Below are 72,089 nucleotides of genomic sequence, written 5' to 3' on the forward strand. Positions count from 1 at the left end.
ATCCCTGTTTTGATTTGAAGGTTATGGTCTTGTGCGGTGGGCAGCACAAAGATCTAGAGGCTTCGTTTTTGTCTCAAATTTCCCAAGAAGTTTATGTTGGTGAGTTTAACTAAAAAATAACTAAATAAATGAATACATAGATAGATAGATAAAGAACTAACTAAATAAATAATTAAAATCCCCACACAAAATGTTCCCCACAGACTCCTCTACCAAAGAGCTAAGTGTCCATCTGTTCATGCACAGCCATGTGTTAGCCATCCTCTAACCTTTCTTCTACCAGTGATCAGCATTCTTGGCTGAATATTTTTGAGTGGTCAACCATTCTCAGCCTAGCCGAGGCAACAATGTGTTGCTGTACCTGATACACTTATACCAGCACCACACACGCTACTGTGTCAATGTCACTGCTGCACTGGGAATGATCAACCACTCAATAACAGTGGCCGTGTGGTCAGATAATGAATGGGGCAGAAGGTATAAATCAACAGATGAGTGACATCCTGTAATCGTACACGTACAGTAATGTGCAAAAGTCAAAGGCCACCATTCAGTCATTTAATTTCCAGTCAAAACAGCCATTCATGATGTCTGATGACGTTATGTGGGGAGTAGCAGCTTGATTGTCTTACTGTAGGAAGAAGCCCTTAAAAAATTAGCCATAACATTCAAGTCCAAATAATCAATACAAACTGTCTTCACACACCAGGGAAACTGAAGAAAACATGGCAAGGTTCCAGGAAGATGCTGCGTCATTCATTCATCACTCCTGACCAATCATGGCCTACATTTGTCTTTGAAATGACTCGACTTACCTATTGCGCTGCTTTCAGGTGCCTATGTTTCAACGTTCCCTTCCTTCCTCCCTACTACCACCAATTGGGTCCCTGTCTGGTTAGTCCGGGGGTAGGCTCTGCCCCTACCGTCTCTATGCGGCAGAATCAGCAAGGGTCTCAATGCTCCAAGACCTGGACCGAGCATGGGGCCTACACCAAAGAAATTTCTACTAAATTTTCATCTTTCGACTTGTAAAATTTCATTGAGGATATAAAAAATGTCCCGCTTCACTCTTGCCTTTCTGGCAGAGCTGCGTGACCTATGGATGGAACACTCTGAGGCCTCTTGAGACATGAAGACTACTTTATCCATGGTGGAGTCCACCCTTGGTGATTTGCTGGTGCATACAACAAAATTGAAACAATAAGCAGTGAACGTCAGAGAGAGTGAGTGATAGGAAGATAAAGCACTCTGATGCACGAAAGCCATTCGCCATCTACTTTGCAGAGAAGCACAACTATTGGCCAAGTGTGAAGGCCTCGAGTCCAGAGCAAGACAGAACAACATATGGGGTGAAAGATGGGGAGGAAAGGAACGGTATGATTCATTTCATAACAAACTTGATGCTTACTTGAATAACCAGACGATTTGGACAGAGGCCATTGACTTTGACCAGAGGGTTGTCTTTGGCCGGCTTTCCATTCAAACGTTTCAAAAATGTTGTGAGCAAATACTAAATTTTAGCAGAAAAACTAGGCAAATTAAGTTGTGTTTCCAACCAATTATGAAAAGAAACTTTAAATGATGTAGGCTATCCTTGATTAGCGGCTGCATCGAAACAAGCAAGATGGAGAGGATTTAACTTAGCTTTTATTTTAGGAGTTATCTATACAGTCATTTGCCTTTTTTGATGACCATGTAATTTGTAGCTAAGAGACACCAGGCAGGATGAACAATGGCCCACCTAAGGGTTGAGGGTTGAAATCTCCATTCCACCCCAACAACGTCCACCTTGCATATGGGAATGCGGAGTCAACTCTGGGAGCACATTGAGTAGAGCCGCTTTTCAAACAAGCTTTGATTAAGCCTTTCAGAATTTCTAAAGCAAACTTCAAAAAACTATTTGCCCTGATAGGACCATCTGGAAGCGTGGAATCATGTGACTTACGGCTTGACGTCATCGTTTATCCAAAAAACACTTTTCCCTTTTCCTCTTTTTCACATTTTGGCTTTGGCGATATTCTCACTTTTATACCTCATTTTAGCGAAAAACTCCTAAATTGAGTGTTTTTTCAAATTTCAGGCTTTTTCCATTCCATTCCATTTTCCATGGAAAACCCACTTATGAAACCATAGGCTTTCACCTTTCCTCGATCCATTTTCATCAGGTTTTTCTGATTACAGAGTTAAGGAAATGATACTCCAACAAGCCTGGAAAAAAAGGTGTAACATACCAAGGACAGGTCTTCTACACTGTAGACGCACAAACAAATGCAAGGAAATAATAGAACAACTCAAAGAGAAAAAAGGTAAAGCCAATCATCATTTCTAGCATATTTTCCATCAATCTGAAGAACACTTTCATGATGCAAAGAACCCTTTAATCATGCAAATGTTCCTTGAGTTGTCATGGTTCTCATCATCATCATCAACTTTAACGACTTATTTCATATAGGCTTGCGGTCGTTCATGGTTCTGTATTTCTGTATATCTGTTTTTTTAACTAAAGAACCCTTGAAGAACCATCTTTTTTAATGAATGTACATTTACTCTTATTGTCAGAAGATGAAGCATCGCAGATGATATGAGATATTACAGAAGCTGAAAGCCATAAAAAACTAAAATACAACAAATCTCCAGGGACGGATGGACTGCCAGGAGAGTTTTATAAATGCTTCATGATGATTTAGAACCAATAAAACTAAAGTCTTTAATTATACCCTCTCCAAAGACAAGGCCTCTGACCTCTGACCTTCAAATACATGGTAACAGGCCGTTATATCAGTGATCCACAAAGAAGGGAAAGGCCTGACATTCTGTGAGGGGTATAGGCGGGCTAGTTTGTTATGTGATGGCCAAAAGTTACTGACCAGTATACTGACCATATATATGTAAAAGAGAGATACCATAGCTCCTTTCTCCCCACTTCTGTTCGGCTCTACAATCAAAACCTCCCCAAGCAGAGACTCTCCATCATAAACACACTATGGATTCACACCTCACTCTATCATAGTGCACTCCATCACGAACACACCACATAGACCTATATCTTATGCTGCTGATAGATTGGTACAAGTGCAATACATACGCAAGTTCTGTGCAATATCTACAATTTCTGTGCAATATCCAGTCATTACCTGCCCAGAGATGTGCAATATCCATACAACTGCATGTGTAAACTGTACATTTGTATAGTTTCTTAATTCTATTTTTATTTTTTATATTTTTCTGTTAACAGATGCCTTATTTATTTATGTATTTATTTCTATAGTATATCTTATATTTTCTATTTTGTATGATGCACATCTTTGTCTAATCACTGCTCTTTATCTGCTTACTGTGTATTCTGCTGTAACAATGCAAATTTCCCCCAGTAGGATAATAAAAGTCTATCTTATCTTAAAAAGGGTGCAAAAGTTATACAAAAACTAATTCATCTGGATCAGACAGGATTTATCCCTAGGATAAATAATGGGTTAATAATGTGAAGTGAATACTTAATATTATAACATGTGCCAAGAAAAACATTTTTAAAAACTTTGTTAATTAGTTTTGATGCACAGAAATTATTTGATACTGTGAACTGGCAGCTACTGTCCAAAACGCTGGCTACTCTGGGATTCCACTCTGTGTTTGTGGATAGGATAAAGGTCATATATACAAATCCGAAGTTAGAGTGAATGCATGCTGTTCGGATTTTATTCTACCTTGAGAAGGAGATCTTACTGTCTCAGTCCTTTGCTATAAATATTGAACCTCTATCAGCTTTAAAAAGACAAAATTGTAGTATTAAGGGTGTAAAATATGAAGGTCAAACAAAACACAAGATCTCACTCTATGCAGATGACATATCGACGTATGTCACTGATCCAGTTTTCTCTGTCCTTGCATGGATAAGAAACAGGGACATGGAGAACATTCAGGTTATCAAATTAACCAATTAAAGACTGAGGCAATGATGTTGGTGGGACACTGGCCAGCACAACTAACAGAAATATTCAAATTCCACTGGTTAAATCAAGGGTTTCCTAGAAACTGTGATAACTTCTATATCACAGTTGTTTAAGGCCAACTATGGGAAACTGATGAATGAAATAAAAACTGACCTTACAAAATGAGAAGTCTTCCCCTTATCTTTAATAGAGTGAGTGGAGTGCCAAGACTGCTTTTTCTAGGTCAGTCTCTACTCTTGGAGGTCCCTATTTCTACATTTAAAGCAATCAACAATGGTTATTTAAATTTATGTGCCAAAAAAAAAGAAGAATTCTACGGTCAAAAAAATGGGGTTAGATTTACCCAACCCAGAGGTTGGCAACCCAAATTTTAAGAAAAACCATTTTGTCCTTTCAACAAAAATCTAACCACCTTGGGAGCCAGAAGATTTTGTGTTTATTTTATCATCTTGGCTGTAAATATGTGTAAGCATATACTAATAAATGTAATACAAACAAAAATGCGTTTTTTCTTTGCTCTGCTTTAAGCTCTAGCTCAGCTGTAGCTTTTCTCACATCTCCAGCAGGAAACTTTTATACAAAAGTAGAATAGTTTCTTATAACAAATAAGAAACTGACTTCAGCTTTGTGACTTTTTAGTGTTTGACAGTTTCTCATTGGACATCAAGTGTGTTAGGAAACCATCCGAGTGCTTAAAAATGCAAATGAGTCCATTCATCTCCAAATGATCAATGCTTGTGTTAAATCTTTCTCTTTGCCATTTTCTAGGCGAGATTGTTGTCGGTATTGCTATGGTGACCAGCAGTCCGTGCGCCCACCTTCAGGGTTAAAGGGTGAATTAGCAGTTGTATATTAACTCCGGTGTTTAGGACGATTTATTATTACATCTGTGTTGAAAGATCAGCAGAGCTTTACTTTAATGCAAAGAAGGATTATTTTATTTTTACCTAATAATCTAATCCTGCTGTGGAGCCACAAAAGGGAGGTAAAAGAGCCACATGTGGATCCGGAGCCTCATGATGCCAACCCCTGACCAAACCAGAAAAAATATTTTAGTGTAGTCCATCTCAGACAACTGGTTGCATGGATGTCTTGACATGGAACAGAGTGATTGCCCATATGTGCCCATAGACTCAATTCCTTATATGAGTCAAGCTACCTGGAGAGTAAATAAAATTTGAACATAGTTAAATGTGAGGATGAAGCTTAGACTCCTGATCTCCATGTGTAGGGCAATGACGATGGCATATAACATCAACTTACTTCCATCTAAATGGGATGAAAATGATTTAATCCTGTTTGGTCTTTCATTTGAAGTAGGAGACCTGAAGTGCTTTGAACACATTCAGCATAAACACAACCTTCCAGTCCATGACTTATTTAAGCAACCAGAGCTGAGACGCTGACACATAAAAAAGCATATTAAAAACTATGCAATTCTCCTACCAAATTACATTAAGAATATGAAGGGACCATTAAAAAGGAGATTTTATTGCACACACACACACATATATATATAAAATATTACAAGAACAAATGGCATGTCTGGATATTAAAGAAAACTGGGAATTGGAGATGAACCCCAAAATTTCAGATCAAAACTGGATTATGCAGACCCTCAAATAACTGAAAGTCCCATTTGGAAGGAATTCGAATGAAAAGTTAAGGTAAGATTTTTTAGGACTCCTCTTGGTGGCACCTTGGATCAGTGCTGGAGGGGTGGTGGCCTGGTAGGAGACCATACATACATATTTTGGGACATTCCAAAACTATCAGAATATTGGCAAAGCATATTAAACATGAAAATATGTAGAGCTGCCCTCAGATCCATCTTACTTTTTATTAGGAATATTATCAAAGATAGGAAAGTCAAAAGAAACTAATGAAAATACAGAAGGTTCTACTTTTAGGTACAGAGAAAATGGGACATCCACAAGTGTTTCTGTCCATCCTTCCACTGTGAGAAGACAACTCAACACTGTGGGTCTGAAAGGATGTGTAGCTGCCAGGATGTTGTTACTGATAAAAGGAAATGGAGAAAAAAATCTACCTGTGTGTACTAAGATCAGAGCTTTCAACTACAGCCAATAATCAAGGGTGAAGATGCAACATTATCTGTGTGGGCACCAGACGGCTGGCTTTGTAGCATACTTCTGTCATCAAATCAGCCAGAACATCCAGCCGGACCGCCTGTCCTCTCCCTAATGATCTCGTCAAGGCAGTGCGGAACAACCTGCCGCGCACCCATTATCTTAATAGCGGAGTTGAGCGGACTGAGGTAATCATCCCGCATCTTCCTGTCGCAGACGATGGTGTGATGAGGTGTTGGAGCCTTTGTTGGAAAGCCCATCGTTTTCATATTCACCTGGAACAAAAATAAGGGCGCCTCAGAGCCGGTAATAAACACAACAGGCACTTTCGACAGCTACTATTTATAACTGTGAACCTTGAGGTCGTCAGCTTCTTCTCAGGTTATGGCTATGACTAATATGCCTGGGCCACTGAAAGGCAAAGGGGGACTTTAAAAAAAGAAAGAAAGAAAAGAAAATCTTTGATCTGTCGTTATGAAGGCGAGAGTTATGCATTTGTATGAAAGTGCCAGAATAGACTAAGTATTGAACTCTGATAAATGCCAGCTTCTTTGAATTGTAGCCGCATAGTTTTTTTCCACCCGTCCGCCGCTGAAAATTGATCGCACGGCTGCGCTGGGTGAGAAGCAGAGACTAAATTGCTCTTGTCAGGGTCACCCGCCTGTCAGGACCACTTCCAGACCTGATTAATAGAGTGCAGAGGTAAGCTCAGCCACAGAAGTGACTCAGTTTTCAACTCTCTTTGACGCACCTTAAGGCAAGGCCTTTATCTACTGAAACAGCTTCAACTGGTTCATTTGCTGTACATCTACTGTATATCCACACTTTATAAGGAACGCCTACCTTGTAGTACAGTTAGAGACTGTTGTCCACTTACTGATGTGCAAACTGCCGTTCTTCACACTTTTAAAAGAAAGGTTCTTTGAGGGGTCTTTAGCAAAGGCAGTGGTTACATAGAGAGAATCGAAAAACCACTTGAATGCTTACACTCGTACCAGCAGTTCAGAAAATGGCTCTTTTCAGGTGTGCCATTCTATGTAGCTTCCTTCTGCAGGCCGCTAGTCAACTTTAGAGATTCACTGGGACACTGTCAGCTGTCTGTGTGTGAAATTTTGTGACTCTGTGTTGAGCTGCTAAGGAGCAATGTGGGTGAAAGGGGAGGGGTGAGAAATCCCTTGTAACAGTGGGGAGCGATGAGGGATGTGCTGAGATAAGTGACTTTTATTAAGGGCAAATCCAGGGTCGTGTTCGATACAGTCCAGGTTCAAATGGCCAATACAGACAGCAGGAGGGACAGACATGACAAAATGAACACAGAACTCCAAACAGACCAGAAATAAACAAAACTCTTCAAATAATACATACGCTTTGAGCAGTACATCCAACAGACATCAAACTAAGACCAGCAAACACAAGGGGCAAACACAGGGTTTAAATCAAACCAAGATAACGAGGGACAGGTGGAAACACAGGTGGAGACAAGAGGGCAGGACTGAAAACCAAAACAGAAGCACATGGACAGGACTGGGAAGTAAACAACAGGAGCACATGGACAGGACTGGGAAGTAAACAACAGGAGCACATGGACAGGACTGGGAGGGGCCAATCGTGAGACCCCTGCTGTGAAAACAATTCACACCTCCCCACATGCAGAAATGCAGAGATAAAATGTACAGTACAACAGCAGATTTCTTGATATGTAAAAATTGTGCACATCTACCACAACACAAAATAGCACTTGAACACAATAAAAGCAAACTTATAAACGTCATCTTGCTCGCTCTCCTACAAAAGCTAAATCTAAAACATTTCATTGATGCACTGGGGGAAAAAAGCATGCCATGGAAAAAGTTACATTTATCTCTACATGAGAGTTATTGTCTATTACATTATTACAGTGGGTAGCACTGCCAACTCACAGCAAGAAGGGCCTGGGTTCCGTTCCCCGGCCAGGCAACCAGGGTTCCTTTCTGTGTGGAGTTTGCGTGTTCTCCCTGTGTCTGTGTGGGCTTCCAGTTGCTCCAGTTTCCTCCCACAGTTCAAAGACATGCAGTCAGGCCAACTGAATATGCTATATTGCCCCTAGGTATGAATGTATATGTGTGTGTCTGCACTGCAATGGACTAGCAACCTGTACAGGGAGTTTCCTGCCTTCCACCCAATGACCGCACGGATATGATACACCACCTTTCCCCCCACGACCCAAAACCATAAACGACTTAGAAAGTCAGTGTGTGTATTACTATTATGATGAGTAATCCCCATAATGCACAACATGGTGTACACCATTCCTTTTTTTAACATACAGTACATAATACCAAAAAGGGTTCCACTGTTGTTTCAAGGTATAGAACCTTTTTTGGTACAATAAAGAACCCTTTTTGCTAAGAATGTAACTCTTTACCACTGGTCAGTTTCTGCTCCCAGAGCTGCTTTTGGCTGGACATTTGTGTTTGTGGGTGATGGACAGCTCTCAACAGTCTAAAAACTACTCCTAAAACTCCAGAAACACTTCCTGATCACTTTCCAACAACAGAAACTGACCAATGATAAATGGTGTGCTAAGCATAACTTAGAGACCACCCTTCACATGACCTGGTAGACCACCAAAACTGTCACCAGCAGATAAACGTAAAGCTTTTATCTCTGAGGGAAAGGAGAAAATCAAGCTCCATTCTTGCTTCAAATCTGGAAAAATCAACAGGTGTTTCTGTCCACCCTTCCACTCTGAGAAGACAACTCAACACTATGGGTCTGAAAGGATGTGCAGCTGTCAAGAAGCCCTCATTGAGAAAAGGAAGAAAAACAAAAAGAAAAACATCTGCAAACCAAATAAAAAAGCCTCCGAACAACGGACTGACAATCCCAGAGTTCAAATCTCAACATCACTGAATGTGGGGATTCTTGTATCATGAGAAAAAGAAAATGTAACCAACTTCTAGGACTGAACATGTGTGAAAAATATCCCTGCAGATTTCTTTGTAAAACTGGAAGCGAATGTCCTGAAAAGAATGGAAAGTGTAATACAGGTATAAATATTTGTCACACTATATACAGAAAAAAATGTTATCATATTTAGTTGATGAGGCTTCTGTGTAATTTTCTGTTGGTGCTGAAAAACGAATAGCTTGAGCTAAATGGTAAATGAAGAGTGGTGTCTGACGTCTGCACAGTACTCTATATATGACAACCATGCTAAGAAAAGAGCCATTATATTTTGCAACTTCTGGACGTTCTGAACTGAAAATCAACGTAATCGTTGAACATTAGTCAAATGCCCTTTCAGAGCTGGAAGAGCAAGGCCATAGGAGATGACATGCTTTGTAAGATCGCTGTGAGATGGGCCATGTACCTGGTGCAGAGAACTTCTCTCAGCGATGAAGACTCCAGCAAATCAATAGGAGGGTTAATGAGTTTGAAACACAGATCAATGGGAGATAATGTAAAGGGTATCAGTGAGGATGACATGCAGTAAGATAACGAAATGACCTGGATCAGAAAAGCAGTGCTGTGAGAGATTAGCCAGACATTAACTGCTCATCCCGAACAGCTCTGTGCAAATCCTCTGCTCATGTTGAATACTAGTGTCTCATTATGCATGACTTAGTAATAATTCTTTCACCAATATCAGTCTTTCTTGATTCCGTGCCTTGTATTTGCTCAGCTTCATCCTTATAACATGTTTTCTGTGTGCACATGCACAAGTAACTACTAGGTGAGTGAGATAGATTGTAGAGTTTATATGATAATTGCTTTGTTTTACAGTTTTATTCACATTTAATGACAATAGTGAACCCAATGAACCCAATGACCGAACACAAAATGTAAGCTAAATATATGATACACTTCTTCTAGTGAAAAACTATTTAGTTGAAACTACACTTGCTCGTTTCAGGCTGCTAATGTAAGAGTGCAGTATTCCATGTGGTACTTTGGCAACCAAAATGCATTTTGATTGGTCATATTTTGGTCAATACCTTTAAAGAAATAAGAAGAAAAACATCATCTGTGTCATCAGTTTGTGCTATCAGCATTCCATACACCAGCTTCCACAGAAGAAGCAGTTTCCCATACAGCATTTCCCTGAAATCCTCTTGCATAATAAAGGCCATTAACTGATCATATACTTTGCAAAAAATGAATTGATATCAAAAATATGTGCATTGAATGAGGCTACCACACAAAAAAAAGCCAAAGTAAAGTGAGGTAGTGGTGTGAGTCTTCTAAGGTGACTTAGCTGACGGTGTAAATTTAGATCTATAATTCAACATCTATGTCTTAAACATAGCGTGTTTCATGGTGCTCATCTATTGTTAAATATCTGATGGAGTGTTTAATATAATGTTTAAACATGCTAAAATGCATTTTAACTGGCCGTGAAAGTTTCCCACACCCCATTCACATTTGCGTCTCTATGTTTCCCCACCCACCAATTTCGGGTCACGCTGGGGGACTGTCGCTATTTACACAGATTTCATGTCCAAACTCAGCTTAGATGGTCTTGCCAACTGTTTCGATGTAAACAAGGATATATAACAATGTCTCAGATGTATCGTTGATAAATGACAAGAAAGTGTTTTTTTATTGCACAACTAGAAAAAGTTGTAAGTGTGCTGAATACTTTGGTTTCACATTAATACTAAAATTTTAAAACTCTGCCAATGTAAAGCCTGCAAAGCTTCACAGTCTTCCTACTATTCACAGGGTGTGGATTCTTAGACTGTTTCATGTAAACAGCAATGAAAATACTACTAGGCCTACTGTCAGGCTCCAAGATGGGGAGTTTGTTTATGTTGCCTGGGTGCTGTTTTCCCTCAGCTTTATCTGATACATCATACCTTAATGGGACACATTCCGGAAACTTGTAAAAGGGTTGCTAAGGTCATGGTTAGAGTCCTGGGGTCACCAAAAAAAACAAGTTTTTCAATAGGAGCATGCGTGCCTTCAGCTATAAGGACTAGCCTCAGTGGGCTAATTGGCTATTTATTTTTAGTTATCGATTTTGTGACTTTTTGAATAATGACTTTGTCTCCAGCTTAAGTGTGTTATTGCTCATTGTGTAATTCTTCTCTAAAGCTGTAAAGTAACACATTAGCAGATCCGTGTAACAGATGAAGAAGTTTACTATAGTCCAGTTTCAATGTCGCAAATTCAATGTCATAGTTTTGAAGTATTAAGTAATACACAAATTTCTGTTACATCAGATCACAACAATTCCTGCACATGAAGATCTAGACGAAACTTGATTGATGGAACATGGTACCCACGGAAACACTGGGGTTGTTCCATATCAATGAGGGAATGTTGTAGCCATGGGAACACAAGACTGTTCCAAAATGACATAGAGGGAACACCAGGCCTGGTGAACATCGGGTTGTTTCCCACAAATTTCAGTGAGAAAACAAAAGACACTGGGGAATACAGGACCCTGGGAACATAGGGATTATCCTTGCAAGATGGCTGCTGCTACTGTTTTTAGCTGTATAACATGCTGTTGTCCATTTTTATAGATAACACTGCATCACATAGAGTAAAACACGCCTATTTAGGATTACTTAACAACTTGACAAGGTTCAGAGAAATGTAAAGATTTAGGCATGCACAGTGCTTACCAGTCTGTTATAAGCTTTCAATACTTTTTAGCTACATTAGCTCATAACTACAGTGTAAACGCTAACAAGTCATAAGGTGTCATTACTCATTAGCTACATTAGCTGGTGTAAAAGATAAGTTATAAGCTGTCATTACTCGTTAGCTACATTAGCTAGTGTAAAAGCTAACAAGTTAGTTATAAGCTGTCATTACTCGTTAGCTACATTAGCTAGTGTAAAAGCTAACAAGTTCGTTATAAGCTGTCATTACTCGTTAGCTACATCAGCTAGTGTAAAAGATAACAAGTTATAAGCTGTCATTACTCGTTAGCTACATTAGCTAGTGTAAAAGCTAACAAGTTCGTTATAAGCTGTCATTACTCGTTAGCTACATCAGCTAGTGTAAAAGATAAGTTATAAGCTGTCATTACTCGTTAGCTACATTAGCTAGTGTAAAAGATAACAAGTCATAAGGTGTCATTACTCATTAGCTACATTAGCTGGTGTAAAAGATAACAAGTTATAAGCTGTCATTACTCGTTAGCTACATTAGCTAGTGTAAAAGCTAACAAGTTATAAGCTGTCATTACTCATTAGCTACATTAGCTAGTGTAAAAGCTAACAAGTTCGTTATAAGCTGTCATTACTCGTTAGCTACATCAGCTAGTGTAAAAGATAACAAGTCATAAGGTGTCATTACTCATTAGCTACATTAGCTAGTGTAAAAGCTAACAAGTTATAAGCTGTCATTACTCGTTAGCTACATTAGCTAGTGTAAAAGCTAACAAGTTATAAGCTGTCATTACTCGTTAGCTACATTAGCTAGTGTAAAAGCTAACAAGTTAGTTATAAGCTGTCATTACTCGTTAGCTACATCAGCTAGTGTAAAAGCTAACAAGTTATAAGCTGTCATTACTCGTTAGCTACATTAGCTAGTGTAAAAGCTAACAAGTTAGTTATAAGCTGTCATTACTCGTTAGCCACATTAGCTAGTGTAAAAGATAACAAGTTATAAGGTGTCATTACTCGTTAGCTACATTAGCTCATAGCTCCACTGTAAAACTAAAGAAGCTAACCGTAAACTACATTCAATTTTTTTGCCAACCACATGGACACTTACAAAGGGCAAGACTGGTTGGAAATGCTAATGAAAATGGAACGTTTCATTATAAAAATATGACCGCACTACTTTGTGTTCTACATCCTCATTGCTATTCCCTCTGGTCATCCCAACAATAGACCTTTCTTTGATTTCTGTGACCCCCTGATAGCAATTATGAATGAAATAAAAAAGGTCTAGGCAATCACAGCAAGGATTCTGATATAGACTTGAGATTTATTCCCATGGGGCATCCTTGAGGATGTTTCTGCCCCTCTGAGTGAGTAAGAGATGAAAATGAAAACAGGGAGTGAATGTTGCACAACATGACACATGTCATCGGAGCAAGTCTAAATGATCAGGACTTCGCAACTGCGGAGTGACAGACTGCAGCCACCGACACATTAGCCTGTCCCTTCCCGAATGACCCCGCAGACTGGCTCGTGCCAGACAGAGCCGTCGGCATGGAAACTGTCCACCGTCCGCCCCCAGACCAGCAGCAGGAGCAGTGAGCGGCTCAGCAGCGCAAACGCTGGTTATGAGCTAATTAGTGCTGTTGTCCACAAATCAGGCACATGCTTCTGTAATGGGGAACATTGTGTGACAGCACTGCTCCTGGCCCACCTGCTGGGCTTTTTAATTGGGCCGTTTTTTAAATGAAATATCAGTTTCACTCATGTTCACATGCAAGGATTGGTTGTGTAAGGGCAGGTATACGCCCACATGCTATGATTTTACCACAGTACTGGTGTGAGACAAAAAAAATCACAAGGAATTCTTCAAGGTTTGTTTAAGGGGGTGAAATGAGATTGGGCAATAGGATGGCTTCCCAGAGTGAATCCACAATAGTTGCAGGAAACTCAACTTTGTGAGGCAATCTCAAAAAGGCCATAACAGATCACGCGATTACTGATCAGGTATATATATTTAAATGTGCTGTTATGTGCTGTTTATCTGATTGGAACCATTTTGGTGGTCTAGCAGGTCCTGTACAACCGGAGTCCCATTTTTTCTTAAAAATTTTTTTTTAATTTTTTAAAATTTTAAAATCTTTTTCTTTCAACTTTTACTTAATTCATTAGTCTCTAGTGTTGTTTGTGTGTTTTTTACAACCCCAATTCCAATGAAGTTGGGACGTTGTGTAAAACATAAATAAAAACAGAATACGATGATTTGCAAACCTATATCCTTTTCAACCTATATTCAATTGAACACACTACAAAGACAAGATATTTAATGTTCAAAAGGATAAACTTTACTGTTTTTTGCAAATATTCACTCATTTTGAGTTTGATGCAACACATTCCAAAGAAGTTGGCACAGGAACATGTTTACCACTGTGTTACATCACCTTTCCGTTATCAACACTCAATAAGCGTTTGGCAACTGAGGACACTAATTGTTGAAGCTTTGTAGGTGGAATTCTTTCTCATTCTTGCTTGATGTACCATCAGAGATGCTGGCTTTTGAACTTTGCGCTGATAACAATCCGGAACAAATCCTTTTCCTCTTTGGCCCGGAGGACACGGCGTCCATGATTTCCAAAAACAATTTGAAATGTGGTCAGACCACAGGACACTTTTCCAATTCGCGTCAGTCCATCTCAGATGAGCTCAGGCCCAGAGAAGCCGGCGGTGTTTCTGGGTGTTGTTGATATGTGGGTTTCCCTTTGCGTGGCAGAGTTTTAACTTGCACTTGTAGATGGAGCGACAAACTGTATTTTCTGCCTTGCTGCTTACTTGCAGAGATTTCTCCAGATTCTCTGAATCTTCTGATGATATTATGGACTGTAGATGATGAAATCCCTAAATTCCTTGCAATTGCACGTTGAGAAACATTCTTCTTAAACTGTTGGACTATTTGCTCACGCAGTTGTTCACAAAGTGGTGAACCTCACCCTATCCCTACTTGTGATGACTGAGCCTTTGAGGGATGCTCCCTTTATACCCAATCATGACACTCACCTTTTTCCAATTAACCTGTTCACCTGTGAAATGTTCCAAACAGGTGTTTTTTGAGCATTCCTCAACTTTCCCAGTCTTTTGAAGCCCCTGTCCCAACTTCTTTGGAACATGTTGCAGACATCAAATTCAAAATGAGTGAATATTTGCAAAAAACAATAAAGTTTATCCGTTTGAACATTAAATATCTTGTCTTTGTAGTGTATTCAATTGAATATAGTGTTACGTGTCTGGCCTGGAAAAGGGGGCTTTTCTGGTCGGTGTTTTTTTTTCTTTCTTTTCTATTCTCTCTTTCTTTCTCGCTTGCTCACTTGAATGTCTCCTCCCTCGTTTGCTCCCTATCTCCGTTACAGTGTTGTACGCATCCTCTAACGATGACTGACACTGCAGCCAATCATCAACCAGAATTCAGCCCCTGGAGGAGACCGGCGAAGCTCGTGAGGAGGCTGGCGTTACCCCTGGGCTCTAAGCTGATTTCATTCGTTCCTTACTGCTCAACAAACACACGAGCTGGGTGTTGTTTTCATGGGACTGTGTTGTGTGTGTGTTAAGTTAGTTAAGTGGCCCAGTTTAAGTTTAAGTGCCTTGCACTGATAGTCCTGCTGGCCTTCCTGCGTTTCAACTCTCTCTCTTACGCTGCTGCTGTGTTTTCTTGGGATTCTGGACAGGGTAGAAGGGCGCACTCATACATATTACATCACATAGCTGCCCAATGTATACATGGGCGCCAACCCATGTATTTCGGTTTTGTGTTGGGGAGACTAGTGTAGTCAGTGTTTTTGTATTTGACTGTTCACTTTCTTATGCAAATTGATTATCTTATATCTAATTTCCTCAGAAATAAATCTTAAGAATGAATCTCTTAATACTATGAATTCTTTGGGCCTTAAAGGCATTGACAAATTAAATTGAGCCAAGGCCTCAGCTCTTATGCATGTTCCAGCTTGTGAATCACCACACTGTGAGATATTGTGCAATGGTGAAGTGACCTCAGATGGACACTTGGTATTCTTGAGATGTCTCACATTTCATTTTAGCCGACAATAACGCATTCAGGGCAATGTAACACCAAAACACTCTGGAGGTTAGTGGTGGGACACTTCGGGACATGATAAATCCAGTCCCTTAGAGCAAAGAGGCGTCCATCTCTTCACTGAGGGCAAACCAAGAGCTGTCCATGTATGTCCAATCTAAGAGAGGCTTTGGAGAGGAGCTGCCAGAGCGTTTGTAAGGAATTATGGCTCCAACTCCATCTAAAACCAATTACATTGCTCCTCTTGATGTATTATAGGAGTACGGCCTGCTTGGAGTGTGAGGCAAGCATGAACTGAGGGCGGTTTAACTGGAAGGAGGAATTTATAACCTCACCTTGTGTGAAAAGGAGGAGTAATTCTCAGGTTTTTTTTCTTTTTGCTTTGTGCCTGTTCCTTGAGAAGCACATAAATATGTTGCAGATCCAGACTGTTTGAAACGTCAGTGTATAAAGTGCATTGCAGGAAGGCATGCCTGAGTATCATATATATCAAAAAATGGAAAAACAAGGAATGTAGATCCATCCATCCATCCATCCATTTTCTAAGCCGCTTCTCCGTCAGGGTCGTGGGGGGTGCTGGAGCCTATCCCAGCAGTCTTCGGGCGGAAGGCAGGATACACCCTGGATGGGTCGCCAGTCCATCGCAGGGCAGACAGGAATGTAGATACTTAATGAAATTTCTAGACAGCTACTCACAAAAAGTTAGGGATATTTGGCTTTCGGGTGAAATTTATGGAAGACGTAAAAAGTTCACGCTACAGTGATGTTATATCATGAAAGTAGGGCATTTAAGTAGAAACATGCAGTGGTGATTTCCTCATCTCAAACAATTTATTGAAACAAAAGCCAACAACAGTGATGGGAATACCCCAACAAAAAATGTCAGTGTCTCAATAACTTCTCATGTGCCCTTGAGCATCAATTACAGCTTGACAGCGACGTCTCATGCTGCTCACAAGTCGCCTCATTGTCTACTGAGGCATGGCATCCCACTCTTCTTGAAGGGTGGCCCTCAGGTCATTGAAGTTCTGGGTTACAGAGTTACGAGCCTCTACACGGCGACTCAGCTGATCCCATAGGTTTTCTATGGGATTCAGGTGTGGAGAAATTGCAGGCCACTCCATTTGAGGTACCCCAGTCTCCAGCAGCCGTTCCCTAATAATGCAACCTCGATGAGCTAGAGCATTTTCATCCTCATGCAGAGGCCCAATGACTGGATTAATGATGTTATTCAGTAGTGTGGGCTTGTCACTGCACTATTCACAAAGTGTAGGGCAGTTCTGTATTGACTAGACACACCTGCCCACACTGTAACAACACCACCCTCCACCACCACCTTGCTGTTAAGCTCCTTGTTACAGAACAGCAAGTTGTGCAAAAAGTACAGAAACACTGAACAGCTGGACACGTGCATTCAGAAGTTTAGAGAAGGTCACATTAAGTTCACCTGTAAAGGTTAGAGTGCATTTTAGGCTCTTTAGGATCCTGAAATTTCAAAGCCAAATATCCCGAACTTTTTGTGAGTAGTGTATATATATACACACTGTATTTTCACTTTAACGCTGCCTGATCCAAAGATGGCAAGTCAATTCATAACAAAATATTAATTGGAGGAAAAATATGTTAATGTAGTGAGTAGAAATTTTAGTTTGTGTAACCTATTACTTTACAATCATCACTCCCACAGTCATCACACCTGAGCAAATCTGGAATAAGTCCCAGGCCAGCTAGGACATCTGAAAAAACAATTTAGTGAGTACTTTGATGAGCCACACTGACAGGTCATGGTTAATGATATTCATTTAATGCTTTCAAATGATTTAGGGGCACCTTAGCACAATCGTTAACTGAATTCTACGTGCTAAAATATGAAGAGCTCTAAGACTGCACTGGCAGGCCTGAACACATATTACAGCAAAAGTTCTGCACTGTTGCTATTTATCAGTGGACAAGCATGAACTGATGTTACATAATGTGTCTGTGACTAACTGCTCTTTCTATTAGCGGCTTAATGTGGCCGGTCAGTTTTTGCAGTACTGCAGCAAGAGAGAACAGAGCAACAGCAGCGTTGCTTCAAAGCTCCCTAAAATGTAGCAGGTTTAACACTGCTAAATTAGAGTCAGCACTTATGATGAATTCTAACACAAATGAATGTTATATATTTGCAAATGGGTAAACTAAACCTACATGGACAATATAGAAAAGTCTAATATTCAGACAGATGGAATAAACAGCAGGAGATGGTAGTAGCAGGCATGCAAAATATGATATGTGTGAATGCCAACGAATACATAAAGTACACACATTCAATTATCCAAATCATTGAATTTAGGTGTTCCAATCACTTCCATGGCCACTGGTGTATAAAGCCAAGCCCCTAGGCCTGCAGACTGCTTCTACAAGCATTAGTGAAAGAATGGGTCGCTCTCAATAGCTCAGTGAAATCGAGCGTGGTACCGTGATCGGACGCCACCTGTGCAACAAGTCCAGTCATGATATTTCCTCGCTACTAAATATTCCACAGTCAACTGTCAGTGGTATTATAATGAAGTGGAAATGATTGGGAATGACAGCAACTCAGCCACGAAGTGGTAGACCACGTAAAATGGAAATGATTGGGAATGACAGCAACTCAGCCACGAAGTGGTAGACCACGTAAAATGATACACAGTATAACAGCAGTGTTAAAATCTTTTATGCTACTCAGTATTCAGGAAATTATTTATTTTTTACATTAAAAATGATAAATCATTTACATATCACTGTTGTTGGATCTCCAAAATGGTGACTTTACAGGAGAAGGAAAACACTTTTAATGGAAGTCAATGGAACCAGACTTTCCAAGTCATTTTGGGCTGTTTCTTTTGGTCCATTCATCATGACATTTACACACAATGTAAAGAATAAAAGGCATTTAAAACTGAAAAGGGACAAAAATGGAGATAAAAGGTGACATATGATTTAACTCAAATGTTCCAAATTAACCCGTTCTTTTTGGACTCGCTCGGGAGCACCCTCTAGTGTCTGAGAAACCCGGAAGACTTTACAGAGTGGGAATTCTCCTCTTGACAAGTTCTCTGGTTAAATCCCACTGCATGACTGTAGGTGTGACACAACTGCACCACATATCAACAATGTGATTACTCACTGGTCAGTTCAAAGTCTGTCCAGAAGTGGAGAGCAAAGAGATGATGTGTGTCAGTGGGGCAGTTTTGGGCTGGAGGTTAGGGAACCAGCCCTGTGACCGGAAGGTTGCCGGTTTGATCCCCTCAGCTGACAGTCCATGAGTGAAGTACACTTGAGCAAGGCACCTAACCCCCAATTGCTCCCCGAGCGCCGTGGATAGGGCTGCCCACTGCTCCGGGCTAGTGTGCTCACTGTGTGTGTGTTCACTAGTGTGCATGTATGTGGGTGTTTCACTGCATGGATGGGTTAAATGCACAGTGACAAATGGTTCTCAATTCACAATTTGATGCGTCACTTATATGTGTATATTGTCACCTCTCGCTTCATTATAGCACTGTATGACATATTATGTTCGATCTAAATTAGCAGAATAAACAAATAAATTATCAAATTTAAAAAGGCTCATATATACGTGTTTAAAATTCATCCCCACCCAAATTAAAACACCTTCTCATGTCTCTCGTACAGACCAACTTTTCTGATCCTGCACTTGAATTATTACAGTTGTAAGGGATAAAAAGTTGTTAATGCAACAACATAAAATCTATTGTGGGTCCAAACTATTTTCAGCATTATTTCCTTTTATTGGTGTTTAGCCATTTAACTTTGTGTTATGTAATGCATTTACAAAGTTAGACTTTACATAGCTTAAAGAGAACAAAGGTAGGTTTATTAACATAAACAATATATCACTGCTGTCAGAAGAAAACCTTCTATCTCAATTTTTGACGTTTTCCAGTTTTTGACATGTTTTGAAAATGCCTGTTGTACTTAACATTGTGTGTAAATTTCATGATGAATGGACCAAAAGAAACGGCACAAAATGACTTGGGAACAATCCTGGTTTCATTGACTTACGTCAGTAAAGTAGGTTTTTTCCTTCTCCTGTAAAGTTACCATTTTGGAGATACAAGGTTTTTTTCCAACAACAGTGATATGCAAATTAGCTACACATTTCAGTCAAGTGAATAATACGGTGTCTCTGTGTGAAGGTCATTGTAGCCATAAAAAGCCTGCATTGGCTTGTATAGTAAAAAGAAATAACACACAGCTATAAAAAGTCTTTAACACCAGCAAAAGTTGTGACCTTGCTAAGGGGACCAGGGATGGAGCTTGGCATTATGGGACACGTGACTGTCACCTCTGTCATGCCAGCTTCCCGCCCAACTGGCCAATGACGTAAAACCCACAGCTGAATCTCAGGATGGGGGCAAGAGGGCATGAAGAGATTAACCAGAGGAGACAAGATTCTCCCTAGAAGCTCAACTGAAGCCATGTGAAAGGTCTGCATATCATGGATGACCCAAAAAGGAGCACAAATGTCTGCTACACAGGTTCAGACCCATTTTAAGCATCAGCTAGAGCAGCCTATCCCAGTATGCTGTGATCATTCATCATGATGGCCTTTTTGTACTTTAAAGGATATTTGTTTTTGGGTCATTTTGCGCACCCATAAGTATAAAGCAGCAGCATAGTAAAGCAAGTCACAGTAAGAGCTAATCAGGCTAAAGTACAGCCTCCACATGGCGGGGTTAGTTTTCATACAGTCGTACAGCTAAATCTCCCAAAGTAAACACTGAGAAAAGTCAATTTCACACCATTCACCCCCATGAAACTGAAATTGTTTCATCAAAAACCTATAGATCAGTGCTTGTCAAACTGGTCCTCAGGAACCGGCGGATGGTTCATATTTTTGCTCCAAATAAACTTGCAATGTATAGGGATAGAGCAAAAATGTGGACTGTCTGTGGGGCCCTGAGGACCATCTGGGGGGCCTGAGGACTGGTCTGAGAACCACTGCTTAGAAAATCAACTTCCTAGATTGTTTATCTGCTGTTGCAACGTAGCCCTCAATCCTTTACAATTAAACCCACTTATTTGGTAGGCTGTAACATTTCCACCTGCGCCACTTTCAGTTTAATTGTTGAGAAACGATAGGTGATAAAAACAAAGTTAGCATTTTTGATTTGTAGCAGAGATATGTAGATTGCTTTAATTGAAAAAATATTAATCTTGTTTAAACATTTTAAAAAGCATCAAGCAAAAAATGTGGCCAGTGTGCCAGACTCTCAGCTACACCGCCCATTAAAAGTTTTGGGACACCTTTCTTTTTATAATGTGATGATGTTTTCTTGTTGGCAAAATGCTACATAATCTGTAAACTGCAAGGATGTCATGGCTGCTACAAGTTCGCATAATGAGAACTGCATTTCCCAGAATACTCAGCACTGTCACATGACTCCTGATCTCTTCTCATCCTTCTATCCGAGATCTCAATCATCTGAATACTAACTACTAACAGCTGTGTTTAGGATCACTAATTAGTATTTAAGCTTTAGCATTAGATCCTTGTGAAGTTTTGCCAGTTTCACCTGCTTTACTGAGCATTATTATTATATTTTTTCCTGTTCTGATATTCCGTTTGTTCTGACCTTTTGCCTGATCTGTTTGACCCTGATTTTTGGACTTCCCCTGTTTGTACTGTTGTTTGGTTTATTGGATTTTTGGCTGATGACCTTTCATAAGTTTCACGGACTCTGCCTTGCTTTGCCCTCGTCTGTTATGCTTGCCTGTGTTGTTCTGCTGCTGATCCTGGACTTGACCCCTGCTTGTCTACTGACTACTCTCTGTGATCATCCCAGTAGAGCTTCTGTTTTACTTCTTATCTGTGCCCGTCTGCCTTCTGATTGCACGTCACAAAGGACCTGTATGTGGGACAACACTTTAATTCTTTACAGCTACATGATTTATGTACTAGTTATATAGCAGTTCATAGAAGTTAATGAATAATTAATAGGTCATTTACTGATCAACAAGTCGTATGCTTAATAACTGAAAATCAAAAGATAGAACAGATTTATCTTTACATAAAGTCTTCCAGATATTTGGGACAACATTTGTGGCCATGCTACTTTGGGAATGATGCCAAAATCTGTTCATTTTATCCCCTTGGTATGATGTCACTTCATTCATGCGTTCGTGCATATAGCTGTTTAAAACACCTTTTGGGCCAAAAGAGTTTCAATACGTGCTTTAAATGATGGGTAGTTTCGCAAAAAAGTTCTCAATTCATTATTTAAGAAAAGTTTATTCTTTGCTTAAATAACCAAGGAAGCCATATGACCATATGCTAGGAAAAAAAATCCAAAATATTTGTGCTAAACATTGAGGGTGTTTTGCCATGTTTAAGTAAAAAGGAACTGCAGACAAATGCAAATTTCAAAGAAGACAAAGTGTCCCCAAACTTTTGATGACCATTTTTGGATTAGCGAACCGGGAAAGAAACAGCTCAACGTGAGTTTACTTTTGAGGAAACCACACTTATCCTTGTCCTGAGGCCTCAGCTCAGCAGTTTCGTCACAGCCGTGTCTGTTCGACTGACAAGAGCCAGCAGCTAGCTGTCTTACTTTAAGAAGAAAGACAGCATCAGTCTGGAAAGTCTTCTGCATGCTAATCAAGCGAGGATATGATTGGAAAGACAGAGTAGGAGAGCTGGCAGCAAAGCTAATATAAGTCGATGGATTTCTCAGTCTCCACTCGGACAATGAAAAGCACCACAAAACCAATTTTGCATATTCAAACAGCCAATATGGCAGCAAGATTACCAGTGAATAATTACCATTTGAGAGTTATTTAACATATGGAGAAAGAACGACATGAACAAAGGCCTCAGGGTGGACTAATACTGCTGAATCTGTTTGGAAGTAGTTTTATTTTTTTTCCCCTTTTTTATCATCTGTTCTTTATGAGCCTCGGTGCACAGTCTCCATGGACAGCTAATTCAATGAGCTCTTGGGTCATTAACGTAGAACAGAATAGAGCAACGCTTATCTTTGTAAAAACTCATTACACCACGTACTCGCGTCTTTGTGCAATATGTTGACATCATTCCCCTTTAAAAAGGGTAATTTGACAGCTGAGAGAGAGAGAGAGAGAGAGAGAGAGAGAGAGAGAGAAAGGGCAGATAAAACGATTATATTTACAGATTGGCTGAAATTGATTGCTGTCATAGGTGATTGTGTGGAAAACAATGGCTCCATGCATGGACTCCTAATCTTTGTCGCTTGGCATGGACAGAGGTTTAGATCGGCACACAGGCCGCATGTCAAAATCGGAAAGTTGGGAGATAATTAAGGAGGCTCATTTATTCTGACCGTACACCACAAAATGTCATCTGAATGAAGAACTGCTGTGAGGAAAGGGAGACACAGGGTCAGGTAGGACTAGCATGGGGGGGGGGATTCAGCCAGCGGAAGCCACAAATATGTGAATGTAGATGAGGCACTCTGTGGATGCTGGGGAGTGTTGACTGACGTTGCATCATTTTGTAGTCAGCATCAAATAAGTACACTGGGTCTAGGCCTGTTTTACCCATGGAGAAAACTGAATGGTGTTTCAAAAATCCTAACTATTAGCAGCCTTTCGCAAAACAGAGATGTTCCAAAGCCAATAGCCCGTGTCCTGTGTACATGTTACTGTGAATCATGTAGTTATTAAGTAGTCAAAGTACAACTATTGTTCAAATATTGCTAATGCTATATTCATGTTAACACTCCTGTGCTTTGATTTGATGTTGCACAAAGGCAGTAACCCAGACCCAATGCACAGATTCATAGTAGGTGTCTTGGAATTTAAACCTAGTACAATGTCCATCTAAAGTATTTAAGAAAAACACAAATACAAATGCCACATGTCTGTTTTTCCATCTCAGCTTAACACCGCTAGCCTTTTACTTCACACTCACATATCATTTAGCTACCCTGCTTGAAAAAAACAGTGTTTTGAATACTGGTCAGCAGTTATGGGGGTTATTAAGCATATATTAAACCACTGCACAACCAGGTAGCGAGACATCTACACATAGCATTTAGTTCAATCAACCTTTATTTTGACTCGGAAGTACATTGAGGGCAACCCTCATTTTCAGTGTAGCCGAGCATTTACAAAAACAGGGATTGACATGACAAAGAAAATAATATCTATATTTAATCATTTTAAATTAAAAGAAAATTAAAAATAAAAAATAAAATGAAAAAATATATAAAAATAGATAAAAATAATAATAAAAATAAAACTTGAGGTTTAATCGATGAGATTAAGATCAAAAGAAGACATTAATAAAATAAAAAATATATAATAATAATAATAATAATAATTTAAAAACTAATTAAAATAAGTTAAAAAGTAATAAAGAACTAAGAGAAGATCTAAAACAAGAAATAAAAGTTAAGAATAAATAAGATTAAGTAAAACAGGTACAGGCTGTCTGAAGGTGGTTCAATATTAAAGTTTAAAATGACTGAGTGACACCAGTGACCTGAGTTTTAGTGTGTCCTGTAGTGAATTCCAGCTGGTGCTGTAACTAAAAGCAGATTTTCCCAGTTCAGTAAAAACTCTTGGTACCTGGCAGCTGATCCAGTTACTAGAGCCAGTCTGATAATTACTGTTATTTGTATTCATCAGTGAAGTGATGTATTCTGGCAAATGACCGGAGAGTGTCTTATAAATAAAAATCAACCAGTGTGTTTCCCTTCGTACCGTTAAAGAGGGCCAACCAACTTTCGCATACAGCTCACAGTGGTGAGTTCTGTACGGATCTCCAGTGATGAACCTCAGGGCAGAGTGATACACGGGGTCCAGTAATTTGAGAGAGCTGGAGGGAGCATATTTATAGATAACGTCACCATAGTCCAGCACCGAAAGTAAAGTTGCTTCAACTAGTCTTTTTCTGGCGTGCATGGGGAAACAGGACTTATGTCTATAAAAATAACCCAGCTTCTGTCGGCATTTACTGACTAGTTTATTTATGTGTGGTTTAAAACTGAGTTTATGAGTTTTATAGAATCAGCTGAGCAATATAAAATCATGTCATCTGCATAAAGGTGAATTTTGCAGTCTGAGGTAGAAGCAGAGGCAGCAATATCATTTATGTATATATTAAATAAGACTGGACCCAAAATTGAACCTTGTGGTATGCCTTTAGATACAGATACCAAATCTGATTTATAATTATTCAATGCCATGCATTGATTTCTGTCAGTGAGGTAGTTTTGGGTCCATTCCAGAGCAGTCACATCGAAGCCAATCTTTTCTAAGTTCCCTAAAAGAAGAGTGTGATCAACTGTGTCGAATGCTTTTGTTAAGTCAATAAAAACAGCTGCACAATGTTTCTTCTTGTCTGAATAAAGATCATTTAAAACCAGTGTCGTAGCAGAGATAGTGCTGTGACCTTCTCTGAAACCAGACTGATATTTAGATAAAACAGAATTTTCGTGAAGAAATTATTTCAATTGCTGGTTCACTAGAGATTCTAACATTTTTGCTAAACACGACAGTTTTGAGATTGGCCTATAATTATTCAGATCTGTTGTCTCACCACCTTTATGCAGATGAATTACATGAGCTGTTTTCCAGACCCTGGGAATTCTGCAAGATAAAACTGAAAAACTAAAAATGTATAAAATGTATTCTAAAATAATCGGGGCTGCGAGACGCAATAAAAAGGGGTCCAGCCCATTTTCTCCAGTGGCTTTTCGTGGATTAATTTTAGCCAGGGCTTTAGCAACTAAGTATGGAGAAAATGGATGGAGACCATGCGCTTTAGAAACAGTAGAGTTGAGATCAGTTTTATTCAATAGGTTTGTGCTATTTCTATCAAAGATGTGGCCAGCTGCAGCAAAGTGTGAGTTAAAGGCTTGACATATTTCCTTCTGGGCAGAAATCAGCTGATCGTCAACTAAGACGCTGGTTGGAAAAGGAGGGGAATTATTTTTAAGGGAATTTATTATTTTCCAGCAGTTTTGAGGGTTTCTAGAGCTGGTGATTAAGCTGAGGTAATATTCTGATTTAGCTTTTCTAAAAGCAGAAGTATATTTATTTCTCAGCTGTCTAAAGGTAAGCCAATGGTCTCTCTCCCCTGAGTGTCTAACAGTTGACCAAGCTTTATTTCTGGCCTTAAACAATGAGGAAACTTGACCCGTAAACTTGATCTGTCTCTTATTCTTGACTTTTTGAATGGGGCATGTTTGTTTACCACTGTTAGGAAAGTTTTACTGAAGTGGTTTAGTGCCCCATCAATATCTGAGATTTCTAGTGTAAGGTGGATTTCACTCATTGCTAAGTCAGAAAGGAAAGCTTGCTCATTAAAATTATTAAAATTTCTTCTCACCACCAACCGAGAGCCTGTTTTGTTTGTACAACTGTTTCTAATGCATCCGATGGGACAATGATCACTTATGCCAAGTTCAAAAACTCATGAGGCAGTAATTTTGTCAGCTTTATTGGAGAGTATTAGATCTATCAGGGCTGACTTGATGGTTCATTGATTAACTGTGTTAGGGTAAGATTGTCACATATTTCCCTTAAGTGATCGGATGCATTAGAAATCCAGCAGAGGTAAAAATCACCTAGGACCAGCAATTCAGAAGCACTAAATTTGGATAAAAGATCAGCTAATTCCTATCCTTATATCCCAATTAAAACAAAAGAGTTGTTTTTTCCGAGTGAAACCTCGAGGGCTAAGAATTCATAGCATTTTCTTTAGATACTGCACATAAAACAGTAGTTTGTAAATTTACTCTGGTATAAATAGCAACTCCCCCTCCCCTTGAAGTTCTGTATTTTCTATGGAGGATAAAATTATTTAAAGCTACAACTTCATAATTTGTGCAATGTCTAAGCCAGGTCTCTGTTAAAACTATTAAACTATTATGTTACTGTTAAAACAGCCAGGATTTTAAGATGATCCATTCTATCTTTTTGTAGTAGGCTTCTAATATTCAGAAGGATTATACCTAAACCTTTTCTTTTTTTACTTTCAGCTTTCAAGATTACCCACTGGGTTATCAGTGCAGTTTTCTTGGGGGGTTATAGTAATTTGATGGCTTAATGTGGATAAGATTATCACGATTAATAAAAACGTTAAGATTATGTGGATTATTGGCATTTCTTGTAAAAATGCTGGTCCTAGGTCTTCTACTACTAATGACTACTGGTATGATTGAACTTGCATTGTCGGTCTTGAGTAGTCATTTAAAATTAAAAACAGAGTAAAACATATTATGTCCTAAAATCTGTGCACCCAGCCTATTGGGATGAATCCCATCAGATCTATAGAAGGAAGGGCAATTCCAGAAGAGGTTAAAATTGTCTACAAAAGTCAAGCCTTGGGAGAGGCAGGTATTCGGAAGCCAGGTATAAAGGTTTAAAAGTCTACTAAAATGACCTTAGCCTCTTCCTATTGAAGGAATTGGTCCAGAAATAAAAACAGATTTACCACAGTCTTGCATGGAGGACAGCAGGCATGTGAAGTCCTTTTTTAACAGTTCTGTGCTCCGGTTTTTGACGTCATTACATCTCATGTGGATTATTATCATCTCCACTGAATGGTGTTTCTTTAAAAGAATGGGAAGCTGCAGCGTAATGTCAGAGACCTTTGCACCACAAACTGAGTGGACAGCAGCTGACCGATGCTGAATGTTCCTGACGATTGAGTCGCCAACTACGAGGGTGGTTTTTGGTGCCTGCAGGTCTGTCGCAGGGGTAAACGATGACGTCGCGGCTCGGTGATCAGCAGTGTTTGATCGGCAGTTTCTCGTGGGGGGGAGCAGCGTTCAGGCTGATAATTCAGGGTGTGAGTCTGGAAGGGAGCTTGGCTAGATGGTCTTCTGGAGGCAGGGATGTGCCTCGGAGCTAAGCCACGCTTCTGCAGGCCAGGCGCGGCCCGCTGCCCGGTAGGGTTTATGGACGGAGCGGGGGTGAAGTTGATGGCAGATGGTTTTTGTTGGAGTGGTGTCATCCAGCTCTTCCAGTACGAAGAACCTGTTGTTTAGACAGATCTTCTGAGTTATCGGGTGGCGGGCGAAGTGCCTACCACCCCGCGAACCTCCACCTGCAACAGACCATGACTCAGCCTGGCACGGCGTGGAGCAGTACACCTTCGCAGTCTTGGGCTTAGCTCCGAGCTGAGGCCAGTGCTCCTCATCCCGAAGCAGCCGCTCGAGGTAGACTGCCATCTAACCCTGTGTTGATCGCCTGAGATGTTGCCAACATGGAGTCAAGGAAATCCTCATCGTCTTTAATCTGGTGGAGCACAGAGATTCTTCCCTCAAGTTCCAAGACCTTCTGGCTCAGCCACAGACAGCTACTACAACCAGCTTGAGAGCTGAGTGTGGCCATGTCCAGTAGGTTAAAATAAATAAATACAATTAAAATAAATAAGATGTAATTAAAAGTCAATTAAAAGATGTAATTAAAAGTCAATAGGCTAGTCAGCCTTGTGTTTGGCTAAACTAGCTGACATGCTCTCTCTGTCGCTCGCGTAAATCCATACCTTTATGGATCTTGCTTTGTGCACTGGGGCCCAGTCATGAAACTGTTCCCACAAAGATGGAAGCATACAGATGTCCAAAATGTCTTGGTTTGCTGAAGCATTAGGATTTCCCTTGATTGGAAATAATCATAGCATGATCCCTCCTCCACCAAACTACTTGGCACATTGCAGCTAGGCAGGTAACGTTCTCCTGGCATTCACCAAAACCAGACTTGTCCGTCATTCTGCCAGATAGAGAAGCGTGATTCGTCACTCCACAGAATATGTTTCCACTTCTCCAGAGCCCAGTGGCAGCATGCTTTACGCCACTCTATCCAACACTTGGCATCAAGCTTGGTGATGTGAGGCTTGCATGCAGCTGCTCAGCCATAGAAACCCATGCCAATAAGCTGCACTGTTTTTGTGCTGATGCTAAAGCCAGAGGAGGTTTGGAACTCTTCAGTTATGGAGTGAGCAGAGTGTTGCCTCACTCGTGGAATATCTGAGAGGGAACATTTTGCGAAGTAGAGGATGACCAACCTAAAGTCTTGTAGAACTACAAATTGCTCCTATATGGTAAGTAGAGCTGATAAAATCGACAGTGCATGTAATAACAAGGAGTTATGGCTGATCAGTGTAGTTACAGATACTTTTTCCTTCCCCTATAAAGTTACCATTTTGGAGATACCAGGTTTTGTCTACTGTGATGATACGCAAGCTAGTCCTTTGTTATTAAGCCTACTTTGAGTCTGTCAGTAGAGACCTTAAATTACTGCATTAAGCTTACCATGAGGAGGGTAGGAAGTCTAATCATCAGCTCAGTGTCTTCACACTCAGTGATGAGAAATCTGTGTAACTTGTGGCTTGGCTAACAACAATAACTGAAGCTAGAAAAGATATTTCTCTGTTTTTAGTATAACCTCAGCAAGCCAACACTTACTGAAGAGGAAAAAATGACCGTGTGTAGAAGACGACAACTGCGTCTAGTGTTGAACTGTTCGCTCGAGCATTAGCCCATCTAGCTACAGTGGCTAAAAGATTCCCCTTAAAAGATCTTAAATGTAGAGGCTAACTGTGTTCTTCTGTCTGCTTCCTTTGTGCTATTGAGTTGTTGTACAGCCTTGCTTAAAAAACAGCCCAGACTAGCATACATTCTATGCTAGTCTAAGCTGGTTAGTGCTGGCTTATACTAGTCTGGTGCTGGTTTAGCTGGTCACCCAGCATGGTCACAACATATGCTGATTCCTAAAAACTTTCATTGCTGCTGAACAGCACAACATCATCCAAAACACTGCTGTCCAACAAAAAAACCCCAACTACCTCCAAAATAGTAACTTTATAGGAGAGGGCAAAAACGTTCTTAATGTTTAATGTAAGTTAATGTAAAGGCAGCTTATTCTAAGCATACTTGAAGCATTTCTATTAGTCCATTCAGCATTAAATTGTCACACAATGTAAAGTCTATGCTATTTTTTCTGGTGGGGAGATGACGGCCTGTCGTAAGTACACTATATGTGACAGCGTTGAATGAACTATTTACATTACAGAAAGATACACAAGTACATTATCAACAATGTACTACATGCTGTTACATTTCTCAGCATGAACTCACAGTTTACAAGAGGTTTGTACATAATAGAAGTGCTCGATTTGAGACACAGCACATGTTCTGGGCCTTGCTGAACCATCATGCACCGTGTACATGTGATATCCATGAGCAGTCAGGTTGAAATAGTAAACACAGAATGCATAAGGTTAAGGCCTGGAGGACCACAGCTCAGTTTAGTGTTCTACCTCATTTAACACACCCTGAATGAACTCATCAGCTAATGACCAAAGCCTACAGGCAAAGTCGTGTTAGAGGAGAAAAAACACTCATCCTTGCGGAGCTGTGACCCCCCAGGACCCGAGTTCAACACCCCTGGCCTGTAGGGACGTCGTTTCTTTTAGCACGTATACCCAGCGACTAAAAGAAAGCTACTTTGTGTTCATTCTGCTGACACAAACCACTCTGAAAGTCTCTTTCACCGGACCTGTTTTTGTATCTCTGTCTGGCCCTTATTGATTTCTGACCTGTCATTAGGGTGGGACATATGTCAGCTTTTACAGCTGTTCAGAGTAGGCATTCGGTTGATAGGAGCAGCACGCCCCATTAGTTATGAGGCAATAAAAGCAGAGACCCAGGCAGCAGAGGAGAGGTAGTACAACGAATAATCACATCAATTGCTTGAGATTGTTTTAAGATCAATGCAAACGAAATAGACAAACTGAAACGTAATAGAATCGGACAGTTTCTTTTCATTTTTTAAAAGATCTGCGCTTGTGTCTGTTCTTTGTGATGTGATTTGGGTCGGACTATAGATTTAAGGCTTATTTATTTAGGAGAGAGCTTAGGAGAGAAATGAATTGCCCCAGCACTGGATGTTTAATGAATTTTAACATATGTTTGAACTAAAGGGAAGTTTTCTATGATTAGTGAAGAAGGCAATATCAGACCTGCACAACACAAGTTCTGAGTTAAAAAAAAGGATAAGAGTGACCTCTGCTGGATAAAATAAAGAAGTGTGTCAAAGGAGCAAATCATTAAAAAGCAAGAAAAACAGACTTTACTCATTTTATTAAAAGAAGAGTTTGATGTAGAATGTAAACATTGTTAAAGTTCCAAAATATCCTGTTCATTTATCTGCCCATACAGTAGATACATACATGGATGCTACATTTTGATGGATACACACATTTTCTACACCGTGGTGGGGGGAGCTGGAGCCTATCCCAGCAGTCATTGGGCGGAAGGCAAGGGAGGTACTAGCTATACATAATTTGAATGACTTGGACATAAAGGTTAGGCATAAAGGTGAGGCACGAATACCTTCGCATTCTGATAGGCACAAAACCTTCTGAGAGGCTACCAAGTCATCTGATAAAATCCAAAAATCAAAAGGTATTTTCAAATGTTGGCATGAGAGAGATTTGACAGTACAAGGGCATATATTGCTTTTAAAGTCTGAAGTTATTTCAAGGTTAGTGTCCTGCGTTATGTCTCTATGTTAATAAAATGACACGTTCAGCTATTGACTGTCTTCTATTTAAATTCATATTGAAAAATACAACCCTATTTCCAAAAAAGATGGGATGCTGTAAAAAATGTTAATAAAAACCTATTTAAATTTAAAACCTATAAATCATTGAAAATGCTTCAAAAACAACATATCAAATGTTGAAACTGAGAAATTTTGTTTTTTCTTTTAAAGATTTGCCCATTTTGAATTTGATACTGGCAACATGTTCCAAAAAAGTTGGGATGGGGGCAACAAAAGGCTGGTAAAGTTGTGTAATGCTTAAAAAACACCTGGTGTTTGATTGGCAACAGGGCAATAACATGATTGGGTATAAAATGAACATCTCAGAGAGGATGAATCTTTCAGAAGTGAAGATGAGGAGGGGTTCACCACTCTGTGAAATACTGCATGATTAAATACAGCAACAATTCAAGAATAGCATTTCTTAATGTTATTGGCAGTGATCTTTGGGCCTTCAGATGGCACTGCATTAAAACAGACATGATTCTGTAGTGGAAATCACTGCATGGGCTCAGAAACACTTCTGAAGACCACCATATTTGTCTATATACCTTGTTAAATGATCCTAAGTCTTTTTTGGTTATCTGTTGTTTAGTATTTGCAGAATGCATGGAACCTGCTGGACTCACCGTGGTTCTGACTGCAGCGACCAGGACCTCGCCTGACTTTGTCAACAGGGGCATTATGTAAGGAACATTTCTATGTTACCGCACTTCAAAATCCTCATTATTTCATCCACCTACATCATCATTCCTCATAAAAACAGCAGAGTAAAAATGTATCTGCTTGAGGCCAGGATGCATCATTTGGCTGTCGTTTTCTGTCAAGCTACATTTAGTTTTAACCTTTATACACATGTTTACTGTGTTTGTTTCAGTTTGACATGTGTTTGTTTTGTCTTTTCTTTTTTTAAGAATTCGGTGACTGGTTCGCAGCTTCAGGCTTTTTGGAACACACCAAAGAAAGGTCTGTGATCACCAGCGTTTCTGAACTGATCAATGTCTTCCTGCTTCCTGGAGGCAGCATGGTGGTACGTGCTCTCACACCATTCATGGTCTGAGCTTCAATTGTGACTTGTTTTCTCAATTTGGAGCTACAAGAGTTTCTATAATCAAAATCCTTAGTAATAGCTTCCATACGTATGCCTTGTAAGTGCAAATGGCGATTGCTTTACCCTGTAGTAGCTGCTGTTCAGAAGTTCTGCCCCATCCGCCTTTGTTGATTTACCTACGGCACTCTTCACACTGTTCATCCAAGATGGATGGAGGGATATCCAACAAAAGCTTGAAAAGTAAGCAGCTCTTTTTTTCAGTTTAGTTTCATTTCTAAAACAGCACTTTCTCTTTGGGCACATTTCTGTGTGGGCATATGATGAATTTCAGTGAATTCCACTCTACCTCCATGAGACCTAATTATAGATTTGTCATATTTAATATCAATATTTTCTTCTTTTCAGCGCTGATCCAGCACTTATGTATGATGTCATGTGATGTTTGTCTTTGCGAACCTGCCGTCATCATAGTTCATCTACATATAGCAACAGAAAAATATGAAGGTTCCTCTATGGTAAGCCTGCATTTTAAAACTAGAATGACAGCAGTAGGCAAATACATTTCCATAATGCTGCTTAAAATATAGACCAGACAAGCATACTGTTGTAGATGTTGTGTAAATGATCGTTTTCCACTAAATGAAATCAAATTTTAATCAACAGAGGAAAACAGAAGATCAAGCCAACGATCGGGGCAGAACTTTGAAAATCTACTCTTAGTCAGTGATGTGATACATAGCAACCAGAGAGAATATCTGACGCTGCATAGAGAAGTGTGATTCAACAGCACAGCTGACACATAGATTATTTTCTTTGTAGTTGGCTTAATCTTTCAGAAGCTACTATGAGTAATTCCACTTGAATTGAAGAAACAAAGCACTGTCCTGACTGTAAATATCTTCATCCAGTATTTTGGAGGAAGTCAGTCACCTGCCCATAAACAGAAAGCAGGCCAGGTGGCTGCCTGTACAGGAAAACATCTTGAGGAATAAAATCGCCTCTGGCCGCACTGGTGATGTGCTGTCTACTGAAGAAGATCAAAACTATTGCTGAGCGTAAACACTTTAAGCGCTGTAAACAGCCTAGAAGTGTACCTTGTTTCACTGGAAATATGATGCATACTGTAACTAGGTCTTAATTCTCTGTTTCAGGCAAACATTATCGACTCAGATCTACACTAAGGGCTCAGTTCGGCAAGGCATAAGGAGAATGTCCACGGCTGCTGTTTAAGCTCGACGTCTGTTGGTCGTGTGAGAAACCAAAAGCCTTTGGATCAGGGGCCCCTGACTTAAACATACCAACCCATAGGTCGGACACCATATGGAACTTCAGATACTATATAGTAGCTTTAGCTTTAAGTAGCAATATTCATATTTCTGTTTAATGGCCATAGAGGCTTAGACCCAGAGTTGCTAATATGGGCATAAATAATAGTGCATCATTTATCGAGTATGGATGTGACTGAATCCAAAATGACTGTTTCTTAGCAATATTTTGCACCGTTGGGGAGCAGGAGCCGTTATTTAAATTCCAACAAAGTGCACTATGTAGTGAGCTGAGAGCCATTTGCGATTCTGCCTCAGCACCTGAAGAGGGCGCTGCTGAGTTGGATCTAAATAAGACTCGGTGTTAATTTGGTGACCAAAAAGTGCTTAGAAAGCGACGTTTTGCCTTTGACAGTACTGTGTTATCATATGTTCATTCTTACACGACAAAAACCTTAAAAAAAATCATAAAATGACCGCGATATAGTTACAGCAATGGCCGTCCAAACATGCTCCTCATTCAGCGGTCCATGGTTGCTTGGCAACGATAACTACCACACTCATAAGGAAGGGCATTTCATGGGGAATACAAGTTGTGCTTAAGGCGATTATTATTAACAGTAATTTAAATTATTTGCTGAAACGTGATGTGTTTGATCATATTTCATGTTGGCCGCCGTTTTATAGAAGCAATAAGCCAGCTGAGGCTGTGCATTACTGCGGTTTAATCACTGTTCCCGTGATAAAATGGCGGTAACCCACGGCCTCTCGGGGCTTACGGCTTTAATATGGGCTACCAGAGGGTCCTGTTAACAGTAAACATGGCATTAGTTAATATTCGTAGTGCTTGACTGCATCATTAAGAAGCCCACCTGGCCATGTTTGGTAGGTAGGCCAGAGAACTTGTAGAGAGGAGAATTCATAGTGTTTGTTTATATCGTTAAAAAGACCACGTCGCCATTTCGGAAGACAAGCTGTGACCCTGACTGTGCTGACAGAGCTCGTCTCATCACCCCTGCGAGTGGATAAAAACGGAGCAAAATAGACCAGAATGACCACAAAAAATGATGTAAAGGCATGTAGACTCTAGATGCGTCTCTAGAAAACAGTACGAGAAGATTAGCCAGACTGGTGGACTGGATCCAGCCTGCACGTCTCCAGAGCTCAGAACATTGGAGTGCATGATATTTTATAAAAAACCCAGTAAATGTGGCTACCAAAGCTGCCAAAGCTATTAAATAATAAACTCATACATATACATCAAGCTCAGGTCAGCGTACCTCAATAAATGCATTAATTTACCTCAAGAAATGATTTTTAACTAATAAAGACCTCAAACGTTTACTGAGCAGCTCATGTGCAGCACAGCAAAGCTATAACCAGCCACTAGGTCTGATCACGTCTCACTGGCTGGTCTAACAGCCATTTCAAACCACACACTTCTGTATCACCCGCTACACCAGGGAGTGCACTCCTATATACAGTACTTTTGCACAAATCAATCAATCAATCATCCTTTATTTAAACTCTGGATACATTGAGGGAGACCCTGATTTACAGTGTAGCCGAGTAATGCAGGAACCAGGGATTGAGAAGTTGTACAGAAAAAAAAAATTAATGCTACAATTAAAAAATAAAAACCATAAGTAAAATTGAATAATATGAAGGTACCAATAAATGGTTAAGTAAATAAACGATTAAATTACAATACAGCAACTTACTAAGTAACAGAGCACCTACACACTCACACCTTCTAAGCCGCTTCTCCTTCTGGGTCACTGGAGGTGCCGGGGCCTATCCCAGCAATCCTCAGACAGAAGGCAGGATACACCTTGGATAGGGCAGACAGACATACACATTCACTCACACCATGGGGCATTTTAGCCAACTGCATGTCTTTGGACTGTGGTGGAAAACAGGAGTACCCAGGGGAAACCCACGCAGACATGGGGAGAACATGCAGACTCCACACAGAAAGGACCCAGGTCACACGGCCAGGGAATCGAACCCAGGCCCCACCACGCCACCATGCCGCCCACAGAGTACATAAGGATAAAATAAGTCAAAACAAATTATTGAAATGAAAGAAACAGCTGTAAGACAATAAATAATAAAAACAAATCAAAAGAATACTAATAAATAAAGATTTTGAGGATTAATATTAATATCTGTTAATATTCATATTTTTGCATATTATTCAGTGTGTTCATCTGTGGTTGAAACGTGAAAATAATAATGCAAAGTGTGTCCATTTTAATGCTTATAGTGGAACTACACCACACTTTATTAAAACTGAAGGTAATTCGGTCATCGAGGTGTAAACAGTCATTCAGACTGGTTCGATGTGAAATGCTTCTGTGAAGAGAAACTTACCATCTCACACCTCTTTACAGTGGCGGCGATAGGAACCAGGGGTCACGATGCCCCATTTTACTGATTTTCATTTAGCTAAACTGACCAATGAACCAAGTGTGATCTAATATTTTAAAGATAATGTTGATAATGGTTAAACAGTGGTTTGGCACAAAACAGTGTATTCACAAAATACAGTGTATTCATATCATTTCATCTAACTTTCTGTGATGTAGCTGGCATAAAACCCTGGATGTCTGGTTCCTATCACCGCCACTGTTCGTCAAGAACAAACTATTTCATAACAAATAACTGTGTATGATTGAGTTATGCTGAGTTTTTAGAAAGTCAGTGGAATTCCCCTAACATTATCCCAAAATACATCTAAATATACACATTAATGCATCTTAATTTGCATTAACGTCACATGTGCATAACTTAAATCTGTAATAAAAAAACTTCTAGATCGCGAAGTACGAAGATCCAGTGGCAAAGACTCGCTGTGAAACCTGCTCTTTTGAAATGTGACCCTACTGTCTTTTACTAAAAGCGTGAAATGTGTATTTCGCCATCGGTCTAGTGTTGACGGAAGTCAGAGTCAGCTGGCGAGTGTAAACACAGCGTTAGCTCAGCGGGCTAATGTAGCGATGGGAAGTTCGAGTCGGTACACTGAACCGATTCCATTGAACTGTCCGTTTTAATGAATGGAACGTTTCAGCGACTGGATTCGGCGACTCACTGAATCGCAGTCAAAACACGGACCCTTCTAGGCTCCGCAAACTATAACACGGGCTCGTTGAAAAGAGCCGGTTCAAAAGAACCGATTGGTTCATGAATCGGACGTCGCTAGGCTAACGTCGAAAGCGAAATGTGAACTGTCAGCGCTTACTGCCGACTTTCAGCGATATAAGGTCCTTTCTCCCATATGCGTGTGGGTGTGCGTGTGTCTGTGTTCATTTTAGCTCATTTCTTTGTTTCGTTTACTTGCGCGTGTGTTATCGTGACATGTCTGCTCAGGCGCTGTTGACATGTGATTCTTGCTTTAATGTTACTGAGCCTCACAGTCGCTACAGTGGTACGTAGAAATGGCGTTAGCATTAGCTCGTTAGCCACCTTGTTGCAAAGGCACAAGTGCTGGCGACCGTCTTCGCCCAGCCTGTGGTGAACAGACAAACAGGAGTAAAGACACTTTATCCATTTACCAACCTTGTGTAGTGAACAGACGGGACCAGTTAGAAACATAGTCCTTCGTTTGTTGGCTAGGTTTTCTGAATTAACCGAATCAGTTCACTGTATTTAACCGATACGGGGTTCATTGAGCTGTGCTGGGTTAGTGCGGACAGTACTTTCAGTTTCTCTCCTTCACCTTTTCTTCTGTAACTGACAGTCGTTTTAACTGTGCTCGCACTTTTAAAGCTCCTGTTTCAAGTTTTAAGAGCTGTGCACTGCCAGTGTACACGATTTATGAACATTTGAAGGTACTTCTTAATTTCGATAGATGTTATACACTTTTAAAAAGATGGTTTTTCAAGGGTTCTTTGGTAAAGGGAATGGTTCTTTTTAGAGCCACAAGTTCTGTATAGGACCAGTTCATGCTTAAATGCTTTTTTGCATGGTGAAATGATTCTTCAGATTGATTGAAAGTGTGCTATCTAGAATATTTTTGAAATTGGTTCTGTACAACACATCAAGAACCATTTCACCGTGCAAAGAACTGTTTAAAGCATGGAGAATGGGCTATATAGAACCTTTTGGAAATTCGTTCTGTATGGCAAGAGTTCTGCTATTGTAACAAGCTTGGTATCATAACAGAGGAGCCGTTTTTCAAAAAGGTTCTATTTAGAACCATGTACAACACATTCTCCGTCAATCTGAAGAACCATTTAAGCATGTAATGATTTTATATAGAGCTCATGGTTCTAAATAGAACCATTTCCCTTACTAAAGAACACTGGAATCTTTTTTAAGAGTGCACCTAAACCAAAGCTGCTGGCATATTCTTATGCAGATCTCCAGATGTCTGCATAGTAAGTCAGAATATAAGGTCTGTACAGTCTCTGTGTCCTGTTGTAGTTTCGTGTATTATTTTATACTCAGTGGTGGCGTCTGAAAAAGATGGACGCAAACGTTGATTTGTCACTGTTTCTTTTTTGTTGTTGTTGTCTTCTCCAACTGTCCCCTTTTTCTTTCCTCAGTAATGTGAAGCTTCACACGTCTCAGGATTCCAGGCGATGTGATCGGCCGGACGAGGGCTTGAGTCGCATGGTGCTGAGATGGCGGATGATATGGACACCGGCCCGGTCCGGGTAGGAAGGGGTGTGAGATCCGGGCAGCCGTGTGCCAGGCAGAGGTTCTGCAGCAGGGGTCATTCCAGAGAGCTCTTAGATGGGCTCCTTGCTCTGCGTGAAGGGGGTGTTCTGTTTGATGTGGTACTCCTGGTGGAGGAAAGACCCATTCAAGCTCATCGCATCCTGTTGGCAGCCTCCTGTGGCTACTTCAGGTCAGCAGTTGAGCTGACAGAGCTGTTTGAGCATAATGTGAAGGAATTCTCAAGTCACACACATGAATAAACAGTACCGCTCAAAATACCATTGGAATCATTTGATGATATCAAATAAGTTGAATAATATAACATCAATTTGCACCGATTTTTCAAGTTTTCTACATAAATCTTTGATTTACAAAAACAAGGTCATTGATCTGAAATATTCTGTTTAGAGAACTTACCAAACAAAATTTGCTTTACAGCGGTGGTGATAGGAACCAGGGGTCACAATGTCTACAACACAGATATAGCCATTTTATTTACTATCCAAAACAACCAGTGAATCTACATGGCTTGATGCGAGGAAACATTTAGAGGCATTAAACTCCTCAAACATCTGGTTCCTGTCACCAACACTAAACAATTCTGACTGAATTAAGTTTCTTTATGGCGAAACATTTCATATCAAACCACTCTGAATGACCTTGTTTACGTCTTGATAATGATTTAATTCAGATATTTTGGTAAAAATGGATAAAGTTTTTCTAATGTGATGCTAGTATTCTACACCTTCAGAAAGCTGTTTAAAATGATTTGACAATGATCATTAAGACAATGATGTGTAGATATGTGAGCAATACATTTACATATATAGATAGTTTATTGTTATATATATTATTTCTATATATTAATTTATTTTTAAAAATCCCTCTGTTCCCACAGATTTGAAATACAGAATAAAATATTATTAAAAAATACATTTTGCTGGTGGCTCCAACTGAGTGGCACAACTGTCTAAACGTTGGCCCTCTCACTGGGAGATTGTGAGTTCGATACCTGGTGATGCCACAGCCGTCCGTAGCCGGGAGTCCAAGAGGGCAAAATTGGCCTCGCTCTCTCTGGGTGGATAGGATGCCCCTCACCCTTTTTTGCTGGCTATTTTATTCTATTTTTATTAGATTATTCAATTGCAATTTTCAGAGGACCTCTGAAATTAATTTTTTAGACTTGCAATTTTAGACTAAAACTCCTGGAAACTCTCACCAAATTAGTTCAAACAGAGATACTGTAGTTGTGCTGTAGCTATATAGCCTTTTCCCTGTACTTTTAGAGGAATGTTTGCTGGTGGGTTGCGAGAGATGCAGCAGACGGAGATCACCATTCATGGAGTCACACACACAGCCATGACTAAACTTCTGGACTTCATCTACACCTCTGAGCTGGAGCTGGATCTGGATACAGTGCAGGAGGTGCTTTGTGCAGCCACTCTGCTGCAGGTAAGGCTATTAGAATGGTCTTGCTTCTCTGGGCTTAACCATCATGGAACTTAATGGTGTGGTGTTAGCTTTTAAGGTGAAGCTCAGAGAACCGCAAAACAGATAAATAAATAAAATTTTCCATTTAAACGAAATGTAGTGGATCAGTCAAGACATGTTTGGTGTTGGAAAATTATTTTTTTCTTTTTACAAAAACTGAAGCATATGTTGCTAATAAATAATGGACATTTAAGTACACAAAATAGCATTGCACGAACTGCATGCCATTCTAACAAGATCATAAAACAGTTTTAATGAACCTTTTCATGACTCTTTTTGTGACTTTTTTCATTCAGGTCAAGGATGTAATCGGTTTCTGCTGTGAGTTCCTGTTCTCCTGGCTGGACGATGACAACATACTGGAGGTGGAGAAGCTTGCCGACATCTATGGACTAGAACAGCTTGGAGAGAACGTACGCTTGTACCTTCTGAAAAACATCCAGACCTTCTCTCGCACGTCTGTGTACCGTCAGCTGCCTGCAGAGAAGGTTCTGCGAGTGCTGTCCAGCGATGAGCTGCAGGTGAGCTCAGAGTATGAGGTGTTTGAAGCTGCACTGTACTACTACTACAGCCCCAAGGAGCTGGACATGGATCAGATGTGCCTTCAGACGGGCGGAACGAGGGCAGAAACTTTTCTAGAGGTACATCAGGCATGAATAGACCATATTTTATATAGTTTGAAGCATTGCTCCACACCACATCTCTGGTTTTGAAAATAGACCTTATAGACTGTTTTGTTGTAAAACAGAAGGAAATTGGGAAGTCCACTGTGGATGCATTGTACATGATTTATCTTCAACTGACAAAAAAAAAACATCATCCAAAATTTAAACCTAATCCTAACTCTAATGCTGTTTTTGATCTCAGCATTTGTAGATATGTTAGAGGGACATAAAACAAAGTGTCTGGTTTTTATTTTTAACGTTTCTATGTTTACATTAGATTTTCTTGTTATTATTAAATTATTATTAGAATTTTTAAATCATGAAAGAGCGTGCATAAAAATGTGAGTATGAAAAGGGTTCTGTATATGATCGGTATGACATAAGTACATATACTTTAATAGACAAGATTCATGTTTTAAAGGAATAGAATATGGTGATTGTAGTGAAATACTTTTGACTAAATATGTTGATCTGGTTAGGTGCCCTTGCTGATGTTAGAAGCGGTGCGTTTCTGTCTGATGGAGAAGGCCACCCTGCAGCGTCTCCACAGCCGCCTGAAGCCCTGTCCATTGCGTGAGTCTGTCTCTGCTGCCCTCCGCTATCACAGTCAGGAGCTTTGGCAGCCAGTCATGCAGAGCCCTCTCACTCAGACACGCTCCAGCTCCTTGTGCATTCTGGGATTTGGTGGCATGTATTCGTCCGGCCCGCCAGCCGACAATGAGGAGCGCGTACAGGTGTTCCATCAGTCCTGGGGCGAGTGGCGCAGTCTCGGGGCAGATCGTACTCCTCGCATGTCCAACATGGGCATTGCTGTCCTGAATAACTTTGTTTACCTGGTCGGGGGAGACAAGAACAGCAGCGGCTTCCGTGCCGAGGCCCGCTGCTGGAGGTGAGTGGACATATCAAATCTCTGATACATGGAGAAAAAAATGTCTCGCACTGTAGACGTTAGTGAATGTTGTGTGTGTTTGTACATCAACAGTAACGATACATACACACAAAGGACTTGAGGGTTGTACCTTCCTTTAAAGAAATGTGCCACATTCTTATTACTGTGGCCAGTCATTTTGATTCATTTGTCTGTACTTGGTAAAAGAACACAAAACCTTTTGACCTGAAGCACACTTTTTCAGGCAGCTGCCCATTGTCGTCTGTTAGAAGTGTGTTTTTTTAAGAGGGTTTTCTTTTGGTCAGGCTGTATTTCTTTAAATCTGGAAAATTGAGGGTGAGAGTCCAGCACCGTTAAGAGATTTCTCTGCTTTAACACAACAGTTAAACCTGGTAATTAGCTGATGAGTTTAATCAGGTGTTCTTGGGCAGAAAAACCACCAGACTGTGTGGGAATCTGGACCAGAGTCCCCCACTCCCAGTTTAAATCATAGTTTAATACATAACAGAAAAAGGTCAGACAATGCTACAGCTGCAGGGCATCCTCTAGCCATGTCATATAGTTATATAAGAAGCTATATATTCGCTGTGTGTTTTGCCATTACAGTCACAATGTAAAGCAATAAGTTATACAAAGAAACCTGAAGCACTACTGTCGACGACATCATAGGTCTCACTAAAAAGCCTTAGTTAGATCGAGATTGATCAGTGCAGAATCATTAACAAATACAAAATGTTCTAGTGCCCCCAGAACATGTTATTACCCCCACAATGTGAACAGTTTAAAAGGAACATACTTTTATGTTATGAAGGTTGCTTACCATATTCAGGATACTTCTGAAGACACCTCCCTTGGTCTCAGTCCAAAAGAATGAGTTCAGTATTCACAAATGCATAAGGGAGCCTGTGGTAGTTTTATGAAAGTGTGTGGGTCCTCTTCAGACCCTCAAACATAATTCTGAACCCCAGCACCCATAACCCTGTGTAAAAGCATTTAATGGTTTGTAAACAACAGAATGCTTCCATTTGGAAAACATAAAAAAAAAGATAATGTTAAAGAAATACTCCATGCCTTTTCAGAATAATACTGCTTTTTCATTATAACTGTAGACAATAGCAACCAAGACATTAATCGTTTTCAAAAGAAGCAGAGATGGAATAATTTGCCATGGCCAGAGTACCTCAGCAGTGCTGGAATAAACCAAGTGTTGTTTTCAGGAGAGACTGACAAAGAACATCTAATTGTTGGCATCTAATTGTTATACTACAAAAAAATGGAAAGAGTACAGAATCCTTCTGGGTTTTTCCACCTCAAAGAAACAATCCAAAGTGCTATGGCCCTTTTCTGATAATCATCCATGTTTGTCAGTAATTTCCATGGTATGTTTTTTCCAGTGACAAAATGTAAACACAGCATAATCTCTATCTAATCCATAGCATCTGTATCATATGTTTGATACCATGTGCAATAATTTTGATGTATTTTGCAGTACTTATAGAACTCAAAACATACAGTTGTATGCAAAATATTGACATATTTTGTTGATTTTCTGTCTGAAAGTTCATAAGTTCATACGTCCACACATCCTCTACAGAGAACATACTTCCACACATTGTAATGCACAAGTACTGCTCATGTGCTGAATTTAACATACTAGAGAAAAAGTAAAGCATAAACTGAGGTCTGTACAAAAGTTATGACACAACAAACAAGCAACCACCATACAAATTGAACCCTTCACAATTTAAAAGGTTTTAAGTATCATGAGACATACTGTGTGTAAACGTGGGTCTCTTTAACAGATACGATCCTCGACACAACACCTGGTGTAATGTGGAACCCTTGCGGCAGCAGCACGCAGACCATTGCGTGTGTGTGGTAGGCGACTACATCTATGCTATTGGAGGTCGCGACTACAGCAATGAGTTGGACTGCGTTGAGCGCTATGACCCTCGAACCAACACATGGGAATATGTGGCCCCGCTCAAACGAGAGGTCAGACAAATTCCTGTCGTACATGTATAAGCAAAATTTTGACAAGAACTTTGCATAAACTTTTTCTTTACCCCAAATGTAGTTAGTCAGCCAAGATGAAGTTTGTTTCTTTAGTTTTGCAGTGGCGCTACAAGGCTAATGTAGATGATAAGTAAGCAAACTGCATGCCTGAATCAACCACACTTACCTCAAACCATGTCCAGTCGTAATATCAACTAGCTTATGTGATATAGCTATAGCTATATGACATCCTGTTGTCTATAAAAATGGAAAAATTCAGATTAGAGGATGGCTTCTGCTATTGTTCTTAGCTATTTGGCATTGTCTGTTTTTAGGAAGCTTCTGGCACCAAACACATCTTGGCTGATGGACTGCATTTTTGGTAATAGTAATTACTATTGTAGTATAGTGTAGTATAGTATTCACAATATGATGCATGTCATCCTCATTCTCTAGGTGTATGCCCATGCTGGAGCAGTTGTGGATGGAAAGATCTACATCGCGTGTGGTCGTAGAGGAATGGCCTACCTGAAGGAGACCTACTGCTATGACCCTCAGGATAACCGGTGGACTGTGTGTTCTGAGGGCCCAGTAGAGAGAGCGTGGCATGGGATGGTGGCTCTGAACGGGCGAGCTTACGTCATTGGAGGGAGCAACGATGGCTGCGGCTACAGACGGGACGTCCTCAAGGTGCGGAATGAGTCACATGTTCACATTTACTGCCACAGAACCATAAAATTCTACAGCCAGAGAAACCACTAAAGCTTCCAAACAAGAGGGAGAGGCTCCAATAAAACCTCAGGGTGGTATCAAAGGTTCTTTATAGTAAAATATTTGTTGCATTGACCAAATGCAAAAACTACTGTTCAGAAGTTCCTTGTTATGTCCCTCATTGTGTTAGTTATTTTTGTATTTTTTTGTTGTTTGGTTCATGAATAACTTCTGCAGCTTATGCAATGTACAGTATATTTAAATATGATTAATTAGGCACTAGGAGGTGTTCAGATATTTACTCAAATAGTTCACCAATTAGTCTATAAATAATACACCTTAATAGTTAACTGATGATTAATAATTTAGTTATTAGTTATTCTTAAGTTGTCTGCTTCAAAATCTGTTGGTCATCTTTCAAATTTAAGACATTCTTGATAGTAAATCTATTTTGTCTTCATTCCTGATGCTCTACAGATTTATTATGGCATTTTCTACAGATCTGTTCATTATTCAAGCCTATGAAGTTGTACAGGATCAGGATTGTACAGGATTATATTTAATTTGAGCTCATTGATTGTTCTGGCGAAATATTAGCTAGTGATGTTTATATTTTCAGTACAATGAAACCACAGCTTTGGGCTTTTTGCTCAGGGGTCTTTTTAATTTTATCTTTGAAGCCCATCAATTTACATTGGTGTGTGGAGATTAAACATATCAAATAAGTAATTGAACCTGTCAAATTGAGCCAGATCTCAATTTGCAGCTGCCCTCTGCTGCCTGACATCAGCACTCAGTAGCTGCCAAACATCAGCCATCACATTACGTGAATCAGAAAGAGATGAAGTGATCACTTTAATCCACAGCAGCTTTTGTGGTTGTCTGTGTGGCTGTGAGTGGCAAACGTTTTGGAACCCCTGATGCAGAAGAGGTGCTGTTTCATTTTTTTTCTCATTTTATTGATATTCAATAATAATTCACCTCAGATGGAGATATCACACTCGGCTGGTCTCAACAGCAGCTTTCGAGTGCATATTACCCTGAGACCAAGACAAGGCCAAGTCTGAATGATGTTGAGACAGACGAGACTGAGACTGCGAGTTCAAGGCCTCGAGACCAAGAACAGACTCAAGTACTACAACACAAGTTCAAAGCGAGCTGTTCTGTGATCGCATTGCTGTGCTTGTCGTTGCAGGTGGCGTGCTATAACCCAACAGCAGACGTTTGGTCAGTGGTGTGCCCGCTTCCTGCCGGCCACGGAGAGCCAGGCATGGCCGTTTTGGATGGTCGGATCTACATCCTAGGCGGGAGATCACACGACAAAGGCAGCCGCATGAAATACGTACACATCTACAACCCAGAGGAGGATCACTGGCAAAACGGCTCGTCTTTGGACGACCGTGTATCCGGGCTGTCGGCCTGCGTGGCCTTAGTGCCCAGAAACACCCTGGCTCAGGCCCAGAGCTGGGAGCAAAGAGCCAAAGCATCTTGGGAGGAGGTAGACTGGGATGATTCGGACAACTCCAGTGAGGACGGCTGACAGGTGGCCTCAGGTGATAGGGAGAGGTTTTAACATTGGTAAATTCCCGAAGTTCTCAGAAATTTCTCACATGCTCACCTTTTACAAGTGTCAGTGCGTTCATGTGCAGACTTTGCCTGTCTGACACTGAAAGCACATTGTGATGTCAGAAGTCTGATGCAGTCAGTTGGCTTGGTCAGGTTCGAATGGAGTGCTATTTATTATGTCTAATATTTGGAATAATGGCATCATATTTGCTATTAATTCCACTCAGTTTTTTTTCATTGTTATATATTATAAACTTGTGTCTTTCCAGTGTTGTTTGAGTTCCAGCATTTGAAAACTGACATGTCGTGACTACTTTGATGACCTTGATGCACTTTTTTCTTTTTTCTCTTTTTTTTTTGTTTAACATTGCATGTACAGTTAGGACCCTCCACAGTACATGTGCATGACACAGCTCTTTTACTCATTTACTCACACATTTAGTGCTACTAAATAAGCTATGTAATAAGCATACATAAACTACTGATTAGCACATTGATAGAAATCATGCTGCGCACACTCAGTGACGTACATACCAGCTTTTCACTTAATTTACTGTTTGTTTTGGTTGTTTGGTTTATCACTTCTTTATTTGTAATGGTTTAAATGGATTAAAGTGGTGATTAGATGGTGGTGAGGTGAGTGTAGAGGTTCTGAAGAGTGATAAGTATTCATGTTGGCATTATTCTATCCAGACTGGTTAGCATCAGTCCCGATTTTTCATAGCCCCTCGGTTAGAATTAGCCCAGACTCATCGCATCAGTCCAGAATTTTATTAGCCTTTCTGTTCAGCATCAGTCCTGACTTTTGTTAGCATGGCTGCCAGCATTAGTCCAGAATTCTGATCGCATTTAATGTCAGCCGGACATTCGTTAGCATCTCTGTTAGCACCAGTCCGGCGTTTTGTTTCATTTCTGTTAGTAACAGTTCAGACTTTTTTAGCATTTCTGTTGATTCAGCATCCATGCATACTGTTGGCATCGGTTCTAACATTTTTTTTTTTTTAGCATTTCTGTTAGCATCAGTTTAGACATTTGTTAGCACTTCTGTTAACATCCATTCAGACTTTTGTTAGCATCTTTCTGGATCAGTAGCATTTACATTAGCATCAGTCTCGAGATCCTCCACAACTGTCCTGAACAGCCCCTTAGACTGACCTCTCATGTTAAAACTCTTGTTAATGTCCCAGTTTGGTTTGGCGGTGTCAGATCGTAAGTCTTTCCAAAGCTGAATTTGTTTCTGGTAAAGAAATGATATTAAACTTTGCTCACCTAATCACATGTTGGCATAATATTTAGTTCCACAGCAATAAGGGCAGTCTCTCTGCTTTGTGGTAAGAATATACTGGGTTTTTTTTTTCTTTTTCTTCAGCTTTTTCAGCAATTGCATGCAATTTACTCTCTGTATCAGGACCGTTGAAAAGACGTGAAGCCACAGTCTCCAAAACAAGGCCTGTTCTAGAGGTGGTCTATGAGCGCTGTTTTCTTGCATCCAAAACTTCACCAGCAGTGACTTTGAGAATGTGTCGAGGTAAATTTAAGTGATTATGATGATCCATGCACTTTAACGGATGTGTTTGGTTTGTACTGACCGTGCCTTTTTTCCTTCTTCTCCACCAAATTCTGAACCACAAGTAGAGACTGAATTAAGATTGTGCCTCTAATGTGTGAAAAGATTAAGAAATCATACTCCTCTAAAAAGGTGAGGACAAAAAAAACCTGATCTTTGCTAAGAGAATTGACCTTGGCTGGTTAAAGATAGATGGAACTTTCCACCAGTTTGGACCGAATGCTCCTTTTTCTGTGGTTTGGTTGCTTGTAGGAACGAAAAAGAGGAACTAACTATGCATGTTGTTTCCAGGTTCTAGATTATGGGCTGTAATTGTAAGGCTGTTGAAGGTGGAATATCCTCCTTTGTTTTCCTTCTAAATAAAATGCTCAGCACTGAATGATGTGGTTTAATTTTTAAATGCTAAACAGAACTCCTCTATATAGTAAGTCTTTGAAGGTAGCATTATTTTTGCATTAATTATCATAACATTGCTTTGTCATGTTACTGCTTTGTGTAAATTGTGGATAAGCGCTTGTTACATGTAGCTCTCTTAACTGTCACAGTCACATCTATAGCTTGATCTTAATCTGTAGTTATTTTCTTGCTTACCATCAAAAAGCCCATTACAATCCAGTTTTGAGATTGGCAGCATAAGAAATGAACAATATGTAAATAATGCCTAAAACTATTGATTATTATGGGAAAAATATGGAAAGTTGTTCCTTTTTTATTTGAACTTGCCCGGTTATGTAGTTAACAAACTTTGGGGATTTAAACAAGCTAAAGAAGATGGTTCCAGCTTGTGGAACAATCTGTTGGTTTTCGTTTACGTTTTATCTGTCTGTAACTGATGCCGTCGAGTGGAATAACTCATGTTCTTTTCACTGTAATTGTTTTAATTGGTGATATTAAAGAATTCCTTTATATATAAAAAAAGTTTGTACTATGGTTGAAACGTTGTGTGGAAGTTTTTCAGTTATGATACATTGACAGAGATCTTAAGCAGTTCAACTTTAAAGGGAATTCTACCCTTTTTTTTATTATTTCTGCATAATCTTTAAGACATACGGAAAGTTATTACAGAGAAACTTGGAAATTTACATAGTCATAATTGTTCACAATTTTGGGCATAGGAACCAGACGCCACGAGATTCCAGAGAAATGGGGTCTCATTCACCATTCGTTCTTAAGAAGAGATTTCTTCCTATAACCTTATGCAGTTGTCACCAAGACTCTCACATTTACTAATGTTTTCTTATTTGGGATTTGTTCTCAGGGAAGAACAGAATCTACACACACTCGGGCGCAAAGGTGCAAACAGCTCTACACTTCAAGAACACATCATGAGTCTGACAGACTTTTCTCAAGAATCGATTTAAGAACAAACTTAGGACGATACTGGAGAATGAGGCCCATTGTTTTTCCATAGTTTTGGTATTAGCTTTTGGCCCAACTGTATTTCTTTTAATGCATTCGTGGTGCAGTGGTACATGCAGAGCATTGTAAGGCACACTACCCCTAACAATACCCTAACAAACACCTGGGATACCACAGCAACTTCGTAGCAGCCTCGAATTGCTATATACACCCAATTAAGTTATCGTAAAGAGTCATCAGCGCTCTGCAAATCAAGTCAGGTCAATTTAAAGTGTTTAAAATGTGTTCATTAATTTTTCGCATTCTAGTTAATATTGTTGTCTTATGGGTAACGCAAGTAACATAGTAATTGTGATGTCATTACAAGAATTGAAGCTGTAATGTCGTTAATTACTTTGTTACAGGTAGAAATGTTCACGTTACTGGTTATTTTGTACTGCTTATTCATTTTGTACTGTTTCATGCATTGAAACAAGCAGTCAAAAGTGCTTGTTTTGTGAAAAGAAAAACATTAACATTTTTTAACTACAGTTGTATCATTTCTTTACATCAAAACGAAGTTAAAAGTGCAGACTTGAACCTGGCAAAACACAAGGCAAATCAAATGTAAACATAATTTAGTACATCACTCTCTAATGAAATATGCAGTTATGTAATTACACTTTAGTTGTATAGTAAAATGAAAGTAATAACTCTAGACCTACAAAGTCTGGAGGGAACATATTGACCGGATCTTCTTTTAATGTCTATACTTGTTGAAGTGTTGTGTTAAACCTCTTTAGCTCCATTATATCAAACTCTTTTCTGCGTAATGTAGCCCAGTGGAGCTGTTGAAGCCTCTAAAGTGTTCAGTCTTTGCTGTATTGGTGTCTTGGGAGTGATTACACGCTTTGTTGCATGTCTCCCCCCTCAAACATAATATTAAGAGCTATGCTGGACTGTTGGCCCAGTGTGGTCTCATTTGGTGTTTATGTGTATGTGTTGGTGTTCTAGGAGCAAGAGGCAGGTCATTAGAGCAGGAGTGTGAAAGGACAGTTGAGAGAAGCCCAGGGAGGGTCACTTTGCACTTGAAAAGCCCCCCGCCGACTCCATGACATACGACATGCGTACCTGTCCTCCCAATACCCTTCTGCTTAGACACAATTAGCAAGATGGCTTTAATGGTAAGTGAGCGTGTGTCTGGCTTTTAACTGACAAATGTGCTTTCAAGTAGACCCTCATTCACCCTGACCATGCGAAACCCTCTCACAGGCCATTTCTTACATTTTGTTCAGTCATTTCTAACACGTTGAAACAAGAGGAGAAATCTCTTGAAAATTGCAGATTCTGAACTTTGAATCAGTGCCACGTTTGTGTTTGTAAGTAGAGGAAATATTTCTGATCTGAATTTGATCATATTTGAGTTTTGTGTACAGTCGCCTTTTGCTGAAATTTTACATGACAGTTTTTGTTATTGAAACAAACTGGAAAAAGACAGAACTTGCCAGTACAGGGCTCATGCACAGTACTGCAGAAGTCAGAGACCACCCTTCATACCCTATACCAATAAGAGTCCTTGGGCAAGACTCCTAACACTACCTTCGCCTACCTGGGTAAAATTATCAAATTGTAAGTCGCTCTGGATAACAGCATCAGCCAAATGCCATAAAATGTAAATGTCAATTTCCAGTCAAAAACAGCCCATAAGTAAAGTTATTAATTTTTCAGGTTTTTTTTTCTAAGGAGATTAGATATAATTAGACATAATTCACCTGCATAAAGAAGAGTTAAGTCAAAGGAGACTTAGTGATAAAAATAAGACTTTCCGAAACTAATATTATTAAATGATTAAATGCTACAGTGAAAATGGGACTCCTAACAACCACCTGGAAGACCTGGTAGACACCAAAACTTTCCCCATCAGATAAACAGTACTTAAAGTTTTTGTGTCTGAGAAATGGAAGAAAAAAAAGCTCCACTCTTGATTCAGATCTGAAATAATGGTGTGTCCATCCTTGCACTGTGAGAAGACAGTACTATCTGAAAGGATGTGTAGCTGTCAAGAAACCCTCACCCTCACCCCACAGAACAGTGAATCCAGACCTCAGCATCACTGAATGTGGGAATACTTGGATCATTAGAATCAGAAAATGCTACCAACTACTAAGACTAAACTTTAGGGCTGTGGAAAAATATCCCTGCAGGTTTCTTTAGGAGCAAGTCTCCTAAAGAATAGGAGTTGTAGTAAAGACAAAATGTGAATGCAGTAACTGGAAAAATGACGACCCATAGAACTATCGTAACTGCCCACGTCTTTTCAGCCTTTACTTGTCTTGGTGTTCTAGAATTTATTAAAATGCAGCTTAATAGTAACTGTAGAGATAGAGGTACATATTTGTTCCAAATGTACATTAAAATGCTCTTCCTAATGTCTTGTTCCACTAATCTAGGCCTTATCACGCTGGCCGTGGCACTTGTATGAGGTGTTCATTCAGCAAACGTCATTTAAGAAATTTCCAGGATGTTCAGACTAATCTCTGCCTCATCTATGGCATCCAGTCATTTAGCACTGCCAGTTATCTCAATGCTGGGCAGAGAAAGCTTGATAAAAGGGCTAATAGCTTGATATAAAAATGCTACAGTCTAAATAAAAAAAACAGCAACGTTGCAGTCCACAGGTGAAAATGAGCTACTGTGCTCTAGGACTGAGCTCGATATCGCTGTTGTTGGAAGAAAACCTTGTATCTCCAAAATGGTAACAAGTATTTTCAAATTATGTCACAAACTGAAAAAACGACAAAAACGGAAATACAAGGTTTCCTTCCAACAACAGTGATATACTTTTAATCTTGGTTTTAAAACATCTATGCTATTTTAACAAGGTTTAGGAGCTAAATAGGAAAATCACCTTCCACCAGCTGAACTGTAAGCCATCCCAGGAGTTCTGTACTTCAGTAATCCTTTGCATTTATGTTTTGTGTTTTTTCAACATGTTCACATTGTGTGAACGTATTGAATGGAACAACTCAGTCTATAATTACTGTAAAATTACCGTTTCAGAGACATAAGATTTTAATACATTGACAAAATCTACATGTAAATGTAGCAGCAGGTCACTGCACACCAGGTGTGCTGCAACCAAAAATTTGAAGCCATGGTTTTTAATGAAGGTGCAGACATTCTGCGTCACTTTTAGTCCTGTCTTAACCATTCAGCCAGGGGCAGGCCTGGAAAGGAGCTTGTCTACATTACATGAAGTTGCCGAGTTCCCCATTACTCCTTTAGCCTCTCAATGAACTCAGTCCTGCCTCCAAGTTCAGAGGCCACGCTGATCCTGCTGACTTTCACACTGTTGTATTTATCTACCAGTGCAACATCACCAGGACCTCCTGTTGTTCTTATCAGTTTCAGCCACATAAAAGTCTTCCTGACCTCTCAAACCTGAGGGTCACACCCTGGAGCATACCGATTCTCCTTCGGACCATTTCAAACCAACTGCAGCTTCTGTGGTAACTGTAATAATTACATTTTATTTAGGTATAACTTTTGGGTCAAACTCTGATCTGGTCTTCTTCTTTAAAAAACAATTAGTGTTAAATGCAAAGGAGAGCAATGAAGCTGGTGCTCTCAGTGGATTGGTTTGATCATTTGATCATTTGATGAATTGATCATTCATTTCGTAGTTCTAACATGTCTACTGCTAAGTCATGAATGAATCCTCAAAGGCAGATTTAAGTGACAATCGGTCTAAATTAGACTAATAGTTAGAACGTTACTTATCACTACGTTACAGCCGTGGTTCTATTTACATCCATGAGTTCTGCATAGAACCATTTAACCATGAAATGTTTTTTTGGGGGTTTTTTTGCGTGGTGAAATGATTCTGCAGGTGGATAGAGAAAGTGTTGTCTTTTTAAAAGGAGTTCTATATAGCTCCAAAAGGGGTTATTCAGTTATTACAAGCAGAACCCTTTTGGTTCTGTGTAGAACAGTTTTCATTCTCCATCAATCTGAAGAACCATGAAGCATGAAACTGTTCTATATAGAACTCATGGGTCTAATAGCACCTCTGCCTTTACTAAAGAACCCTTGAGGGGGTTCTTTTTGAAGCATGTATTTTTGCTGTGAACATTGTAAGCATCATGCTAAGCTGATTTAATATGGCTTATGCTGGGTTACCAGCCACAGTGTCTGATGAGTAAAGCAAATCTACCAGTCAGATGTAAATATATCATATGCGGAAGTTTAGCCGTCCATGATCAAATTATGTTAGTATTTTGAGAACAAATAAACTATATTTTATTATTTGAGACCAAATATATGCGTTTTATGCACATTGCTGAATATAATATACCTTAAAAACTGAAATATAAAAGGTGGCCTGTATAAAAGTTGCATGTGTGCTTTTTAAGGGTGTTTTTTTCCCCAATTTAATGGTATCTAATTCCACCCAGTGGTTAGGACTCCCCCAGTCACAAATACATCTTATTTCTTGTTTTGTTTTTTTTTTGTAATTTAAACTCAGCAAAATGAACAAATGGCTGAATGAATGAATGAGTGAATACATACATAGATGAATAAATGAAAATGCCTTATTTTAATGTGTTATTTTCACTTAAAATCAACACAAGTCGTTTGACTATGGTGTTAACACTTTTGCATATGACTAAATATTTAGAGTATGACACAAATAAAAAACTGGAAGCACCATATAAATTACAAATAATGAATCTAAACTCATTCGAAACTGATGCGAACCTAAAACTGTGAACCAATAATAATGTTTAAACTAGTACTGCAGATGCCGCTGATCTGATCTGTCACACTGATAGCAGACGCTGCTTTATTGGAGATCAGAATAAAAACGTATGAATCTGATCCAGTCCTGTAACAAATACGTCCTGAGAACTTCTTCACTTGCACTTCTGACTTAAATTCCCATGTGGGAAGTTGGGATGAGGAAACTGTGAAGGTTATCATAGTAAACACTCCAGCAGCAGAATATATTCGTTTCATCTAAAAATTTCATCAGCTGATACATCATAAATTTGCAGCCAGAGTTTATATAACCCTTTGCCAGGCTCTCTGGCAGTGCCCTCTGGGAAACGACAGCTTCCTTTGCTCATTATTCTTCTAGAAGCAGACCTGCCCTTATATCCAGCTCTGCTTCTGCTCTGAGGTATTTCACTATGTGACTGAAAACCCAGTCAGAAGCAAATAGTAAAGGTTCTTGCTGTATTTTATGGATGTTTTCTGGAGGTTCTGGAGCCGTTACTGCCAGAATCGAGCAATGGCTGATACTGTGGTCATCTGGTCTGCGGCAACTGACTCTTAAAGCAGTTTGGGACAGAACCTTATTCTAACTGAAATTCATTTAATGAACTGTGCGTCTTTGTGTATGTCTGATGCAGCAGTAAAACCTGCGTGTAGAAAACTAAACTTCTAAAAAAGGCGTTTTAGTGAAAATCTCTGTTTTTTTGTTTCTGTTTTTGAAAAGCTTGTTTAGGGACAAAGAAGATTTCTGGGGGGATCTATCGTATGGGTAAATCCTGGGCCACTCCTCTATGCGGTCCTGCTAAATATAAATTAGTAAATTCAAGAAGTTTAATTCCTGCAGCCATACACAATTTCAAAGCTGTGCTTCAATATTCTTTTTTTGTTATGAATTTTTTAAGTTTTCCCTTTAGGTTCTGCATTGCATGTAAATAAATACTGGGGTTAACTGCTTCCACAATGACCTGAGCTGAAATACTAACTGGGTATAAATACATGAGCGTATAAATACAATAAAGTACATAAATACTAAATTAAAACAACACAAAGAAAAAATATTTCACGTTAAATTTCACGTTTCACGTTTCATTGATTTCATGAGTTTCATGCCCATGAGAGCTTCATTTGTTAGAGGCTGTTCATGTTATGTAAATTTGTACTTTATGTTTCTTATTGTATTACTGAAAATCCACCTTCAAGCCAGTATTTGGTAAATATAAGTCTTAAGTAGCATTCTTACATTTCTAGTATGTCTATGCATTATTATTTTATTATTTTCTTCATGTAATATTTAAGTTATAGCAAAGAGTTAATTACTAGAAATGTACAGGCTTTTGATCCTTTTTTCTCTCAGAGCATCTAATCCTACTTCCTTTAAACCTGTGCCTGGATAAAGAGTCTGTTTAATATAAAAAAGTCAATAATTACAGATGTGCTATGACTCCACAGCTGAACAGGTTTTTAAACATAATACATTTTCCTAAAAATATAGACAATATAAATTGCACAATATAAATAAATGGGTGTTAAAGTGTTCTCTCCTGATATTCTCGTATCTTTCAAGCAGCTTAATTAAAGATTTTAATTAAATCATTGATGGCCAGCAAGATAGAACACTTGGGTGATTCTGTGCGTAAAATATCACTCCGAAACGAGAAATAAAAGAATATATTAACAAAAAAACAGACAAGTCAGAGAAGATACGTTCATATTTAAAGGAAATAAAATTAGTCCCTTTAGAGACAATATAAGGTTAAAAGGCGTAGAAAATGGATTTTTTATGTTTTGTTTTTTTTTCCAAACTTCTTTTTTTTACCTTGTTGTGTGGTGTAAAGTACTGCATGAATGAAAATGAGATTTTAAAGGCAAAATTTCGAGTATCCTCCCATAATTTAACATGTGGGCTTCTATTAACATCAATTGATTTACAGTGAAATATTTTCTTAATGTTTATAGTTCAGTCATTTTGTAACCAGTTTAACCCAAATATTTAATATGTAATTTAGATCATGACGGGCAAAACTTTGAAAATTCATAACTAAAAAACTGCTGAGTACTGTTTTGAAATTTTGCCTGGTTGCAGGAATTAAATAGCAGTTTTTTTCATGGAACTCTGGACTGGACAGTCTCCAGTTTGTGATGAGTGACCCATAAACATGAGCTTCATAAATACTGTAGATGATTTCAAAAGAAATGTCTCTTTAAACATTTCACTAAAATTAACTTGCATTTATAGTTTTTCTGTTCTGTTCTGTTCAAGGCTGAGAAAATGAGTTCAATACAGCACTTTGACTGTGAAAATAAAATAAACGCATTTGTTTGATTTTTGAAACGCTAAATAAATTCAAACAGAAATTAATCTTTCAAGTTTGAAAGAACTTATTAAAAATAATTTTGAAAACTGACCAAAAAGTTTAATTTCAAGTCAATTTATGATTATTTATTAATATGAAATGATTTCATATTATATTATGGAAATATTCATAACATGAAATGAGTGTTATATGAGATTTATATCCAGTTAAAATATCAGCTCAGCTCAGTCTTTGAGTTAAACTCAATATTTCAGATGCAGTTTATAACCTGATTAAAATGCATCATTAAAAACTTTGACATTTTCCATGGTTGAATTGAATTAAATAAATAGTGACTGTTTCTTGGAAATCCGTGACAAGACTTCACAAGCCTTAAGTGCATTAGAAGAACTCAGCTCTCCTTTCTGACGACTTACCTAAAATAGTGTGCCTAAAAGTCAGAGCGACTTGACTGAATTGCTTTTATATTGAGAGCAATTCATGCACATGAACGGCATAACTTTCACTCCCCCCACCTCCCACCCTTATGGCAGTGATTAGCACCTGAGATGTGGGACGGTGGAGCCATCAGTGTCTGGCTGCTCTTTTGAGACGTGGAACGAGCCTCACCATCCCCCATTTTCACGCTGCTTAGGAGGCTTTTAAAGCCCTATGACATGCTCTGCTATGAAAGGAACTCCCCCTTAGAACAGCAACTTTGTGTGTGTAAAGAAAGACTTGAGGACAATTGGGTGGGCTCCACATTAAGGTCAACAAAAGACAGGCAAAACGAGAAAAACAAACAGAAACGAGCCCTAAATGACCAGTAAAGTCTGGAAATAGGGAATGTCTGGATGAAAGTTTGGTAGCACTTTATTTGGGCCATAATGTCTTCTATCAGTTAGCATGTTTATGGACTGTTACATCTCTTCTTTGTGAATACGTAAAGCTGTGGAATGAAAACGTTTTTGATTTTTGTGATATTTCTTACAAACAGATGTACAAATAAACAAATTCCAGGGGGGCTCATTAATGTCCTAATTTCAGTAGCATGTTAAAACTTAAGGGAATCGGGATAAATAACAAACAGGTATTGGGTAAAATCTGAGAAAACCTTGGACATGAAATTCAGAAGGCATCTACCAAGCCTTAAAAATATTGTAATATAAATGTAGTTTGATTGTTAGTAGTTAAGGATGTAACACAGGCCTACTAATTGCTCTCATTAACTTTACTGTGTCTACTCTACTTCCCCATAAAAACAGACTTTAGAGATTTCCTGACAGATGAAAAGCATCAGAGCTACAGATGTTCTAAATTGAAATGAACAAATGCCATGGAAATCAGACTTAATTTCAGGGCAAAAATTCATATCATGGTATAATTAAGATTACTATCGGTTTTGGTAAATATCACAGTATATTTATATTTTTCAAATACAACCTTTTTGGACGATTACCCTGCTAGAAAAAGACAGTACAGACCAGCATGGCAGGTCATCAGCAAAACAAGCAAATCAGAATAAAAACTCCTGTTGTCAGAATAAAACTCCATATCTTTGTTTTAGACGTTTTTCCGTTTTTTTGACATAGTTTGAAAATACCTGTTGCCCTTTACGTTGTATGCAAATTTAATGATGAATAGACCGAAAAATGGCCCAAAATAACTGGGTGGGGTGGGGGTGGGGGTGGGGGGTCTGGTTTCATTGACTTACATTGAATGTGAAGTATATTTTTTCCTTTTCCTGTAAAGTTAGCATTTTGGAGATGCAAAGTTTTCTTCCAACAACAGCCATATATTGTATTTTAGCACTAGTACGCTGGTCAACCTCATGCTGGTCAACCTGGCCATGCTCACGCTGGGGTGACTGAATAAACCGGTACCAGACCAACAGCTTTAGATACGAAATGCTTGCTGGTCTTTGCTGTTTTTTAGCAGGGTAGCTAAACCTTTTTTGTAGATTAACAATGATGTATTATTCTGAATGTCCCTTCACTTAAAAGAAGAATTATACTCATCAACTGAAGTAAATATAAAGTATTTGTAAAGGGCAATTAGTAAACAGAGAAATGAACCATGTATAGACAAGATGTCAATATTGTCCCCCCCACCCCCCAGTGGCTGAATGTTGTTTTACATCCAAAAATCTTTAGTCTTTTATGTGCATTTCTTACACTTGAGCTTTAATTTACGACTGTCAGACGCTGCTTGAATTTAGTAAACATTACAAGCTGTTCACACTGTTTTAGCTGAAAAGCTTGGCTTTTAGGCCAAGGCTGTGGGTTTGCTTGAAGCAGCTGGCTGAGCAAGGAGCATCATAGGCAGTGTACAGGAAAGCCAGCTGGTCTCCATGCTAGGCAATGACAAAACTAATACCTTGCAAAGAGTTTCAACCGGTGCAGCAGATGAACCAAGTACATCGCTCACTACTGTTCCAGAGGTTTCACCTTGTTTACTGACCCTTTATTGCTAAAACTAAATGAATTTTGAAATAAATGTGAAATGAAAAAATCACCAGGAAGGAGTTTTACATGATCTTTACTGACTTTTCAGACACTCACAATGCAGTTTGTACACAGGCATTTTGCAGCACACATCTTTTTGCTTTCTACAAAAATAATGGTTACACTTTATTCTGATAGTCCTCTTAGGTTGAGGTTTATAGTAAGTGTTACGTTTTAGGGTTAAGCATCTATAGCATCTACAATGGGCCATCAGAATAAAGCATTTCCATAATAATGTTACACAGCAAAACCATTCATTAAATAAATAAGCATCATATTTCAGTCCTTTCAGAAGAAAGTCAAGTCTTTTTCAGGGCTTCTGTGTAAGCAGCAATACTCATGAAGATGATAAGACAAAGCTAACAGACCGAACAGGCATCTGTTTTGGACCATTTCTCCATCATGCTAACACCACTCCAAGAATAAAATCAATTGACTCAAAGCTAGAACTTTAATTTGGTCTCCTTAAACTGCTCCAGATGATGGCCAGTTTCAAAGTCACCCAAACTATCCGGCCTTCTCTGGTCCCACATGGCCACGGCACCTCATTTCTGAGCTTGCAACTGAAAGGCAGACTGAGGGAGAGTCTATTTTTCCATCTGTGTCCATGTCTTGATCCTCACCAGCAGGAATAGGAGAAGAGTGGATATTGGCTCCAGTCACCCACGTTGCCGTGGTGATAGCCGTGATGAACGGCCTGAGCGCTGTAGTCTGTGGCCAGGTGGTGGTGGTGGGGGTGATGGTGAGGTGGAGGTGGTGGTGGCGGGGGGTACTGAGCAGACCCAGTCCCGCTGGCCCACTGGCCCAGGGCCTGCTCCGAGCCGTATGGGGCATACAGGGGGTGTCCCAGCATGGTTGGCTTGGCCTGAGCCACGGCCATGTTGAGGACGCCCGCGTAGTCCTGAGACGTGGCTGACGTGTGAGGAGGGCAGTGGGGAAGACCTGATTCATGCGCTGAGGGCTTGCTGTCATGGTCCGGGACAGTAGCCACGTCAGGCACTCGGGACTCGAAGCTGGAGCGTCCAGTGCTGCTGCTGCTGCTGCTGCTGCCCAGGCTGGACGAGGACGGAGAGGGGGACTTGCCGTATTCGTGAACTCTGAGGAAAGATCCAGAATTAATTATTAACACTGTTGAAAATGATAGTTTGGACTAAGTACAGCATTCATGTTCATTTCTTCTTGGAACGCAACTTAGCAATCACTCCAACTAGTCAAAGCCACAGAGCTAATAAATGAATGAAAAAGAAGTACATAAAATACACCTTCAAAAAAAAACAAAAATATTCGAAGTGTAAATTAGTAATAGTGGCACTGCATCAAGGGCTTTCTTGGTCCATTAAACATTATGGGGCAGTTTCTCTGACTCAGATTGAACAGAGTCTGGATGAAAAATAATTCCCAGTGGAAATTCACTATTGGCACTGTTCAATACTAGGCTTAATCCGTGTCTAAAAAACACTGAAAAAAAGATTTGGCAGGTGAAATTATTAAAGATAATGAAAGATTTAAGATTATTTCAGTTGCCACGAAACACTATATCAGACTTAATGTCTCTGCCAATGCTTTCTGTAGCGTATTGCATTCTGTCATAATGGCTGCATGCATTGTTCTAGATTTGATCCCTGCAGAACATTAAAGAGCGCTTTTTTATAAGCAAACAGTGCGTCAACAGAAACTGACGTTTTTTCATATACCTGACATCATTGAACGTTTGAATGCTTTTTGTATCAGTGCTACGTATCACTAGACCTCTCTAACGCTTTTGTGAGGGAGTTTGTCTAAGGTCAGTATGTACCTGTAAGGCTGGTACGTGCTGTGTCCTGGCACGAGCTGTTCAGTGTTGTACATGTCTCGAGCATCAGAGCCCAGTGGTGATTCTCTGCCCAGTCCTTGGCTGTCCCGGTCAGATGCACCTCCCCATGGAGAGTAGCGCTCCTCTTTCACATCCTCCAGCTCCTTAGGAGCTGCTCTGCCATCTTCCAAACCTTCGTAGGAGGAGCGGCACATGCCTTAAAAGATATAAAAGACGCTGTTTATTTTTCCACACCATGGCAACCCATCGAATGAGTTATGTATAGAGACAGGTACAGTGTGTTGAGAGCTTAGTGTGTACCTGGTGGACTGTCTTGCTCTCCATCTTTAACCATGGAGTTGAGCCTCTTGGCCAGCCTCTCAGGATCTGAACTTCTGTTAGCACGTCTAAGTGGAGAAAGAAGGATTAAATCGGTCGACGCCATGACAGACTGGAAAGAGGAACAGACTTGATGTCAGTAGCACTGGTGCGGTCTTACCTCTTGGAGTTTGTGCCCTCATCTCTGAATCCCTTGGCGAAGGGGTTGTTATCAATCTTCAGCTTGGTTATCTGTAAAAGGACAGTAATTACTTTAGTCACATGAGAAAACAGAATGTCGTGGCCTGTAAGCATCGCTACTGCGTCTGTCTACATGCAGGAGATACGCATACCTTGGTGTTCTGGTACGCGGTGACGGCAGTGAAGGAGGTCTCTGGGAAGGTGAAGGTTTGGAAGACGCTCCAGCGAACGCTGTACAGGTCATCAGCCTGAACGATGTGGAAGCGTGGATGGTAGCGATGCATGGAGTGCAAGATGATCTATAGCACAGAGGAAAAACACAGCCAAATGGTGAACATTAAAGGGTCAGTGTGGCTCTTTCCCCTTATCCTGAATAGAAATCCTAAGCCAGGTTTGCTTGAGTTACTAGTCTAATCTAGTTTATGTACATAACTGTGCTTTTTGACACATATTTGGTCCATTTTTATAGATAACAGAAGGTCTTACAGTGTCAGAAACATGTTTGAGATTACAGCCTCAGATCAAACAAATTGATTTTTACAATCGAAGTACAAATAAGAAAGTACAAATCATCATATATCATTGAAAAGACTACATTCTTGCAATCTTCATGTGTTGTGATATCACAACCACAATTTACTGGCTGTCTAGCACACTACATGCAGGGGTCAAGCCTCAAGCCAGAAAATGTAAATATACTGGTATTCTTGGCAAAAAATAGGCCTGAACTTTAATTTATAGTAAATTATCACAGTCGCATTACTAGAAAAATCCCTATATTTTCCCCAAATTGTTCAACACTAGTTTCCTCTCGATGTTCACGTTAAACTTAACTTAATACACACTGTGCAACTATTACTGTAATGACACTTTTCACTACACACTTTACACTATAATATTGATGCAACTCAAAGTTAGTCATGTCTTTAATAAGTGCTGTTAGACTAAATGATACCACACACAGCGAATACAGCGAATCTGTCTCGTATGCCGTGTAAATATGTAAATAGATATACTTTTATACTCTTGTACTTTAACTTATGTCTAGATTTATTTCTATTTTGTGTTTTTCTGCAGAGTTTATGTAAGCTTATGTGTAATAATATGTCTTGCTACTGAAACATTGCAATTTCCCTCCAGGGTAAATAAAATTTTAACTATCTAACATCTAACTTCAAAAAAGTGTGCAAAGTTTCATGCATGCACTTTGCATGATAAGACTAATTTTATTGCTAGATTGATTATCTTTAATTCATCACCTGGTGTCGACTCATAAAGCCCAAACCTCTTATAGGCTTTCACTGAACTCAAGCACGTCTTAGATGAATCTAGAACCCATTAAAAAGGAAGCACTTACATGTCCGTGCTGGTCGAGGGCGTTGTTGGTGAGTTTGAGTTTGAGGAAGGAGACGGGCTGCTTCATCCAGTGGCTGCCCGGCGCGGGGGAGTCCGGGTGCAGGTACGTCCTGTATGGGGGCTGAGGCTCCGCCTTTCCAGCCACCTCCCACTTATCCTTGTTCCACTGTGGAGAAGGAGTGATAATGCAGGTTAACTTTACACTGAAATGTGATAAAGTGGTGTAGTTGGTGGGTAACAGAGGTGACTGTCAAGGACAAGAAGATTCACCACCTCTGGCAGTGACAGAAGGATGGGGGGATAGAGGGGGTGAGGATGAGCTTGGACCCCCCAGTGGGTCCTGTAAAAACAGGAAGAGTTTGGGGCTCTTTGAAGTGGAGTGTGTGAGCTGGGTAGTGTAATCAGTGGTGTCTCTGGACACACACAGACACACACCAACTGTTCCAAAGCTCCAGTGGTTTGCATTTGATCTGAAATCACCAGTTTGCCGTCTGACCATTTCCTGACTGTCCATTTTTAGCATGCTGATATTTTTGGCACTGAGGACCAATAATTATGAGCAATTAGCTGCCACACTGGGGGACTGTTTGGTCACGGTAATTCCAGTATGCATCCCCACAGCATCCACCATAAGAGGTCATGGCCACCAAATTCTATGACCTATAAGCTTTAAACTGAGCTGATTCTCACCTTGTATCTGAAGGCATCTTCAGGCACCATGTCCACCAGCAAGATGTACTTTGCATACGGCACAAGTCCAGAAATGTTGATCTTACAATGCGGGAACATTCGCCTGTAATATAAACACAAAGCACATGCTTTCAGACTCTGGGATTTACTTCTGGTCACTTTTTTTACTTCACTGGCCAAATAGACTTGAATGTATTAGTTTAAAGAAGCTGCGTTTACAAACACTAAGTGATTAAAATGGGCTAGTCAGTAAAACACTGCAAGAGGCTTGCTAGCACAGACAGTTTGGTGGCTTTCTTACCTTCCAGGTTTAGTGATGATCATCTCAGTGCCGATCTCATGGAAGGACTTCCACAGCTCAGGGTCCTCCAGGATCATCCTGATGTTGCCTTGGAGATAGGAGTCAGCAGTTCCAGCCATTGCAGATGGAGGTGGGATGCTGAAGTTGTGCTTGAGGTCTAAGCAAAGGAGAACCAGTAGAAGCGGGACTGAGACAAAGATTTGAGACCTCTTATGGAGATACAATGCAAGATGCATTGCATTGTAACTGTCACTTCTAGGAATATTAAGCTTTACATAAACCCAAGCAAAGCCTAACTAAAAGAGCTCCACACTCACCTCTAATGGCTTGCATTGCTCAAATCCCTTGCAAGCTTTTCTTGCTGCCACAGAATTGTGAAAAGATCGGAACGTGTAGCGTCTCCTGCGAGTGTGTTCAGTCACAACAGCAAACTTTCCATGAGGTTCCTCTGAAAGCTCCAGTTAGATCCAAGAGCTGATGGCTTAAGTCCAAAGATGTGGAGGGTGAGTGATGCCGGTCAGCTTTCTGAGGAACATTGAGGACGGCCGGCAGCTTTAAGGGGTCCCTGAGAGTGGGCGGGGCTTGGGCCCCCATTTGCACCCTTTGAAGTGGCCCAGTGATGAGTCGATGTCATGATGTGATTGGAGGATGGGGGAAATCAAAGAGACTTAGCAAAGCCTTGACAGAGACCCAACAGGAAGGGGGCCAGCGGAGGAAGGCTGTCTTTATGAACTGCTAAAAGACTTTTAAACAAATACGCACAGGCTTCCCTTGAGCTTGCCGCAGGCTGTGTCAACAGCGCAAGCACCTTAATACGGCCAGCTAATGTGAGGGAGAGCGTACGAGAGCCTAGGCCTAAATGGTATATTTACACATTGCCACAAACAGAATCGAACACACTGGGGGAACGTTGGCTAATTAACACAGACTTATCCACTAATTGTCACTGAAGCAACAAGCAGAGGCTCCTAAGAAGTGTCCCTTTGCGTTGAAGAGCTACAGGAGCCTTTTCTTAGTAGAAAATGGGGAAAAAAATAAAGCATGCAAATTGATGCACAATACTATAAAGCACAAGACAATGGATGGTAGCATTCTGAAGGAATCATTTAAAGAAATGAGCATAGTGTGCTATGTTTATGTGCCAAGAGAGCCATCCTTTCACTAAATTACTTCATAACCGCTGTAAACCAGTGTCTTTTAGAATCAATCCAAAATTTGCATTAATTTCTTTTGCAACATCTAAAAATATCCATCTTCCTGCTAAATTACTGGCCAAGTGCTAACCATAATATGGATTTATAATCAAGCCCACATTTACCACCCTGTCCTTTTTGAAGGGATCATTTCCTGTTAATTTATACGAGAAGATGCATTAAGGTCATCAGTGAACCTTTAACTGAATCTGGACTGAAAATCACCTCCATTAGAGCGACGGAGGATGAGGACCACATAAAGCATTTATTGAGTTATAACAGAAGGCACGCCTTGGGGCAAAGATGCAGGTGAGCTTACCTGAGGGACAAAAACTGTCTTGGGAGGGCGTGGGGGGTGACACTGAGTGTTGTGTATTCACCCTGTCTAGACGTGACAATGCTTCAGTGCTTAATCTCATTAGGAGCTGGAGCACAGTACCACTGTAGGTTTAAGCTTTCAGCCTTCTACTCAAGAGAAAGAGAGAGAGAAAAGTACATTAAGAAGAGTAGATCAAAAAATGGAGAATTAGAGATGCACAATGAGAAGAGAATGAGAGAAAAGATGCACAGAAAAGTGGGAGGAAATGGATGGGAGGGCAGAATTTGACTGTATGGCCCAGCACTTCACAGCCTGTTAGCACAATTGATCTCCAGGTACGGAGAACACACACACAAACAGGCAGAGTGGTTTTTATCTGTGTGAATGATCTTTGGAGGGCATTGCTAACTATTGATATTCATTTGTGACTGAAAGCAAGCCAAAGTGAGTGCTTGAGTGTTTTCACAATTGAGGAAATAAGCACTGGTGCCAGTCTAGAGTCTGGAGACTCATTGGAGACATGCTCGAAAATGTTTACTGGTGAAATATTACCAAATGTGGTACATTGTTCAAAAAGATGGTTCCTCTAGGGTTCTTTAGTAAAGAGAATGGTTGTATTCAGAACCATGAGTTCTATAGAGCACCATTTCATACTCAAATGGTCCTCTGTGCTGTGAAATTGTTCTTCAGATTGATGGAAAATGTGTTGTGGTTCTATAAAGTACCAAAAAAGGGTTCAGCTATTGTTGCTATTGTTGAATATAGAATTATGTACAACATTCTTCATCAGTCTGAGGAACCATGTGACCAGGCAAAGAACCATTTAAGGCTAAGTATGTTACCTTTTCTTTAATGTATTAGAGAAGGCCAAGGACCTAGCAGTATGGAATGGTTCCACATAGAACTCATGGTTCTGAACAGAACCATCCCCTTTACTAAACAACCCTTGAAGAACTGTAGAGTGTAGCTAGTTGATAATTTGCTAGTTGCTAAGTTCTGTTTATTTTTTTCTCTTTCATGGGTGTTTAGTTATGATTTAGACACTGGTCTGCTTAGCTTCCCAGATAGCAGTTTCAGGCCGATTCTAGCTTTCCTGCATGAGTGTTGGGCGTGAATGTTGGTTGACAACTGGGCAGATGTTGGGCATGGGGGCCAGAGTTGGGCTGGATCTAATGCAGCTTCATAGGGATTCGCCTCATGTAAATATTTGTGGGCCAATTCTTGTGTGAACGTTGTGGACCAACAGTGTAGGTGGGTCAGATTTGGGCCAGATCTAGGCCAAGGACCCAGCAGTATACTGAGTCAGAACAAACTCGAGGACATGGCCCAAACACATTTTGCTAACTGGGCTCCTAAAATTACTGGAACATCATGTAAATCTGATTAAAGACATGAATATATTAGAGAAAATGGACCGAGGACATAAAATTAGTTAACATACATAGGCTGCTGTGTAGCACAGCTGCTGTAGCCTTCAGTCTTGAGGGAGCCTTTAGAGTTATGAAAGGATTTTAAATTTATTGTAACGCTCTAATGCTAATGGATATTTTACTAAAGCAATTTCTAGCAATTAGGCATTGTGAAGTAAACAGTGTAGTCAAGCCGAACGTATCGGCTCACCTTAACGACACAGATTCACACCATCAGTCTTTACAAGAAACACTTCTGTCTGGAAAGTAGCCGCAGCTTTAGACCTGATAAAACATTTTGTTAACACACAAAGCACCTGGTATCTCCCTCAGGCCAACTCAGTCTCTGTGGCTTGACGTTTTGAAAGCCTTTTGCTTCTCGTTTTTCTAACACCCATGGAAATTCAGAGATGCAGCTTGTTTCCTAAGTGCTTTCAGTCTCAGTCAATACCAAATAGAGACAGATGGACATTTGTTTTACATCTTTGCGAATATAAAGAGAAAACTCCAGTCATAAAGGGAGCAGCAGTTACAGCAGGATTGTGTGTTTATGAGCTGAAAGCCTGCGCTAGCTGTGAATGTATTGACAAAAACTGGCCAGACTAAGTGGATGCGTATTAGTCTTATAAGTCAAATGCATCCATACAGAGCAGAGGAGAATGTTTAAATGTCCTCTCACACCTCAGTGACAGACTTCAGATTATCATTGAAGGCAGCAACAGCAGAGGCCTTGTTCTTTTTCTGTTTCCCTCTCTTTCTCTCTATCTCTGCTGAAGGTGTGATTGCCAGGTTTCGGGCCTTCCACATTATAAGACCTGGTAGGAGCCACACGTGATGCGTCAGGCATCTCACTCCACGCTGAGGTCAAACACACATCAGTTCTGGTGCGGGCAAGTTCTAGTCCTGAATGCTCCAGTAGCACTTTGAGCATCCCTGAGACAGGGATTGACTAATATGAATGATCTAGAACCCACTTATATCAGGAAAATGCATTAAAACGGTAAAACAAATGGCACAAAGTTTGGAGAAGAGTCTTGGACTGAGCCTTCAACTGTGCGTGTGGTGAAATCTTCTCCAGTGCTGTCAGTATTAGCAGCTCAGGCTCGATGATTCAGACACCCAAGCTCACTTTAAAGCTAAATACAAGCTTACTAGCTTATTAACACCTATGAGGTGTTTACATACTTAGAAATTACACACATTATGAGTGTAGCAGTGGAGGAGAGAAGAACCGAGCAGTTCCTTCAGTTTCTTGGCACTGGACGTCTTGCAGTTTGACTAAACTGAAGAACCTTCTGGAGCTCAAGGTCGCTCATATCACATTCTCATTATATTACAGTTTAATTTAAAGCGTAAAACATCATCAGAATGTAGAGTTGCATTCAAAAGTTTGGGCACCACTGTCAAATTATGCTTTGCTGATTTTCTAAGTGAAAATACACACTTACAAAAAATAAAGAAGTAAAGAAAATGGCACTATATAGAACCATGAACACTCAAAGCACTGTTTGCATGATTAAAGGGTTGTTTGTGTCCTGAAAGGGTTCTTGAGAATGGTGCTGTAGACAGTTCTATATAGCACCCAAAAGGGTTCTTCTATTAAATCAAGTTCGACAATATAACAACAGAAGAACCCTTTTTGGTGCTATATAGAACCATCAGATTCTCAAGAACCCTTTCAGGATGCAAAGATCCCTTGAATCAGGTAAAGGGTTCTTTAAGTGTTCATGGTTCTGATTAGAACCCTTAAAAATCTTTTTAAGAGTGCAAGTTAACACGTCCTCTACAGACACTTACACATGTTATTGCACAATTACAGTTTATTTGCTGAACTTAACATATTGGGGGAAAAAAAAGCCATGAAATTATTTTTTCCAAATATAATAAACTCAACAAACAGAAAAATTCAAATGAAATGGAAATTGCGTTAAATGTGTTTTCTGTAGAGGATGTCGCCGCTGTCGGAATGAACTAACCTTACATCTCCATTTTTGTCATTTTTCAGTTTTTGACCGTTTGAAAATACCTGTTGCCCTTTACACTGTGTGTAAATTTCATGATGTATGGACCAGAAGAAATGACCCAAAATGAAAGTAAAGTATGTTTTTTCTTCTCCTGTTGAGTTACCACAACAGCGATATGTAAACTTTTTCACTTATAAAATTAAAGACCATGTAATTTAACCTGGTGTATTGGAACTTGTGCTCATGACTGTAAATCCTCAGCCTCTAAAAGACTGTTGCACTACCTAGTGAAAGGGTATTTGCTGTGGCTAACTTGCAATTTCTTTTTGTCAGCAGCACACAGAACGTTATGCTCAAAACAGACAATATTCATAGACAATATTTTCAGTTTCTTTGAGTGGAAAAGTTGGCATGACCAAGCAATTTGGGAAAATCAGTCAGGATATTATTCTCATAAGAGAATTCCTTGTAACTCCTGTTGACCCAGTGGCAAAACAGAGGCCTGACTTGTAAGATGTTGATGGAGGAGAGGTGTACATTTCAACAGCATTTACGTCAGGACCATTACACTTGGTGATAAGGCTTATGGACAAGTGAGAGAAAGAGATGGATTAAACAGGAAAACAGGGGCAACTTCCAGACCAGAAGCTGATTAGTGGACAGTAGTAGTTGGAAAATGCATTAAAACAGTAAAACAATGGCACAAAGTTTGGAGAAGAGTCTTGGACTGAGCCTTCAACTGTGCATGTGGTGAAATCTTCTCCAGTGCTGTCAGTATTAGCAGCTCAGGCTCGATGATTCGGACACCCAAGCTCACTTTAAAGCTAAATACAAGCTTACTAGCTTATTAACACCTATGAGGTGTTTACATACTTAGAAATTACACACATTATGAGTGTAGCAGTGGAGGAGAGAAGAACCGAGCTTCAATGGCCCTGGAAATCCCATCAATGGCCCTGGAAATTTCATCAATGGCCCTGGAAATTCCATCAATGGCCCTGGAAATTCCATCAATGGCCCTGGAAATTCCAAAAATGTAATGCTGGAGCAAAATGCAAATGGAACTTCATCTGATTTATCTGAGTTTCTACTTCCACAGTTCCCTAGAAGAAACCTCAAGAACTCTCCTAATGCAGTCTCCAAAAGGTCAAAGTTGGGTTCTCTTGACTTCCAGCTAACCTCATTTAGCCGTGAAGCATGTCATAAAATTATGCATAAGTTCTTTGATCAAGTTAAAATATCGTTAATGTGTTGCTGAAAACACATGGCCTGGCTTTAGAGGAAATGTAAGGTTGTCCGAGGTGTCATATCTAAACGTTACAGGAGGCTTCCTGTCGAAGACCCCACAGAGATCAAGAGAGGCCTACTGAGCCGAACCCCTTTCACGCGGAGCTCGGTGTTGACAGACGAAGGCAGACCCGAGATCAGTTTGCTGGTTGGAAGGTTAGTAGTTGTTGTGGTGGCCAAGCCGACCCTAGATCAGCACCATAGCAGAAAGTGGGGACCTTGGTCATGGCCATGGCTTTGAGGCACCACATAAACTACTTTAAATCAATCGCTGGAAGTAGGCCTAGGTCATTAAGTGGCACCTTGATTTTGTTAGTTTCCTTCTAAATTGCAGTTCTTTTTAAAGCTGTCTTGAAAAAACTGAGAGCAGGCAGCGCAATGACTGATGGATGTAGTTTGAGGGAGGAAATTATTGGCATCCATACAGCTCTTTGCCTCATCTCATCAACAATGACCCCTTTTTTAAAGACTAAAAGTGCCTTCTCATTTATACTTTCGTTCTGCTCCCTTTTTGTTAATTTCAGCCCATCTCCCAGATCTTTGAGGCAGGAGGCGTCAGCCAGCTTCGCCATTTGCTGTGCCTTGCATGGACACCATTGGCACTCAATAGCTTAACAGCTGCCAATACACAGGCACTTCTGGGTAGGGATCAGACGGCTGTGGGCTGCCATAAAGGACCCCCCCACCAAGACCCGACGAGAAATCTCACACCTTTCACTGGCATTAGCCATGCAACGCTCCCTTTTGATGCTCTAATTGGCCACTTTCAGGGCTCAGGTACGAGCAGTCAAGGGGAATATACTGAGCTTGTCTAGGTACGTGTGGTTTGTTGGAAAAATGTGGCATTGGAATAAAATTAACATCTATGGACTTCCAAAATGGGCACGTGCAAGAAGGTCCACTTGGTGTTTTAAGTAAAAGGCCTTAGACATGGACCTGCCTCATCCTTGGCAGTTACCAGGGTATGAAACGCTTAGATAAGACTTAGCATTTCAACCAAAGAGAAAAAGACAGAAAGCCAGCATCTCCTTTGCAGAAGATGAGTGGCGCATTTGGCCTTGTATGTAAGAAAACAAACCTGAGGGTGTGGCATGCCTGCCAAAGAGAGTGAATGACAAATTGGCAGCACTTCATAAGAAACCTCTGGGAGTTGCTAATGGGCCCTAATGTCCTGCCTCAGGTTTGAGGCCTTCACACTTGGCCAGCTCTTCCCTTTGACACAGCCTGGTTAACAGAGACGGGGTGGTCTGCAAGCAAAAGGAAGTCAAGCAACACAAACCACATATGAGAAAGATCACAAAAGCTCACTCTTACTGTATCGTTTTTTATATGCAGTTGTTTTCTTCATATAAAGGGTTCTCAGTTGCTTTGCAAAGATGTTTGCTGTCCAAAGTTCTTCTGTTTTGTGCTTCGAGATGGCTACTACAGTGATGCCCATGTTTATAGAGTTGTACACACTTTGTCCCCTTGGATTTATATGGTTCTGCCTGGGTTCTGAGCAGTTTTGAGATACTGGCCTTCAAAGAATTCGCATTCCAAATAGCAAAACTGAAATGTAGAAAGCGTCTCTTTCATACATAAAAATGACTAGACACCCTAATTGTATTCTGAATGTACAATATCAAAATACTATAATCAAATTTGTAAATGATTTCTTTTGGAACAGGTCAAGTACAGATACTTGAACTCACTTTCCACTTGAAATGATAAGGTTGTATGAGGCAAAACATGAAAATATGCTAATTTTTCCCATTTTACACTAATTTCTTTTAAAACAGAACAAAACCTAAGTGTTGTAACAGTTTACGTGCATCAGAAAGTTAAATGTAATGCTTTCTATGACATTTATTTATTATTTATTTTGTATGACATCTTTTTCTTGTTTTAGGACAAATCATCTTTTTCTTAGTCAAGAATGCATTGATTGATAAATTAAGTATAAAGGTCAGTGTTAAATATTTTGTCCAGGGCAGAGGTCAGTTTACGGTAGGAACCTTTAGTTAAAGTTTCCTTTAGACAGAAACCAGCTACTGTAATCAACTGTACCAGCAAATAAGTGTAGCCGGTCAGTATAAAGACAGTGTGAGATTTTAATATTAGAAAATGTGACATTAAAGCACCAGAACGAGAAAGAAGAAAAAGAAAAGATGTATGAATGAATAAAACTAGTGTTTATGTTGTAATTAAGACCATCAGTTCAAATGCTTAATTACCTTTAAGGCCTAACATTTATAAACTTTAAGACAAGAGTTTTTAAAGAACTACAAGAAAACAGGCAGAGTCCCAGCAACGTTTCATAAGGTTTTATAAACTTTTCTTGCAGTCACTGAGCAGTGCAGTGTCATTACAAGGAAACAGAACCTGATTGGTTCTCCTCTCTGCATCTGATGTGCTGATTGGCTCACAGAACCTTATAGAACTAAGTTAGAGTTTGAGCTTGGAGATAGAACCTTTTTGTTTTCTAGATAAAGACACAAATGCACTAAAAAAAACCCCACATGATGTTAATTCTTGTCACAGAATAAGAAAATGTGAATAACTGAATTTTGACAAAAATTTCAAAAAGAACCTTATAATTCTGAGGGGACGACTTGTCTGCAAAAGTCAAATTATACATGTTTGTTTACTGAATTTAACATATTGGAAAAAATGTGGCCAATGCAAAAGTTACGGCATGTTTTAGATTTAGTTTTTCCCCCCAATATGTTAAATTCTTGTGTATTAAAATGTGCAGGAAAAGTGTTTGGCTTTGTTCTCAGTAGAGGACGCGTTTACTTACTTTCACTTAGAAAACGTAATTTGACCTGAGGTGTTCAACCTTTTGGACACCACTGTAACAGTATGTCATACAGAAACACATGAGCAGGTCCATTTGAGAGGTCTAAGTGTATAAATAAGAGCATATGCTACACTCAGTTCATTGTATAACAAAGCCAGTGTATGCAAAGTTAGGCAGGACCATTGCCCTTTCATTTACACAACAGGGCAGCAGCTGGTATTTGTATGCATATATTTTGGGGATGCCCCATTTTTGGTTTATTTCGGCCGTATCTTTGAGATAATCTTTCTATTATATTATTCTTGCGGAAGGATTCATGGATTTTTCCATCTGCTTATTGACTCTGTTATTGTGAACCGTTGTCTCAAAGACATGGAATTTTATTGGCTGATTTCACAGCAGGCAAGAC

General features: G+C 39.8%; 2 protein-coding genes and 1 long non-coding RNA gene across 7 annotated transcripts; 2 read left to right on the top strand and 1 right to left on the bottom strand.

The window, feature by feature from the left end:
• The first annotated feature begins 28,683 nt into the window (after positions 1 to 28,683).
• On the top strand, positions 28,684 to 35,392 carry LOC108426634. Its single transcript, XR_001857789.2, has 6 exons — positions 28,684 to 28,796; positions 31,896 to 31,986; positions 32,215 to 32,330; positions 32,482 to 32,591; positions 32,757 to 32,866; positions 33,503 to 35,392. It is a non-coding gene; the product is annotated as an uncharacterized LOC108426634 (long non-coding RNA).
• Positions 35,393 to 36,758: 1,366 nt separating this feature from the next.
• Positions 36,759 to 47,541, top strand: klhl22 (kelch-like family member 22). 5 transcript variants are annotated; one of them, XM_017696383.2, is made up of 8 exons: positions 36,759 to 36,879; positions 38,164 to 38,468; positions 39,565 to 39,730; positions 40,066 to 40,410; positions 40,914 to 41,323; positions 43,126 to 43,318; positions 43,775 to 44,008; positions 45,225 to 47,541. In XM_017696383.2, the coding sequence occupies exons 2-8, from the start codon at positions 38,242 to 38,244 to the stop codon at positions 45,567 to 45,569; spliced, it is 1,920 nt and encodes a 639-aa protein (XP_017551872.1). In that variant the 5' UTR covers positions 36,759 to 36,879; positions 38,164 to 38,241; the 3' UTR covers positions 45,570 to 47,541. The 5 variants fall into 5 exon arrangements, with proteins under 5 accessions (XP_017551872.1, XP_017551873.1, XP_037392136.1 ...); XM_017696384.2 differs by having other exon boundaries at positions 38,164 to 38,274; XM_037536239.1 differs by having other exon boundaries at positions 36,790 to 36,893; positions 45,225 to 45,569.
• A 10,720-nt stretch (positions 47,542 to 58,261) lies between these two features.
• On the bottom strand, positions 58,262 to 62,881 carry tbx16 (T-box transcription factor 16). The gene is made up of 8 exons (XM_017696272.2): positions 62,730 to 62,881; positions 62,429 to 62,531; positions 61,740 to 61,904; positions 60,535 to 60,681; positions 60,363 to 60,433; positions 60,185 to 60,270; positions 59,867 to 60,080; positions 58,262 to 59,168 (listed from the first exon to the last, which is right to left on the bottom strand). Exons 1-8 carry the CDS (start codon positions 62,846 to 62,848, stop codon positions 58,691 to 58,693), a joined length of 1,383 nt encoding a protein of 460 aa, XP_017551761.2. The 5' UTR covers positions 62,849 to 62,881; the 3' UTR covers positions 58,262 to 58,690.
• Positions 62,882 to 72,089: the final 9,208 nt, after the last annotated feature.

Source organism: Pygocentrus nattereri, chromosome 29 (assembly GCF_015220715.1).
Source record: "Pygocentrus nattereri isolate fPygNat1 chromosome 29, fPygNat1.pri, whole genome shotgun sequence".
Classification (NCBI taxonomy): domain Eukaryota; kingdom Metazoa; phylum Chordata; class Actinopteri; order Characiformes; family Serrasalmidae; genus Pygocentrus; species Pygocentrus nattereri.

What these genes read in the sequence shown, in the direction of transcription:
- klhl22 (XM_017696383.2), top strand. Translation starts at nt 38,242, where the DNA reads ATGGCGGATGATATGGACACCGGCCCGGTCCGGGTAGGAAGGGGTGTG. An exon ending in GCCTCCTGTGGCTACTTCAG is followed by an intron (nt 38,469 to 39,564) that starts GTCAGCAGTTGA and finishes CTGTACTTTTAG; the next exon opens with AGGAATGTTTGCTGGTGGGT. An exon ending in GCCGAGGCCCGCTGCTGGAG is followed by an intron (nt 41,324 to 43,125) that starts GTGAGTGGACAT and finishes TCTCTTTAACAG; the next exon opens with ATACGATCCTCGACACAACA.
- tbx16 (XM_017696272.2), bottom strand. Translation starts at nt 62,848, where the DNA reads ATGGCTGGAACTGCTGACTCCTATCTCCAAGGCAACATCAGGATGATC. An exon ending in GAGGGCACAAACTCCAAGAG is followed by an intron (nt 60,271 to 60,362) that starts GTAAGACCGCAC and finishes TTCTCCACTTAG; the next exon opens with ACGTGCTAACAGAAGTTCAG. An exon ending in AGCACGTACCAGCCTTACAG is followed by an intron (nt 59,169 to 59,866) that starts GTACATACTGAC and finishes ATCTTTCCTCAG; the next exon opens with AGTTCACGAATACGGCAAGT.